The sequence below is a fragment of the Myotis nattereri genome (assembly GCF_964212035.1).
Source record: "Myotis nattereri genome assembly, chromosome: 11".
Lineage (NCBI taxonomy): Eukaryota > Metazoa > Chordata > Mammalia > Chiroptera > Vespertilionidae > Myotis > Myotis nattereri.
In genome coordinates, this window is record NC_138086.1 from 62,110,016 (window position 1) to 62,177,419 (window position 67,404).

At 56.0% G+C, this 67,404-nt stretch overlaps 7 protein-coding genes across 9 annotated transcripts; all 7 read right to left on the reverse strand.

The window, feature by feature from the left end:
- Positions 1-4,411: 4,411 nt before the first annotated feature.
- HOXA5 (homeobox A5) lies at positions 4,412-6,988 on the reverse strand. Its single transcript, XM_081102124.1, has 2 exons — positions 6,417-6,988; positions 4,412-5,436 (listed from the first exon to the last, which is right to left on the reverse strand). Exons 1-2 carry the CDS (start codon positions 6,976-6,978, stop codon positions 5,186-5,188), a joined length of 813 nt encoding a protein of 270 aa, XP_080958250.1. The 5' UTR covers positions 6,979-6,988; the 3' UTR covers positions 4,412-5,185.
- A 1,897-nt stretch (positions 6,989-8,885) lies between these two features.
- Positions 8,886-11,253, reverse strand: HOXA6 (homeobox A6). Its single transcript, XM_081102125.1, has 2 exons — positions 10,710-11,253; positions 8,886-9,307 (listed from the first exon to the last, which is right to left on the reverse strand). The coding sequence occupies exons 1-2, from the start codon at positions 11,149-11,151 to the stop codon at positions 9,048-9,050; spliced, it is 702 nt and encodes a 233-aa protein (XP_080958251.1). The 5' UTR covers positions 11,152-11,253; the 3' UTR covers positions 8,886-9,047.
- A 6,960-nt stretch (positions 11,254-18,213) lies between these two features.
- On the reverse strand, positions 18,214-20,113 carry HOXA7 (homeobox A7). The gene is made up of 2 exons (XM_081102126.1): positions 19,613-20,113; positions 18,214-18,639 (listed from the first exon to the last, which is right to left on the reverse strand). The coding sequence occupies exons 1-2, from the start codon at positions 19,989-19,991 to the stop codon at positions 18,320-18,322; spliced, it is 699 nt and encodes a 232-aa protein (XP_080958252.1). The 5' UTR covers positions 19,992-20,113; the 3' UTR covers positions 18,214-18,319.
- A 5,684-nt stretch (positions 20,114-25,797) lies between these two features.
- HOXA9 (homeobox A9) lies at positions 25,798-29,950 on the reverse strand. Of its 2 annotated transcripts, XM_081102293.1 has the most exons (3): positions 28,535-28,927; positions 28,272-28,361; positions 25,798-27,201 (listed from the first exon to the last, which is right to left on the reverse strand). In XM_081102293.1, exons 1-3 carry the CDS (start codon positions 28,815-28,817, stop codon positions 26,963-26,965), a joined length of 612 nt encoding a protein of 203 aa, XP_080958419.1. In that variant the 5' UTR covers positions 28,818-28,927; the 3' UTR covers positions 25,798-26,962. The 2 variants fall into 2 exon arrangements, with proteins under 2 accessions (XP_080958419.1, XP_080958418.1); XM_081102292.1 differs by having other exon boundaries at positions 25,957-27,201; positions 28,272-29,950.
- A 4,009-nt stretch (positions 29,951-33,959) lies between these two features.
- HOXA10 (homeobox A10) lies at positions 33,960-43,138 on the reverse strand (the record flags this gene model as incomplete). 2 transcript variants are annotated; one of them, XM_081102306.1, is made up of 2 exons in its annotated part: positions 33,960-35,564; positions 42,991-43,138. In XM_081102306.1, the coding sequence occupies 2 exons, from the start codon at positions 42,998-43,000 to the stop codon at positions 35,290-35,292; spliced, it is 285 nt and encodes a 94-aa protein (XP_080958432.1). In that variant the 3' UTR covers positions 33,960-35,289. The 2 variants fall into 2 exon arrangements, with proteins under 2 accessions (XP_080958432.1, XP_080958431.1); XM_081102305.1 differs by lacking the exon at positions 42,991-43,138 and adding an exon at positions 36,776-37,736.
- A 3,022-nt stretch (positions 43,139-46,160) lies between these two features.
- HOXA11 (homeobox A11) lies at positions 46,161-48,458 on the reverse strand (the record flags this gene model as incomplete). The annotated part of the gene is made up of 2 exons (XM_081102403.1): positions 46,161-46,393; positions 47,744-48,458. 2 exons carry the CDS (start codon positions 48,456-48,458, stop codon positions 46,161-46,163), a joined length of 948 nt encoding a protein of 315 aa, XP_080958529.1.
- Positions 48,459-61,566: 13,108 nt separating this feature from the next.
- HOXA13 (homeobox A13) lies at positions 61,567-63,433 on the reverse strand (the record flags this gene model as incomplete). Its single annotated transcript, XM_081102610.1, has 2 exons — positions 61,567-61,811; positions 62,518-63,433. 2 exons carry the CDS (start codon positions 63,431-63,433, stop codon positions 61,567-61,569), a joined length of 1,161 nt encoding a protein of 386 aa, XP_080958736.1.
- Between the last annotated feature and the right edge of the window lie 3,971 nt (positions 63,434-67,404).

A 67,404-nucleotide genomic window follows, 5' to 3' on the forward strand; every position in this document is an offset into this window, starting at 1 on the left:
CTGCGCGGGCGTCATTTGTTAGGTGATGACAGACTTCACCTCTAGCAAGGGCTGCTTCACAAAATCGCAATAATTGCCCAATAACCTTCATAACAAATATTATTATTGAAAAGGCCAGTTTGTGGGGAGGGGGCATGGTGGGGGAAGGAAGCTTTCTTTGTAAAAAACAAACAAAACAAACCTAGGGGAATCTTCCAGTTCTGGGGCTTTGAATGGCCAGGACTGAGGCGCCCCACTCCTGTGTGGGCGGGAGCCTGCGTTGACCCCCTTAGCCCTGTCTGGAAGCCCCATTTATAGTTTTGTCATTGACTAGAAAGAAATTCTGCCCTAGAAGCCAAAGGGATAGAGCCACACGGTTCTGTTCTGCACTCTCCATGGTGGGCAAACCTCAGGCAGACGCCCAAGCTAAGGCAGGGAGAGGCTTCGAAGGGCATCTTTTAAGCTAAAAGGGTTGTTTTCCTCTCTAATAGCCCATCTTCAAGGATGTAATTTGCTCTCCCCTCACTAATTGTTTGGATATAATACTCTTCACATCTCAACAAATGAACATGACTCCGTTTCTGGTAGAAAATTCTGTCTTGCTCTCCCAGAGCCGCCAACAATGAAGCAGGGAAAGAGCAGAAGAAAAGGAATCTTGGCATAATGTTGTGGAATCAGACCATGGAAACCCTAACAAACCCCTAAGTGAGTGTGACCAGAAGCTTCCTATTATATTTATAGTTCAGGAAATATTGTCTCTGCGGCTTGTAGAAACAAACAGGGCCCTGCACATTTCAGACACCTTCTCCTTTTACAAGACAGGGAACACGGACAGACACTTCTGCCACCGGCTGAGGCTCGATGTCTTCATAAAGCTCTCAATGACAGATATTTTCTAAAGAAGTTTCTCTGCAAAAACAACCCAAAAGAATGCAGGAGAAATAACTTATCTACAAAAATGAGCAGATAACCAGCCATCCTCTGTACTATGCTTCCTGTGAAAATAGGAAGAAAGAAAAAAATTTCTCCAGGAATGCTCACGTAGGTCTGACTGGATGCTGTGTGTGTGTGTGTGTGTGTGTGTGTGTGTGTGTGTGTGTGTGTTAAGTCATTTAACTCCATGTGAGTTGGCCTGCTCCTTAAACTCTAAAGTTTTATGAAGATTACAGCAGACAGAACTAAGCAAGCTGACAATATTTATAGCCTCTAAGTCTTTTAAATCATGGGAAAGTTTCTCTATATTGTGTGATGCTGGCTATGGGTCCAACAGCCTTTCTGCCCATTCCCACACCCCAGGGTGGGATGTGGCCACGGAGGTGGTGTGGCCACTTCCTCCACGCAAGTTACTCAAGTGAATCTGCCAGCGGCCCTATCACTCTTTTTTCTGCTACTAATTTTAGTCATCAAGAAATCACTCAAGCAAGATCACCAAGTGAGCAACTAAAATAAAACCTTCACCCAGCGTTTTCCAATAAAGAACCCAAAACTCAGAGCAGCGAAACAGAGACTCCAGAATTCTTACAGACACTTAAAATAAAAAAGAGAACCCAAAGAGAGTTTCTATTCTGGTCCCCACCAAGGTGTAGGCACGTTTTCCTGAGCACTGGCACCGCAATGCTCACTCTCACAGGGCACAAAACATGACCTCAGGGATCTTCCTTGCCACTCACTATTCAAGAGAAGTGGGACTTGGAGGAGGGTTTCGATCTTTCAGAAAACTTCCCAGGTTTTGCTCTTTGGACCTCTGTCTTTGGGAACATCTGTTGGACTAATGTTGGGTAGGAGTGGCCTGTGCACAATAAAGTATGTAGAAATTCCAAATCTACACTTTACGTTTTTTTCACTTGGAGCACTTAGTACATATCTTTACCAATGAGCACTTGCAGAAAGCTACCCAGTTCCCCAGGAGAAAAGCATGTGGAGGCAGAAGATCCCATTTTTTGTTTGTTGGTTTCATTTCTAAGTTGGAAAATTTGGCTTAATTCCTCAGTCGGGATGGGGGAAATCCGCAAGGTCCCATGTGAGTACCCATCCAGAGAAATACCCATCCTGAGGGACAGGCCACAGCATCCCAGCCACCGCTCTGCCACGGAAGAAGGGGGGCCGGGGGGCTGAGGGGGTGGCTGGGGCCAAGCTGGAATTGTACCCAGGAAAGATTTCTTTCACCTTACTTCACCCATTGGTGCAATATTGGGGACTGTTTTGGAAATCATAGATTATGTAAATTTCCTGGGATCAAACAGAAAGAGCAGCTAACAAAAGAAAGGCGGAAATCTCCTACTGACAAACGACCAATTTCTTCCCTCAACTACCCTTTATGACGTGTCAGGGAAAACAACCTAATGGCTCTGGGGACTTTTAAGTTGGGCGTTGAAGACACCTCGATTTCCCCCCAAACTTTAGGGCACAGTTTGGAAGAATCCCCCTGTATGTTGAGGGGGAGTACATTTCTCTGTCTTTAGAGTTATCTAAGGGGGGGGGGGGCTTAGTTGCCTTTTGAGGGCCCTGTACATGGATGTTTTAAATTCTACAAAAGAAGAGAGAAAAAGGAAAGAGAGTGAAAAGAGAGGGAGGCGGAGGAAAAGAAAGCGCCGTAACTCCTTTCATTCAGCCTGGGGATTCAAAGACTAAAGTTAAATCCGGCCATAAAGTTTATTGCTTCAGACTCACAGGCGGGTGAGAACAGTCCCACCGAAATAAAAAGAACGTGCAGGCCAGCAAGGTTCAGGGCCTGGGCCCGGGGCGGGGGCGGGGTGGGGAGCCTCCCCCCAGGTGGGGACCCGGGGTCCCCAGCGTCCTGGGCTCGGCCTGGCCACCCAGGGGCCCCGCCGACCTCTGCCACGCTCTGGCTCTCTGGAGCCAGCCTGAAACCCGGCCCGAAGGCGGCTGCCTCCGTTCAGTGCTGCCAAATGACCCAGGCCCCGCGAAGACATATTGCCACAGCCCCGCAAGGAGTCCCGCCGGAGTCCGCCTCGGCAGGCCCGGCCTGGGCCTTTCTTTCCAAGTCCCAAGCTCAGCGCGGCCCCGGCGCCCGAGCGCGCCCCACTGCCTCCCAGTCCCCACCCCAGGGCTCCGCGACCCCCCCCCCCCAAGAACCAGGACCCGCCAGCCCGGGATGGGGGCGGCCCAGCCACGAATCCACACGCAGGCCCCCCGCACACAAAAACCATCCTTTCGCAGGGCGAGCGCGGCGGAAGTCATTACCAGCCGCGGCGCAGCAGCTGGAGTCAGGCCTGGGGATGCGCCGGCCCAGGCGCGGCTCACCGCGTGGCCGCAGAGCAGGCTCCCGGCGCTGCTGGGGCGCGGAGGGAAAGTTGGCGGGACCCCACCCCCCTTTTGAATTCAGGGGCAACCTCAGAGTTACTGACCCCCAGAGACAGAGAAAGCGCGCGCGAGAGAACTCCAGGAAGAAGAAAGTTTTCAGAGTACAAATAAACTCGAAAGTGCTCAGGAGGCGAGCTTACCTTAATTCGGAGGGAGCCATTTTTCAGAGAGTTTTGAGAACTTGTGGTTTGGACACTTCTGGACCTAAAATTGACAATTTGAATGACCAGGCGGCACACGTAGCCTGCAAAAGAGTCAAATGGAGTCCAGCGTCAGTGAGATTATATGTTATGTGGTATATAATGTTGGATGTCAACTCCCCAAAACCATAAAACTTACTTTAATGGCCCCACGTGACGTTTTATAGCCAGTGAGCCGATCTGTCTGTGCTATGGATGATTTTACGATCTAATTCATAGACAAAACCCTATTCATTTGGCACCCAAATGTCATATAGCCGGAACTGGGGCTTATAAAGTTTACTGTTTTATAACTTTTAAAAGGAACGAAGGCATCAGTGTAAGCAGTCGGTAAATGTGCAAATCTCTAGTTGTGCTTTAGCCGCCCTGAGGAGTTTCCCAATCGAGCTAGGATGGGGTAAGTACCTTCCATTTGTAGCAAATTAATTGTAGCATAAGAAGCCAACTGGGTTCAGGGTGAGGCGTGGGAAGGGGTGCCTGGGTGGGTTAGAGGCAGCGAGTTTGGGGGCCACAACTTGGCATAGCAGCCTCTTCAAGTGGAGGCCCAGGATGGCCTTAGAAACAGGCAGCATCTGTGTGGGCCCCGTGGGCCGCTAACAAAGCCCTGGGCTTTTCCTCCTTTCTCTCTCTTCCTCTGTTTTGTACCCAGCAAGTTTACTTGGTTTCCTCAGAGATGGGCAGGTTGGACTCAGGCTTTGGGAACACCTACAGCTTTCCACCTTCCGTCCTGAACTTTCTGAAAGGTCAGAGTTAGGAAGGCTGTGGGTCAGGGTGTCCGTCTGAGGTCTCCTGGCACAGGCAGGCTGCTCAGGTAGCCTCAGACTCACCCGCCTCCAGGACTGGACAGACAGACAGAGGAGCAGAAAGAGCCGCTCACTATTTGGCACAAACCAGACCAAGAGAACTTACAATAGAAAGTTTATTTTTTGTTTCCAGTCAGTATTTTTTCCTTAAAAACAAATACAAAAAAAAAAAAAAAAGCTGATCACAGTTTGCTTAAACAGCCAGACTTGGACAATATTTGTAACTTTGTTCACAAAAACATACATCACTGAAGCTGCGCTTATAAGAGCCACTTCCAGAGTTCGTGCAAAGGGTCCTACAAAGGCACGCAGGGACACACCGCTCGGGGTCACAGTTTTCGTCACAGAGTCACTAGTCACTACACGTCAAACAAGTTAAGTTGTGTCTCATCAAGTCACCTCTACAACAGCATTACTTACACAAGGAATATAGGTAGTTTGAATAAAAATATCTTTAACAGCTTGGAGCTATTGAGACAGGAACACTTCCACTCACATGCACAGTTAAACAACTGGAGTGCAACACACAACATTGGCACTAAACGAGGTCGAAGGGGGACTTTTTTGTGTGTTTTTTTTTCTCTTTTCTTTTTTGTTATAGTTACTTCAAGTAACACAGCTTGCTTCATATAAATAAGTTAAAACATCTATTTTTTTTTCAAGACAAAGCCATTCAGGACAAAGAGATGAACAGAAAGCAGATCTACTTATACAGGCGCTATAATGGCAATAAACAGGCTCATGATTAAAAGATGAATTAGGGCAACGAGAACAGGGCTTCTTCACAGAAGGAACACAGGGGAGTTTCAGAAAGTCACCTTAGTACTGACACTACGCGGGGTCCGCTAATACTGCTCAGTACTTTAAACGCTCAAATACTCAGGGGCGGAAGGCCCCTCCTGCCGCCGCCATGCTCATGCTTTTCAGCTTATTATCTTTTTTCCACTTCATTCTCCGGTTTTGGAACCAGATTTTAATTTGTCTCTCGGAGAGGCAAAGAGCATGTGCTATTTCAATCCTCCTTCGGCGGGTCAGGTAGCGATTGAAGTGGAACTCCTTCTCCAGCTCCAGGGTCTGGTAGCGCGTGTAGGCCGTCCGGGCCCTTTTGCCTTCCGGGCCGCCTATGTTGTCTGCAACAGAAAAGTCAGCGGTTTAGCCACCAACTCCTCAGCCCCTGGCCACCAAAGTCCGCCAGCTGGACGAGCCAGGGTCCTGAGCAGGGAACAGGAGAGAAAACGCTCAACAAGTCCTCCCTCTTCGCCCCCCCAATTTCCTTCCCTCTTCCTTTCTAGAGAGAAAACAATACGATTTGGACTCTGGGAACAATCAGGCCATCTGAGGCTGGAGCTGCGCCCCTGAGGATCCCTCGCTCTCCCCCCCAGCCCTCTCCTACCCTCTGGCCCTGCCCTGGTGCCCCGAGGAGAGGGCACAGCCCTTCCAGGCTGCCCTTCAGAAACCCACCAAAGCAGGGCCCTTTTCTGAGCGCCCAAGTGGCCTCTAGATCACTCTCCCTTAAAGTTCCAGCCCCGAGAGCCGCCGCCTGTTCCATCCTGCAGGCTTGGGGCGCCTGCTTTCTTTTTCTTCCCTTTCCTTTCCTGCTCTTCCTCCTGCCCCCAAACTTCAGAGTCCCGCCGGCTCTCGCCGGGATTATGCCCCCCAAAGCCCCTTTTCGGGGACTCTAATTAGTAACGCTGTTTCCCCAGCGTAGCCCTCCTCATAAATTATCCGTCCTGACAAGCCCGATTCACAGCCCCTACTGCCATCCTCTACCTCTGCGCCCTGCTTGGCTGGCCTGACCCGGGAGCGCGTTCCGAGGCGCTGGGGTTCGACCTGGGTTTTCTCCTTCCCCCCCTTTCCACGTCTAAACTTGCCTATCCAGCGGCTCCCCTCACCACCACCACCCCCACCCTGAGAACGCAGGGCGCTGCGAAGAAGAGGAGGAGGATGGAGGAAGGCAGGGAAGGAGACCGGCGGGGAGAGGCTCCACGGGGCTGGGAGAGGCGAGACCAGGAGAGAGAACGGGGAGAGAGGGCGGCAGAGGAGAGAGGGAGAGGGAGACGGGGAGCCGCGCCCCCGCGGCCGCGTGGATTTAGAAAAAGGCTGGCTTTACCATGACTTATGTGTAGCTTGCGCATCCAAGGGTAGATCTGGGGTTGGGCAGGCGGCGCCGGGCTCGGCTCGCTCTGCGCGCTCGCCTGCTCGCTGCTGGCGGGGGCGTCCTCCTCGGCTCCGGACGCCGTGCCAACCCCCTCTCTGCTGCTGATGTGGGTGCTGCCGGCGTTGGCCGAGGCGCCGCTGGAGTTGCCCAGGGAGTTTTTCCCGCCGTGGTGGCTGTCGCTGCCGGGCGAAGGGGCCACGGCGGAGCAGGGCAGCGGGTCGGGCGGAGGCGAGTGCGTGGATGTGGCCGGCTGGCTGTACCTGGGCTCGGCGGGCGCCGCGCTGGCGCCGGCCGCGTAGCTGCGGGCGCGTTCCCCGGAGCCAAAGTGGCCGGAACCCGAGCGGCCGACGCTGAGATCCATGCCATTGTAGCCGTAGCCGTACCTGCCGGAGTGCATGCTCGCCGAGTCCCTGAATTGCTCGCTCACGGAACTATGATCTCCATAATTATGCAACTGGTAGTCCGGGCCATTTGGATAGCGACCGCAAAATGAGTTTACAAAATAAGAGCTCATTTGTTTTTTGATATGTGTGCTTGATTTGTGGCTCGCGGTCGTTTGTGCGTCTATAGCACCCTTGCACAATTTATGATGAATTATGGAAATGACTGGGACATGTACTTGGTTCCCTCCTACGTAGGCACCCAAATATGGGGTACGACTTCGAATCACGTGCTTTTGTTGTCCAGTCGTAAATCCTGCCTGATGACCTCTAGAGGTAAACTCGTGCACTAATGGGGGAGTTGGGTGGAGGCGAGAGGGGTGGAGCGCGCGCCCCGGGCGCGTGCCCGCCGCCCGCCACCGCCGTTCAGTCGGACTCGAGCGCCACCCGCTGGAGGCAGGGCTCATCGCTCCGCTTCCGACCCGGGGCTGCAAGGGCCGGGGTCGAATTGAGGTTACAGCCCATTATGGCAAAATTATTGCATTTCCCTCGCAGTTCCATTAGGATGTACCAATTGTGAGGCCGTCAGCTGCCGATCGCGTGCCCGGCGAGGATGCAGAGGACTGGGGGGAGATGGTGACTTGGATTTTATTTACAACAACTTTATTTCCCCGCTGTGCAGCCCCTCTTATTTTTATGTCGAGGTTGGGGTCGGTTCTGCCCGTCACGCCGGCAGCTCTGAAATTTGAAAATACAGATATCACCTTCAGGGGAGTGGGGGGAAGCCATTTAGCCAATTGGAGAAATAAATCCTGCCCTGGGCAGTCGCTACAATTACGGCTCTGTTTTTGGCGAGCGCATAAGGGACAGTGTCCCCGCCGCTCTTAAATGACAGGCGTCTATTAAAGATAGCTTTTGTGTAGTGTTTCTCCGAGGCGAGGTCACATTCCACACACTTCTATAACCAGATTCGATTTTCCTTTCATGTAAATTTGGCTTTTCGTGTCATTAGCTTGCTGTTTGCTTTGCTTTAAGGATCCAGCCTGGAGAATCTTCACCACTAGGTCTTTTTCCTGGAGCCAGGCGGGCCCCAAGTCGGAGGGGTTCTAGGTGAACCCAGCGAGCGGGCCGAGGCTCCCCGCAGCTACAGAAGCTGCTTGGGGGCTGGCGATTTCTGGGCCGCGTTATTAGGGTTTTGCTTAGTCCTCCAGGAGTGAACTGAGGACGCTAAAGGAAGCATTTCCAGACAGTGCCTCGCATCCCCGTAGTTATTTTCCTGGGTTCTGAAAGATGAAAGTAAACCACAAATGCAGCTGAAAGGCAGGGGAGGGTTTCCCCGCTGGAGGCCCTGCGTCGCAGACGCCCCTGGCAGGCTGGAAACCATGATTCTTGCCGCTCCCACGGCTCTGGGCTCCCTCCTCGGGTCCGAAAGCGCTGTTGGCACTGTCGGAGGCGAGGAGCTGGATTCCCGAGTCCTGAGCCTTCGGGAGCCCAGCGTGTCCCGGGCTGTGCAGTTCCACCCGCGCTCGGGTTGACTGGGCTCGGCTGAGGCTCCTTCTCTCCCACGGACGGTTGTGCGGGGCAGAGAGGCTGGACTCTCCGCGGGGAGGGGAGCCTTTGTTCCTGGAGCTCCTTCCTGTCTGGGGGCAGCCTGGGAGGCCACCGCAGCGCTGGGGCCCCAACCTTTAGGTCCCCTCTTTGCAGTGGCCAGAGTCGATTTGGTGGTGCCCTCCGGGACTTGGTGGCGAGGGACCGGGGCCAAGATGCCCAGACACCAAAAGAGGGTGGGTCCCGGGGTTCTTTCCTCTCCAGCAACGCCGAGTCCCGAGCCAGAGGCGTGCAGAGGCGCTACACAAGACTCAGGGACGGATTTGGGGCGCGCGCTGGGATCCGGAGCGGCTTGGGCAGCCTTGGAGAGCGGGATTGTGTGTGCGGTGCGCCCAGCTCCACCGCTGGGATTGGCTGTGTGTGTGTGTGTGTGTGTGTGTGTGTGTGTGTTATTGTTGTTGGTTTTTTTTATGTTGCTGCTTTTTTTTTTTTTGTAAGAAATAAATGCTCAGGCGTTTGCAAAGCTCCGGGCTCCCCTGAAGCTGCGTAAGCCCCCCAGATGGTAGCAGGCAGGGAGAAAGGTTGGGGAGCAGGCGAAGGCAAGGGAGCAAAGCCGAGGGAGGTCGCGCCGCTGGCCTGGTCCCTGCCCAGGCGCCTACTCGCCCGCTTTTGCCTCAGCTTCCTCCCCGCTGGGCTGTGTGGAATTGATGAGCTTATTTTCCTTTTTCCACTTCATGCGGCGGTTCTGGAACCAGATCTTGATCTGGCGCTCGGTGAGGCAGAGCGCGTTGGCGATCTCGATGCGGCGGCGCCGGGTCAGGTAGCGGTTGAAGTGGAACTCCTTCTCCAGCTCCAGCGTCTGGTAGCGCGTGTAGGTCTGGCGGCCTCGGCGCCCGTGGCTCCCGTACACAGCACCTGCGGGCAGGAAGGACCAGGCGTCCGTGAGCCCGGATCTGGGCAGCTGAGCCAGTCAACCCCGCACCCCACGCCTCTGGGCTGGAAACCACTCCGCCTGCACCTTCCCCTCTCCCACAGTCTTGGGCCAAAAGCCTCCAGATGGGAGATTATTTCATACCAAGCGAGGTGTTTTCCACCTAAAATGACTTGGGGTGTGAAGTTATTGTTTTTTAAAAACCTGCTCAGTACAAAACAAAATTACAAGCAAAAGAATATACCGGGCGACCTTAATTTGGGGTACCTAAGTCATGTTTTGTGGGAATGCAGTGTGTGTATGTCTGGGAGTGGGGGTGTGGAACCCTATGAGTAGGGTAGGCACCCTGCATCCACATATGGATGTCTGTGGAGATGTGACTGTGGCCAGGCATCCCAGGACGGCTGGAGAAGCACTCAATGTGCTTTTTGGGAAATTAAGAATGGTCAGCCTTCTCAGATCTTTGCAAAGTCCCCCAAATTGTATGGCCCCATCTGAGAAATGCAAAGCTTCCTTGAAAAACAAAACAGTGGATGCTAAAGCAAAACACTGTAAGTTTTCAAATTCGCATTAGGCACTGTCCTGCTCCGAGGATTCCCTGTGGAGTTTTTGGGAGCGATGGGCCAACTGGGGTTCCTGGAAATGTAGGACTGTGATGGGCTATTTGTTCTGGTGCCAAAGGGGCCCGTGGGTGGGGGCTCCCTCCAAGCTGGGTGACTGGGATGCGGGCAGGGTCTTAAAAGGAGGCAGAAGTTGGCTGTAAGTGAGCAGTTGAGTGGAAGTGGGAGGAGGGGAGGGAGGAGAGAGAAGAAATACTGCAACTGGGGATGTGGCCCTCCAAGGCTTTGGGGTAACCCTGGAAGAGGCTAAATAAGGGCCTCTTTCTATATGAGTGTATGAAGGGCAGAAAGGAGAGGGGGTTGGCAGGTGAAGAGGAATCAGCAGTGATGGGTGCAGAAGGCCATGTGGGTTTGGGAATCTGAGCAGGGTGCTACCTGGGTGCAGTGTAGGTAGGATCTCCCTCCCATCCAGCCTGGCTCTCTCGTTAGTTTGCCCCTGTCTTGGGGCTCACATAGCATGGCAATGACCCCCCCACACACACACACACACTCCTCTAAGGTGTCACCTTACATGGACACTAGTGCCCTGCCTTCACTCTGCCTCAGCTTGATTGCTCCGTTGGGAATGGGTTGGTATTTTTTTTAATCTCTCTTTTTTAAAGCTAAAGAAACTTTGTTCATTCTTTTCTCCTGTCTTCCTTCCTCCCTTCCTTCCTTCCTTCCTTCCTTCCTTCCTTCCTTCCTTCCTTCCTTCCTTCCTTCCCTGCCTCCTTCCCCCTCTCCCTCCACTTTCTAGGGGGGAGGGTGCTGCAGGGAAATGTCTTACCCGCACAGGAGTTCATCCGCTGCATCCAGGGGTAAACAGGACTCGTGTACTTCCGGTCGGTGCCTTCGTCATGGAGGGCTTTGCCCGGCACGCTGCTGCTGTCGGATTTGTACTGCTGCTCGGGAGAAAAGTGCAGGTAGTCCCCGGGGCCCCTCTGCTTGCCACTGCCCGAGGGCGAGGCGCCACTGAGGTCCTTATCAGAATAGAAACACGAGGCCCCGTACTCGTAGGACGCCCGGTTGCAGGCCAGGACCGAGTTGGACTGTTGGTAGAAACAAGGTGAGGTGTACGTCTTGTCCGGGAGGCTCGACGCCCCGTACGAGGCCGGGAAGGGCCTCAGCGCGTCATAGCCGGCCGGGTAGAGGGGCAGCTGGCCCAAGAAGGAGTCCTGGCCGCTGGGCAGGCTCCCGGGGAAAGTGGGATTCACAAAATAGGAACTCATTTGCGCGCCCCTCTGCAGGACTGTGATTTGTTGTGTATTAGTACATCTGGCTATAACTATTAGTAGTCATCGAACTGGTTTGTTTCTGGATGGCCGAACGCCAAAAGCGACAGCAGCAAATCGCACCAGCTGACGCGGCGGCGGCCAATGGGAGCGAGCGCCGGAGCCCGCTCCCCGGGGACCGCGGCGACCGAGGCAGCAAAGTTACAAACAGCCCCCAGCCCACCCGCCCGCCGCCCTCCGGCAGATTGATGGGCGCGCACAGCCGGCCGGCCCGGCTCCCTTCCCCAACGCCGGCGGCGGGCACGGCCCTCAGGCCGGGGAAGGGGCGCCCGGGCCCCGCCAGGCCCCGCCAGGCCCGCTCTTTCCTCCTCCCCTTTTTGCCTGGTTGGGTTTTGCTGGTTTCTCTCTCCAAACAGGAACCCTGACAGCCCCGCGCCCGGAGGGGCGGTGACGAGTGTGGCTGGGCGCTGCGTGGCCGGCCCTCCCGGCCGGGGTGGAGTTGCCCCTCCCCCTGCGCTCCCCTACCCTGGGGTGCGGGTCCCGAGCTGGAGACGGGCTCTGAGAAACCAGGCCTGGGCCTCGCTCCGCACCCCTGCGCCTGCGGAGCCACTGCCTCCCCCCTTCCCCCCATCCCCCCTCCTACCCAGGGCTCGGGCCTGCCAGCCGCCGAGGGCGGGAGGCTCACCTGGAGCGACCGGGACACGGCCAAAGGTAGCCTCTTACCCGCCGGCCCCTCCTCCCACGTACAACACGACTCCTTGGAGTCCCGACTCCCGCCTCTCCAAAGGCCAGCGACTGCCTAGCCTCAAAGCACCCCCATAACCTGCGCGCCCCGTTCCGCCTTTGAACCCAGGAAACAAGAGGCCCGAAACCACTGGTTACTACCCGAAAGGGACCTGCGGAGCCGCGGCCTGGAGACGGAGCTCTGCCGCCAGCCGCCCGCGGGGCCCGCTCCCCGCGCGCAGAGCCCAGGGAATCGCCCTAAACCACCTGGACTGCTCAGAACTGAGGCAGACCCAGATGTGGAATCTCTGTCCTCACTCCAGAGGTTCGGGTGACCAGGGTCCCTGGCCCAGTCGCTCGTACAGGGCAGCTCGCCTAGGCCCAAGGCTGCGGGATAATGGATGTGCTTGGTGTCTGGGGCGCCCACGCTGTCCTGGGGTGTGTCCTCTTTCCTGGGACTGGTCTGGGGCCTGCCCGGGACAGTCGCTCCGGAACGCGGACAAGCTGTCTCGAGAGCTCAAGGAAATCGCCCGAATTGCTTTCATGGCAGCCCCAGGCCTGGCCTTCCCCAGACAGGACGAGAAAAGCCTGTCCGAGCTGCGCTCGCTTGCCTGAGAGGTGCCTTGGAGAAAGTTGACTTTTACAACGCATGGATCAGTCTCATTTTGTGAAATGGGATTGTTTCCAATGGCATTTTTTACGACTGTATTTTTGGGGCTTGTAAAACCCCCTTGAATTAGCTTTAAAATCCTCAATTCTGTGGAGATTGAAGAAACACTATTTATATGATTTGGTTGAATTCCCAGAGGGTGATTATAAGCTCTGTAAAACTCTGGCAAATGCAGAGAATGGGGTTCATACTTGGGGGTGGTGATGCCCCTTAGGAATCTGGGAACGATTTTCTTAATCTCTTCCTTGCTTTTTAATTTTTCCCCCCCTGCCCTTACTTCCCCCAAAGGGAAAAAATTGGGGGGAAAAAATACTAGGCTCAGGTTATTTAGGTGCACAGAGCCTAGCGTGCACCCCTGAAAGCGGCTGTTGCCCACCTCTGGGGGCTGTGCCCAGAAGCCTTCTGGCTGTGTGTGCCCCAGTCAGTCCAAGCTGGGAAAGTTTCTCCTTTGCATATATAAACAGGGCCTGGCAGGACAGGATAGAAATTTACATTTCCCTTGCATTTCTTCAGGGAAAGGATTAGATAGACGAAAATAAAAACTCAAGAGTCAAGAATTTTTAAGGGAATTCTTTTTTAAAGCTATTTTCCAAGAAAATCATGTTTGAATTATTGTTTCTTAAATAAGACCACCAGAGGACGGTGGTTTCAAGCAAGATATTATGTAAAATTTAAAAAACACCGTTTGGAGATGTTGATAAATGATTACGTTTATAATTCTGCTTCATTCCTCCAGGTTCCACACATTGGGGCTGGTGGCAGTTTACTACTCTTATTATTTGTTATGGTTTGACCTGGATTCTCAATCTAATAATGCTCCCAGCCAACAAGAGAATTTGATTTCTCAGCTAAGAGCCAAAAAACAAAACAAAACAACATCATATTTCTAGTTTCTATAGGCACTAAGATGAACAAATATATTAAATTAAAATCTCCACACGTTAGCCAAGGCTTGTACATATCATGTTGGCAGCTGCCCAAATCTATTTCTCCAACCAGTGACTATATATATATATATATATATATATATATATATATATATAGAGAGAGAGAGAGAGAGAGAGAGAGAGAGAGAGAGAAAGAGACTCAGGCAAGAATAGGAGCCCCGGACGGTGGAGGGAGCCTTTACTGGGATGGTGAGAATAGCCATCAGGGCTCTCTTCTCGGTCAAAGCCACACAGAAAGTCCACTTACCTTTCAGCTGCTCTTCAAGGGGGACGGGATGGCGAGCAGGGCCCCACAATCCGCCCTTTCCCTGGGCTGCCCACTGAGCTCCTTGACCTCGGCCAGCCTGGAGGACGGTCTGGCCTGCCGGTGTGGGGGGACCTTGAAGGCCACCTCCTCCACCCTGATCTCTAGCCCAGGCTAGAGCCCACAGCACACAGGTGCGGCCTGTGCTTGTCAGGGGCTCTCGCCTGGACCCAAAGCCCGCCTTCCATGCCATAGCCAGTCCTCCTCGGGGTCAGCCGGGCCCGCAGGCCTCAGGCTACCAGTGGTCTCTGTGATTTCAGAATCCCAAAGCGCTGAGATCCCCAAACGAGCGTGCGCCCCCAGGGCGCCTTAGGACGCGCAGTTTGGACAGAAGCAGCCATGACGTGCCAGGCGGCCTGTGCAACCAGTCTCCATGGTGCTGGGGGGAGGGGGACCCGAGTCTAGTCGGGCGTCCAGCTCCTGTCAGGTGGCCAAGACGGGGGAGGTTCCCGGCCAGTCAGGCCCTGGGAGACCGCCCCTTAAGTCCTCCCTCGCCCCCCTCTCCACGGCCTGCTTGGGAATCTCTGAGGGGCCCGAGCAGTCCTCGCGCCAGGCTGCACGACGCGGGGCTGCGGCTGCGTCGGTCCCGGCGACGGCCACAGCGTGGCAGCAGCGAGCCGCCCGGGCTCGGGCGCAATAAATAATGGGCCCGCGGCAGCCGCAGTCAGGCCGCCCGCGGCCCTGCGATGCAAATGCGCCGCTTTATCCTCCCCGAGTGCACCCTGAGTGCACCCGCAGTGCCCGCGGGCGCCCCGGGCCTCCACGGCCCCTTCTCCATTATCTAACGCACATCAAGGTAGTCTCTTCAGATGGGAAAACATCAACAGCCTAAACCAAACACAAAAAGAACTCGAGCCCAGAGCCTCAGGGCGGTTTCTGGTTGCTGTCCCAGGAAGCTCTCGGGGCAAATCTGACCACAAGGCACCCAGACCCAACCGTGACCGGGTCTGTGCCACCGCGCGACGTACAGCTAACCCCGCGCCTCCACCCGGGAGGCTCCACAGTCCCCTCCCCGCTTCCCGAAGGTGGGCCGGTAGTCGCCGGCTCCGCGGCGCCGAGGTCGGTGGGTGGGGGTCCCCCTATCGCCCAGACTCGGTTTGCGTCCTCCTTTCAACCTTCGCTGCGGCCCCTGCCCCTCGCAATAACATCACTCCACCGAAACTTCCCGCCAAGCAGCACCCAGACATTAACCCCATCCTCTCCTCCAACACAGAGTCCCACCCGCGCACCTCTTTCCTCTCCCTGCGCTCCTGACACCTCTCTCCTCGGAAAACCGCGTGGAGGGAAGCAGTCGCTCAGCGGAGGACTCTGGCCGGATTAGTAAGTTGTTTGCTTATTCCCCACCCCCCTCATTCCATCTTTCCCTCCACAAACCAAATCCCAGGGAACAGAAGGCGCTGTGCTGATCTAAAACGCCAGTCCATAAGGGCACTTGGCCCTAGTCTCGTCCCACCTTTCCAGGTCGGGAACTGTCCCCAGTCGGTGGGGATCAACTGAACCAATTGGGTCATGAATGAAAAAAGAAAAAAAAAATCCAAACCCGAGAGGCGGGGGTGGGGGGGGGGGAGCGCAGGGTGCAGGGCCACCTCCTCTGGGGCTAGGCCAGGTCGTCGCTGGGCAGGGGAGGGAGCTGGGGCTTGTGCGCCCGTGCCAGGGCGCGGTGCCACTGGCGAAAGGCGGGCATCCGCTGCCACCGGGAGCCAGGAGAGGAGGGAGTGCGAGCGTTTGTGTGTGTGTGTGTGTGTGTGTGTGTGTGTGTGTGTGAGGGGACGGATGTGAACCGGTGAGGGTGGGTGACGGGTAGTATGCCCCTCTCCAAAGCCACCCTGGGTGCCCTCGCCCAGGCTGCCTGCGCTGGGTGCCATCTCACCACCTTTGCTCCTGTCTCCCCACATGTCTCACCTTCAGATGGCGGCTCCCAGAAGCTCCTGCCCCTCTGACAGCTGTCGCTGGGGCAGCCCGGGGAGACGAATCGTCCTCTTTCCTGGAGCCAGAGGACGCAGGAAATTAGCCAGGTTGCGAGTTGCAAAGAGGCCGCCGCGGCGCCGGGAGCAGGGCGCACCCCACCTCCGGCGGGAACGGCCGGGCCCGGCCAGCCCGGGGCCTCGCCTCGCTCGCCATCGCCGGACAAAGCGCAGCCGAGCCGGCTGGAAGGCAGAGCTCCGAAGCAGGCAGGACGGAGCGGAGCACAAGAATGCGGCTCTATTCTCGCAAGGGAAATTATAAAAAAGTTCATGTTCACGGTTCCCATCCACATGACCGACAACGGCCAATGGAAGGGCCGAACAACTCATAAAGTTGTATTGCAAAGTTGTAAATTTTCATAAACAACAACGGATTTATGACCCTTTCCCCATCTCTAAGAGGAGGCAGCTCTTACACCGGCGCCATCTTACCACCGAAGCCGCCCCGACTTGGGGCCGCAGGTTTTACGGACGCAGTTGAGCCAGGTTTTATTCAAAGAGCAGTAAGAAGGGGGGCCCAGCCCAGGCAGGAGCCTGGAGTCGAGGTCCTCGCCCACCCCCCAGCTCACGCTGTTCTCTGCGGTCCCCACCGCCCCTCGCCCCTTCCCCAGCCCCTCAGCCTTCCCCGCACCCAGGCGCCCCCGCCCAGGCTAGCAGTGGGGTCTGCGGGCCCTGCCCCTGCCCCTTCTCAGCCGCGCTGCTGGGCTCCGAGCAACCCTCGCTTAGCCTGAATGCGGGGTGGGGACCGCGTCAGAGGCCCTGAATTTCACCTCCTAGCCTGGCGCCAGGTTCAGGGCTCATGGAAAATTCTCGGGATCAGTCGCAGGGTGATACCCCTTTGCAAGCCCACCCCGCAGCCTTAGAGGAAAGAGCGGATTTTGGATTTTGGATCCGCTCTTGGAATTTATGGAGATTTTTAGGAAGGTTCATAGAATAGAATGTACCTATTGAAGATTCCGTTTTCAGAGTATCTGGAAGATGTTTGTGGGCACACACACACAAACCAGACAAAAGTCTTCACCCAGAGAAATTCACATATACAACTGCGGACACACAGAAATGCATACACTCAGTTATGGACACGGAAGTACACGCAATTATTTACACACAGAAATACATATAATTGTGGACATAAAAATACACACACACATACACAGAAATAGATATACAAAAAGAGCTACACACATACCTATGCAAACCCAGACAAAAAGGAACTCAACACGCATACACACCAATTCACAGACGCCCAACACTTGGACCCTATTTGTCCTTCCACTTTTGCTTCCCTAAAGCCCCTTTGGACACGCACAGAGCCAGGGCGTGCTCTCTGGCCATAATGACCCTCTTCCCCAGCCTCCCTCCCCAGATAAAGCAGTCCACATTTCTTTGTCATCAAGCATCTTTATTTTTCTGTTACATAAAACACGGTTAGCTGGGCAAGACGGAAAGCATACCTTCCTGTTCCTGGAACCCGAGGCTAGAGCTGAGAGGGACGAGGGGGACGCAGGACAACACGGGATGAAGGGCACTGGGGAGGGCATTGGCTCTCTCCACCTGCTACAGTTAGCTCAAGACAACACACCATGCTCCATGGTCACCCCATTAACGCATCCTTCCCAAGTCAAGACATTGCCTTACAAATGAGCTCCAAGACCATATGACAAAAAAAAAATCTTATTCAAATATACAGTATTTGCTATTGTAGGAAAAGTCAGGGTGTACATATTCAACACGGCTGGGCAGTGGGACACAGGGGCGGGGAGGCGGGGAGCATCTCTGCAGTCCTACTAAGCAGCAGCTAACTCAGAAATCTGCAGCTAGCTTGGGAATGCTCCCCTCCAGAAGTGGGGGGTGACGGGCCTGAACTTGGAATATCCAGGCCAGAAAAGAGGGATTCTAGGTTGCAGCACTTAGAATGCTTTGGAATAAATATATTATTTTTCAATTTAAATAGAAGCCAATGCCCTGGTCCCCGGACCCCAGCACCTTCTCAGCATAGCCTCAGGGACCCCAAAGGCTGCCAGCCACAAGCAGCAGGGGCCTGGCCTGGGAGGGGCCGGCACTAGGTAGCAGGCGAGCCAGCGAGCACAAAATAGGTAGTTTGGGACAAGTAGGTAGTATTGAGAGTCAGGTCCTTGGCCTATAGGGAGGTGCCGGGTGTCTGCCAGTGTTGGGACACTCTGGGCTTCCTGGGAGTGGAGGTCCGCTGGGCTGGGCCCATAGGTAGTTTGGGGTGCCTCTCTCTGAGGCCTGTGCTAGGTAGTATTTTAGCCATGCCAGCGCAGAGCCAGCCGGCCTAGGGATGGGGGGAGGTGTCTGCTGGGGGGCCTCGGAGGCAGAGGGTACCCCCAAGGGGACCCAGTCTAGGCGGCTGCTGTCCAAAAAAGTCGGGAATTGGAGTGGATAATGGGGTAGATGGGGTACAGGTTGGGGACTGGGTTGGTTTTTTTTTTTTTTACATTTTCTTTTTATTTTTCAACTTTTGTAAATAAAATCAAAGAGTCTCTAAAGACGCTTTCCGGACTGTCTGGTGCAGCCCAGGCCCCTGCTCGGCCCCTCACTCCTCCTCCTCTTCATCCTCTTCTTCCTCCTCATCCTCGTCCTCCGCCTTGTCTGCTGCAGTGGCGGTGGCTGCTGCTTCGGGCACGGGCCCCTCGGGGGCTGCAGCAGCCGCCGGACCTTCGTCCTTATGCTCTTTCTTCCACTTCATGCGGCGGTTCTGGAACCAGATCTTGATCTGGCGCTCGGTGAGGCAGAGCGCGTGGGCGATCTCGATGCGGCGGCGCCGGGTCAGGTAGCGGTTGAAGTGGAACTCCTTCTCCAGCTCCAGCGTCTGGTAGCGCGTGTAGGTCTGGCGGCCCCGCTTCCTATCAGGCCCTGCAAGCAGACGTGTGGACACACGGACACATAGACAGACAAGCGGATGGGACCATAGTCAGGACAGTGCCTTCATCAGGCCACTGACACAGAGCTCGGCCCTTCCTGCGGCTGGACCCAGGGCGCGCTCCCCTCTGCCTGCGCCCCGCTCTGAGCTGGGGGAGGAGCGAGACGGAGAGGGGAAGACCCCAACGGCCGCGCCAGACGCACAGGCAGCTCCCTGAAGAGGGAAGGCGCAGAATCCCCAATTTACAACCGCGCTTTCCAGCCGGCTAAGCTTCCACAATGTCCTGCTTCCCCCTGACAAAGGGAAATTGTAAATATAGAGTGTGGGCAAGTGCGAGACGCCCCGCTTTGGCCATTCAAAGACCAGTGGGGCCGCTTCCCTGACTGGCTAGGCCAGTAGGCGACCCTAGGCAGCCCACACTCCAGGGGCCCCCTTCGTCCCTAGCAGCTCGCGCCCCCATCCCGGGACCTCCCTAGGTCACTCCAACCCTCTGTCCCCGCTCCAGCCCTCCAGCCCAGCCTTTAGATGGCCCCTGGCACGGGGGCTTGCGAGGGGCCCTGAAGGGTTCGGCTCTCACAGGTTTTGAGAAAGAAAAACCAGGCTGAAAGGAAAAGGAGGAGGGAGGGAGAGAAAGGCAAGGGAGGGAGAAAGAGAGAGAATTGCGAGCAAACAAACTGAACGTTAAAATTCCAAGGCAAATGGAGTTAAATAAATTTACGAGGATTGAACCCATTAATTGGGCCATAAAAAGTTTTATGAGCCTCATTTACATACAATGCTACGGGTTCTCCACGCTATGGCGCCTCGACTCTAATTAGAACCAGAAAGGCAGCGCCGCCAGAAGTCAGGGGGCCTCCCGCCCGCCCGCTCGCAGCCGCCAGGCTCCCAGCCCCGCTCGCTCCAGCCCCGCGCTCCCGGCTCCCAGCCGCCCGGCCGCCCGGCCGCCCGCCCAGCGGCTGTGCCTACCTGAAGACCGCATCCAAGGGTAGATGCGGAGATTGGCCTCGGCCGGACCGTGCAGCGCGCCCTCATCCACCTTGTCGCAGGCGCCTTTGGCGAGGTCACTGCAGAGCCCGGGGATGTTTTGGTCGTAGGAGGCGCAGGGCAGGTTGCCGTAGGCGTCGGCGCCCAGGCCGTAGCCGGACGCGAAGGGGCTCTGGTACAGGGGGCTGTTGACATTGTACAAGCCCGGCACGGTGGACGCGAAGGCGCCGGCGCCCGCCCCGTAGCCGCTTCGCTGCGAGTTGGGCGCAAAGGAGCAAGAAGTAGGCTCGGCATTTTGGAACAGAGAAGCCCCCGCCGTATATTTGCTAAAAAGCGCGTTCACATAATACGAAGAACTCATAATTTTGACCTGTGATTTGTTGTCCGGCAGCTTTCAGTGTCGGTTTTACGAGGTAGCGTGATATATGATAACATTACACCCCCAGATTTACACCAAACCCCATTTTCTTTTGGACGGAGCTCGCCGCAGCACGTGACCGCCCACATGACCGCCTCCGCCAATCTCCGCAGCCCTCACAGGTGGTCTCGCTCCGCGGGGCCCGCGGCCGCCTAGAATGGAAGGGGAAAGGGCTCCAACGAGTAGCCCACGCCCGTGCCCGCGCGTGGCCGGCCGGGCGCGTCCTGCGGAGAAAGGACCCCCGGCTCCGCGGGGCCCTTCTGACCGCCGCCAACCTGGACGCCTGGCCTGCAGAGGCTGCGCGGGGCCGACAGGGCGCGACCGAACCCTGGACCAAGCCTGCGGGTCCTCTCTGCCCACTGACCCCGCCCAGGGAGGGTCTCTGCACCCCGCGCACCCCAAAGTGGCCCCGTGGGCAAGTCTCTGCGCTGGGTGAACCGGCTCTTTGCCCGCGTCTCCTCCCGCCCAGGTCCCGCGGGCAACGGGCTGACTTTGAAATCGGATTCAGACGGGGCCGGCGCAGCGTCGTTTCCAACGGCAGCGAGAAGGCCCCTGCAGACTGGAACCATGTGGTTCGAATAAAGTCAAGGTCTCCGGGCTTCCTTTCCTTAATCAGGGCGCACTGTTTATCTGCCCTAAAGGAAGCGTGAAGCATTTACCTGTTAATGAGCCTCATTCGCCAACAGATTTACTAACGTGGGATTCCCCTCCCTCCTCCGGGACACCGCCGGCCCCTCGGGCTCCGTGCTTTCGCTTTGGGCACCTGCCTGGCCTCTGGCAGCCCCAGAAACGGATGGGCATTCTTTTGTCTCCCCCCCCCCCCCAGCAACCCTGGATTCTCCCTGGCTGCACCAGGTCTCCCCCAGCTTGGAGGAGCCCCAGGCCCTGCAGCTTTCCGGGTACCACTTGTATCCTGAGGTTTCTGGGAGCCTTCCCTGTGGCCGGCCACCCCTGCGCTTCTACCGCTCCTCATGGGCCTGAGTGCCTGGGAGCAATAGATGCTGTAGAGCAGTTTGGGGAGGAGAGAGGGAGGCCCAGGCACCTGGGGACTGCAGCCCACGCTGGGTCTCCTTTACTTTTGGAGACCCCCCCCCCAAGGCCGCCCAGCTCTAGCTGCTTCCCCTTTCCCAAGATCAGTTCACCAAGAGTGGAGAGCACAGTAGTCACACTCCCTCCCATCCAGGCCCCCTATGCATGGAGCTTACCTTCCCCAGCCTCCAACCCCTGCCCTGGGCAGGGTTGGAACAGCCAAAGTCCCTGCCGTTCACCGCTCCTTTGAGGGTGATGGGGCGAAGCCTTCCCCCTAAACGCCTCGTAAACTGCCCAGGCCGAGCTGGGAGCCTGGCCGGCAGGTCAGGACGCCTTTTACTGCTCAGCTCTATTGCACACCATAAACCCGACCTCACAATGGAATTGCCCCGGAAATTCTCCTCTAGATTATAGAGTTTGGTTCTTTTTGCACAAAGCGCTTCCCATCACTTTCTGAGGGTCCAGGCCGCCCCGGTTCACCACACCCTCTCAGGGGGTCCTGGGAGCACAAAAGGCAGCGGAGGGCTCAGACCCTGATGCCAAGGAGCCCCCGCTCTGGCCTAGTGGATGACCCGGTGCTGGTGGGGAGGTGGGGGCTGTAGGTGCAGGTGGGGTCAGGGTGGTGTTCCCTGGAGGTACAGGGACCATGGGGGCGATATCCGGGGTACCCTCCATGGCAGAATAGGATGCTAGCTGTCTTGCTTGGGGAAAGGAGGGGATACGTCAGGAAGGGAAGAAAACACAAATATTCCAAATAGCATCCATTTCTGGCAGGAAATAAAACCTCAGAAAGTTCAAGGAAGATGAAACAAACAAGAAGGGGACGAGGAGAGCAAAGAGGAGGAATTAGACGGCTTTCGACCAATAAATTGTTCCTTGAGTGACACAGCAAGAAGCAAGGAGAAAGACCCCGGCCACAGAAGGCTGTCTGTCTAGACTCGCGTGGCTAAAGCAGCAATGGCGTTTCAAGTAGAACCTGCCCAGAGGGAGCTGACCCGACAGAGAGCGGGGAGCGATTTCGGGAAGTGCAGGCAGGAACGCAGTCCTGGCCAAGAGCTCTGAAAGTCCCCACCACAGGCTCTTCTCTGCCTGCGTTTGTCTCGGGTCTCGGGCAAGTCCAAACGGTCCCGGCAGGACACGCTGCCTTTCTGCCTGGGCCAGGCAGGATCCAGATACTTTCCCGCACGATCCGGCCTCTCTGGACCCATGTCAGCCAACGGGGCCAAGTCCCGCGGGTGCTGGAACCTCCCTTTCGTTTCTGGCTTCTCCCGCCCCTCCGGCCTCCAGTGGCAGCCTTTTAAAACGAAAAGGCCAGGCAGAGCCCGGCTGGCCAGAAGGCCTGTGTACCCGCGTGTTCTTGAGCCATTGGTTTCCTACATATTTGGCTGAAAAGACACCATTGCCCTGGGTTATTCGTGATCATAGTCACAGAAATACTCCCTGACGCGGCCCGAAACAGGCACGTGTAGATGGGGTTCTCCTTGCCCCTGTCCTTAGATAAAGACGCGGGCCTCAGCCGCCTTGGGGCTGGGTCCCTGTGTGCCAAGCAATCTGTGTTTCCCGGACTTTTTGTTATCGGATTGTCCTCAACATTTAAATCCAGCCAAGAATGTAAACCCAGCTCTCGGGCAGCAAGTGGAGCCTGCCAGAACTCTGCGGCTTCTCTAAAGAAACTGCGGCTGCGGTTTCTATCCGCGCCCAGGCATCGGCTCTCTGTCCAGTAAGCAGCCCCCAGTCATGGCAGGGGGACAGGTCCATCCCCGAGGAGTGCCCAGGAGCTGGGGCTGCCAGGGGATCTCGTCCAGGCGGCTTCCGGGGAAGCGGGTCCTGGGCAGGGCAGCCGAGCTGGGAGAGCCACTTCCCAGCCACCGGCAGGCCAAGGGCAAGAGAGGTCCCTTCCGCCTGGCAATGCAGGAGGCCTCTGAGATACCCCGGCCTGCACCTACCTGGGCTCCGGGACCTGGGGAGAGAAGCAGTGGCCACCGAGCTGCTCCTTTGCCATTTATCTGCAGCGACATAAACCGACCTTTCCATCTGCTGTGGGATGCCGGGCCACGGACAGCGCTTGGGAAGTTATAAAACCCTTCTCGCCATCAGCTGCTGTGAGACACCAGGTTATATAATGAAATGTAATGAAGGCGTGTGTCTGTAATGCCAACATGTGTATATAGACAGAGAAAGGGAAGGAGAGAGAGCACACGCGGGAGAGGGAGGAACACCCCCGAGAGATGTCAGCCAAAATCCAGTCCCCCGTTTTATAGCGTGTACAGCCGGCGAAGCAGGCTGTAAACATTTTGTGGGCTTGGCAGAGACTCTTACAATCCAAATAAACGCCGGTGCCGTGTTCACAGGCTGGGGTGCTTCTTCGGAGAGTCCTGTTTGCTTTTGCGTTTTCTCTGGGAAACTATGTTGCAGCCGGGGCTGCTTCTCAGCTCTCGGGGTGCCTCCTGGGAGGCTCCGGACGGGCAGGTTCTCCCCGAGGGTGGGGGGCGGGATGGGCCTGATGGGGTCCCCTCCCTCCTCCTGGCTCCTGAGCAGAGGATGCCGGAGCAGCCTCAGTATCTCCACTGTCCAGGAAATTCAGCGGCGAGAGAAAGCAGGAGCGGCTTTCGCGATGTGAGCGCCTATTCTGGAGCTAGGGTGTTATTTTAATTCTTTTAAACATCACCTTTATTTTAGAATAACCAAAGCAGTGCCTGGTCTGTCCCCAAGGATGCCCATTTCTAGGCAACTCGGCCGCCCGACCTACACTAAACAGACCAAGAATGTCTACCCCCCATTTCCAGCCGCTTAATTTTTATTGTCACATATTCAAGGCAGCCGAGTCCCCGGGTTCTGGCTCACCCATGGTGCTGGGTTCTGGCTCACCCGTGGGTGCTGACTCCTCGGGGGCCTTTGCCAGGGCGCAGCCTCTGGGGGGGTCTCCCGGGCTCCAGGACCTTTGGTCCGGTTGCGCCCTCTGCACACCCTCGGGGGGGGGGGGGTCACCAGGTCCAGGGGGGGCTGTAGGCCGTTAGTCCCGGTGTCTGTCCGCCAGTCAGCTGGGTTCTCCGAGCGCGCGCTGCACCCAGGCGTGTCCGGGGCTGGAGACCGTGACCCCAGCAGGGTCCGCGCGCCGGGAGCTGCAGTCCTGCCGGGCTGGGCCCCCGCGGTGGAGGGGGCCAGAGGGGGCCGGCCCGCGAGCCCCCGCCGCGCCGCTCGCTCGTTTCCCAGTGAGGCATCCTCCCTAGTGGGAGCAGGACGGGAAAGTACACCGCTGCTGTGCACTCAGATCTGGGGCTCCGGTTCCAGAAAGGCTCGCGTCAAGTCGACATCTTAGGAACTTTCCAGGGTGGCGGCGGCGGGAGATGGCGGCGTGGGCGCCTCTTGCGTGGAGTCACACTGCCATCTGCTGGCCGGCTCGCAGCACTGCAGCCCTCGCCGCCGCGCCTGAACTTCGTCGGCACCGCCGCGGGCCGGGCGCCCCACTCCCGGAGCCCGCGAGGCCGGGTCCCGGGGGAAGGGGGGGTCGGGGGTCTGCGTGGGTCCGGAATCTGCGCTGCCGAGAGGGCAGTGCCCATAAAAGAGAGCTGTTTCCGCAACCGCTTTATCGGCGGCAGACAGAGCAAACAAATGAAAGGGCTTTGGTGGAAAATCTTAATTGGGGCTGGACAGTTGTAAACTCATTAAGGGCCGAATTCCAGACGGTTCGCAGACCCGGCCTTTATGGCGCACCCTGCGTGCCCATTCTTTGAAGTCCCTTCTGTCTGCAACAACACAGGGCGTCCAACCTGGCGGCGGGGTGGGGGTGGGGTGGGGGTGTGAGGGGCGCCCCATCCCCGGCGCGGCGCCCTGGTTCCCCTTTTACGTGTCCGAATCCAGATACCTTTGCAGAAGTCGCGGGGGATGGGGGGGGGGGTGCCGGGAGCAAGAAAAGAAAAGGGGGAGATGAGGCCGAACCCTCCGGTCACATCTAGAAGGCGCTCGGGCTCCGAGGCTGTGCCGTTCCCCGCAGCCCTTTACACCCCATAAACAGTAACAGCCCTCATTTTCTTTTATGGCGCTCCGGCTCCTCGCTTGCCTGGGCCCTGCCTCTGCCAGGACTTGTGCTCGGGGAGGGGCGCGCGGATCAGGGCCCAGCACCACCGGGCCTCCTGCCCTACAGGAGGTGGGGGTGCAGGGGCGCAGGCCTTCGTCTCCCGAGAGCTTGCGAGCTTCCAAACATCTGTTCCCTAAGCCACGTTGTTGGGGCGATCGGGCTCCCGTTTCCCTCTTTAGAAAGCAGGCCCTCAGCTCGTGGTCCCGCTGCCCCCCCCCCACCACCACCCCCTCACCACCACCACCAGGGAAGGCCCAGCAGTCTCCGTTTGGGCAATTCTTGGGGCGCCAAGATGGAAGAGTGGTGCTGGGCAGCGATACCCCAGATGCCAGCCCAGTTCCTCAGAGACCTCCTGGCCTTCTGGCAAATGGACACAAAGTGGGGGACCCGGGCCTCGCCGCCCCGTGTTCCCCGGCTTTCCTCCGCCTTCCTCCTTTACTCCGCTGTTGGGGCTGCTGAGCAGCCGGCCTGTGCGAGCCCTCAGGCCAGCCCGTGGCTCTGCCGTAGGTTCCAGCTCCCCAAAGCCCCGCAGAGCAAAATGGAGGTTCTGTCCTCTTCCACCCCACAGGGCCCCACCCACAGACTATCAAGGCCCCCCTGCCCCAGGAGAAGATGCAAAGAGCTGACCCGCAAAAATAAAATAAAATAATCAATATATTTTATTTGGCAAAAAGTTAAATATCTCAACACAACAATTTGGTCAGTAGGCCTCGAGGTAACTATTGCAAAATATACAGTGTATGTTCAGCCCCCAACGGAAACCCCAGATTCGTCAAGAATACAAATCTACCGTAGCCCACTGGCAGTTTCACAATGCATAATTTATTATCAATAAAATTAGCTCCATTACAGTATCACTTTCCCCCAGTTAAAATTAAACATAAACCATAGGTAGTCACCTTCTGCACATACGTATAGCTCCGAATTTCCTCCCTGTTTGTCTGGTGCAAACACAGTATTCAAGCTGGTCTGATTGCTTTTTCTTTCATATGTGGATTATATACACTAGACCAGACAGGTCTATAGAGCATGTAGAAACTAAAATGCCTGGATTTCAAAAGTGGAGAAAACCGTGAATCTATGCATCCCAGAGAACCCTTTCTTTAAAAAAAAAAATTATTTCACTGAGAAATCCTTACAGCTAATTTACAATCAAAGGCTAACAGCCTAGTTATACAGAAGACGTATTCCACTACAGAGCTATACTCTATGCAATTGTCTCCCCCTCATAAACAACCTGAGTTCAAATTGAATTCTATCTTTCACAATCACAACGGGTGTGTCACCCAGCACAGAAGTTTGAGTCACAAAAACATAATTACCACAATAAAACACAGTGTTCAAGTATCGGGCAGATCGCTCTGCCGAACAAAGAGCAAATTAAATTAACTACACAGACTAAAATCTATACAGCCCGCAGTCAACAGTTGTGCATTATAAAAAGGTAGTTGGTTTTTTTTGTTTGTTTGTTTGTTTGTTTTAAGTCAGGAACAGGTAGATTTTATAAAATATATACAAGGTAGCGTACACACAGCCATCAGCGCTAATGCCCCCTTCTTTTTATTCATTTATTTATTTATTTGTCTTAACAGAAAATGGAAAGCTTACAATACCTCCTCCATGAAAGCGGCAGGCCAAGGAGCCAGCCTGAGAAAGGTTTGCCAGGGGGAGAGATGAGGCCTGGAGTTTGGCCGCTTTGTGCGGGGGTGCTGGAGGCTTGGGTGGTATGGGGGTGGGAGAAGGGGACAGGCAGTCCTTTCTCTTGCCCTCTCATTCCATCCGCTTTCCGAAATGAACTCAAGTAGCATCACTCGTCTTTTGCTCGGTCCTTGTTGATTTTCTTCATTTTCATCCTGCGGTTCTGGAACCAGATCTTGACCTGCCTTTCAGTCAAGTTGAGCAGTCGGGCCACCTCGTACCTGCGGTCCCTGGTGAGGTACATGTTGAACAGAAACTCTTTCTCCAGTTCCAGCGTTTGATGTTTAGTGTAGGGGCAGCGCTTCTTCCGCGTGGAGCGAGCGTGGAGCCAGTTGGCAGCCGGGTTGCCTGCGGGGGTTTTGGGGGGGTGAGAAATGGGATTTAGAAGGAGAAGCACACACCCCCCACCACCACCACCTGGGCTGGGGGCTGGGGGATCTCCTGGGGCCTCCGGCCACCGGCCACCGTGCAGGATGCTGCTGAATCGGTTAGGGAAGGCGGCAGAGCCTGGGACACAATGGACCCCTGGCAGACAGAAGCGGACGGTCACTTACAATTGCGCGCAGTAAAATCTCCGCTCCCCTCCCCGCCGAGGCCCTCCTTTCTCCTCCTCGGTGCTCCTGTTCTTTCCTCTCCCCACCCACTTTCAGAACATTGTGTGGTGAGTGAAACTGGAAAACCGATCTTCTTCTTGCCAGGCAGGGGGAGACCATGCTGCCCTGTATTCGCGTGGCAAGATTGATATTCTCTGCTCCCTCGCAATAACGCTGCGTCCTCCCTTCCCCACCTTTCCTTCTGCTCTCCCCACTCCTTGTTTGACCCTGGAAGGCCGTGGGAGCGCGCAGGCCTATATTTGGCCCCTAGAAGCCCCGAGGCGGTTGATCACTTCTCCAGTTTATTAGAATAATCTGGCTGGGGGGACCCTCATGGCCCGGTAGCTTGCAGCCTCATCTTGGGCAGGATTTACACCGCCACGGGCTGACCACAAGAAGTGGAGGGAATCGGCCGTCTTCCCCAGCGTCCGGGCGCAGGCAGGCAGCCACCGCTCGGGGATAATTTAGTCACAAAAGACTCTGTGACGGACGCTGCTTTCGAAGAACGGCCCCAAGGATCTCGGTCCTCGTCCGGGGCAGCAGCGAGAGGGTGGCCGGTCTTGGCGCTGCCCGCAGCACCGCCCCGCCCCCTCTCTCGGTAGCAGCCACCTCCTCCCCCCAGCCCAGCGGGCCGCTTGTCAAGGCGCTGTGCTGCGGACTTGGGGCCTCCGTCTGAGGAGTCCCAAACAGCAACTTCTGGCTCCGGGCCTCTGCTCGGGAGGCTCCCAGGCGTGCAAAGGCGGGCTCCAGAGAAAGCTGGCGGGCTGGCAGATCCGGGTGGCCAGCGTGGAGGCGGCAGCCAGTTTGGAGGGAGGAGACACTTACTGGGATCGATGGGGGGCTTGTCTCCGCTGCTCTCATTCTCAGCATTGTTTTCGGAGAAGGCGCCTTCGCTGGGCTGTTTTTCTCTATCAACTGGAGGAGAACCACAAGCATAGTCAGTCAGGGACAAAGTGTGAGTGTCAAGCGTGGGACAGTCACCCCTTCTGGCCGACAGCGGTTCAGGTTTAATGCCGTAAGGCCGGCTGGAGGGCAAGCCCGCGAAGGAGAGCGCACCAGGCGTGGGCTCCAGCCAGGAGCGCATGTACCTGCCATCCGGCGCCGCCGCCGCCACGGGCGCCTGGGGGTGCACATAGGGGTGGTGGTGATGGTGGTGATAGACCGCGGGCACCGTGTTGGCGCCCGCAGCGTGCACCGGGTTCCAGGAGGCGCCGAACACCGCCGCCTTGGACTGGAAGCTGCATGGGCTGAAGTCGGGGTGCTCGGCCAGTGCCGCCGCCTGCCGGGCGGGCTGACCCAGGGCCCCCGAAGCATAGCGTCCCGCGCCCAGCTCGTCCGAGGCGTCGGCGCCCAGCAGGAAGGAGTCCACATAGTAGTTGCCCAGGGCCCCCGTGGTGGCCATCGCCGCACCCCGCGCCCTGCCGGCCGGCCTGACCCGTGGAAATTATGAAACTGCAGATTTCATGTAACAACTTGGTGGCACCGGGGAGGGAAGTACAGTCACCTAATAAGTTGCCGGCGCCCGCGCCCCCATTGGCCACGCGCGTCACGTGGCCACCCAGCAGAACAATAACGCGTAAATCACTCCGCACGCTATTAATGGCCCGGTGTTTTGCAGTCATAATTTTTATAGCAAAAGCCATATGTTTTTATGCAAAGAGATCGCAGCGCTCAACGATCGGGTTTGTTTTAATTGTGGCCAACGAAGATTAAAAGATCAAATCTGGCCTTGCGTCTGGACTCCCTCCCCTTCGCGCCGCCACCACCAGACACACACTTCTTCAGCGGACTATTTTATATCACAATTAATCACGCCATCAGCCCGGCGCGGGCCCCGCGTGCGAGTGCGGCCGGCAGAGCCCCCCGACATAAAATTAGACAATAATTGAAGCCATAAAAAAGCAACCAAATCGCATTCTCGCTCTACTGTATTTAAATCTATATTTATATTTCATAAGGAGTTATTGTTTCAGAAGCCACACAGGCTGGTGGGAAGTTGGGAACGACCAACAGATTCCTTTACCTCGCCGTGGCTCCCAGTTGTAAACATTTACGAGGACTTGGAAAGGTTAAGTTAGACTGTTGTGTTGGTTGGCGGCTCCCTGTAAATAATCCCCCGCGGTCCCAGGAGATGCGAGTTTACCGGGGCGGCTTCAGAAAGTCAAATTCAACGCAGCAGCCGTCCCAAACGGAGCCGCCGCGGGCCCTGCCGGGGCGCGCTGGCCAGGGACAGGCCGTCCGGAGGACACAGCCTGTGGAGGGCCCCTGGGGTCGGCCTGACCCGATCGCAGGGTGTCCAGGCAGCTCCCAATGTACCGCTGAGTCTCCAGCGAGCGTCCGACCAGGGAGCAGCCAGCCAGCGCTGAGCCCAGCGTTTGGGGGCCTGCTGGGGCCGCGCGTTCCCTGACCCCCCCCTTCCCTTGGACACAGCTGGCGCCCCAGCCCCGTGCTCTGACCTCCGAGGCTCTAATGCTGAGTTCTGCTAGTCGCACTCCCTTAACCCGAGCTGCAAAAAAAAAAAAACCCCTACGAGGCAGCATAACAGGCGAATTCGGCCTAAGAGACCTGGCGGCTCAGTAGCCAGGAGGCCCGCTGCGGAAAGGCTGGCCTCCGGGCCCAGTATGAATCCTTCAGGCCTCCCTCCTTCTGTCCTTCCTTCCTTCCTCCCTTCCTGGCCACTGCCCCTGGCGGGCCCGCCTGGCTAACCCACGCAGCCCGGCGGCTCAGCGGAGTTACAAGACCCAACGTGAGGCGGCCACAGCTCAAGGCCAGGGCCAGAAATTAAACCGGGGAGGGGCATGGGGCATTGACTTTAATCCCATCCCTCAGCTTGACCAGATTGAGGAGGGTGCTTCTCACCCCCCAGAGCCTTTCAGGGGTAAATTGGCCTCTTTGTTAATTGGAAGGAAGAAAAAAAACCCACCAAATACAAGCGGAAAGCAGCGACTCCTAAAAAACGGGGTAATTAAATTCACGTGTGAACACTGTGCCTGCAAGAGTGTGTTTCTCATTAGCCCACTTCCCTGGCGGCGAGGGCGGGCGGGTGGACTGGGCTGTTTCCATCTCTTGTTTTTTTGCCTTCAGTCTCCCCAACAGTCCCAGTAACCCCTCCCCAAACCCTGATACACCCCTATCCCTCAATGGGGACCTTCAAATGTCATGCTCTCCCCCCAGCTGAAAAGCCACAGGGAGACCAACCGGGTCCCTCTCCGGGGTCCCTCTCCGGGGTCCCTCTCCGGAAGAAGGAAGAGGGAAGTGACCAACACAATAAACTCCTACCACTGGCCAGGGGGTCCTGGCCACCTCAGTTCCCTCCCGCACTAATATTTGTCCTTCCCGTATAAAGTCCTCCGGGCTATTCCCATCCCCTCCACAGCCCAAGGTGTCCCAAATATCCCGCAGTTTGGGGAACCTCTGAGATTTTCATTAAGAAAATTAACCCGGAGGAAATCTTCACTCCTAATTGTAATTGTCTGCAAACAGGCTGCCTTTTCCACTTTTTTGTACCCAGAGAAGACACGAATTATTTATAGTATTTTTTTAAGTAGAAAGGCCGTCCTTTAAATAGCCTTAGCCCCCCCAAAATTGGACAGCTACTAAGTAATTAGCAGGGCTTGAGTGTTAACTGATCCTCACTGGTGCCTAAAATGGGGGGGAGGGTGTGTTCCAAAACCAAAAATATCCCTCCTCAGCCCAGAGGTTTGAGGAGAGACCATTCAGGTTTTTGTGTTTGCTTTCATTTTGGAAGTAAAAGGGGTTGTGTGTGCATAAAGAATAAATGGGAGTGGTTACAAATTGTCTCTTTTTGCCCAGAGTTCTAAAACCTTGGCCTCCAAAACAAATCCAATACTCGGGTCCTGAAAATGACAGAGGCGTTGAGGGTAACACCGTGTGGGCCTTTCAGATAACAGGACCCAGAACCGGGGCTAAGAAGTGAAAACAGTGCCGGGCCCAAAGCTGAGCAGTGCTGCTGGATGGAAGCAGCCTGAAGGCCCCACGTGCGGTGGGAGTGGGGGCTGGAGAGGGATGGAGGTTGTTTTTAGCTCCCAGTAAAAATGAGACTCCTCCGACTGGCTTCCAGCACAACTTGGAATATGGACTCGACTTTGTATTCCAATGGCTCAGGAATTTAGAATTCCTTTCCCCTATTATTTGGAACACGGTTGCTAGAAGGGTCCCTTTCTCCAGCAGTCTTCTGCACAAGGATGCCATATCCAACATCCCCTGACTCTGAACCTGATAGAAGCTGCTGGCAAGCAAGCAGCCAGTCTTTGCCCTGGCAGGCCCCCTTATCGCGGTTAAAGCCGGAGCTGAGACCTGCAGGGCCCGAGAGCCCAGGAAGCTTCCGGAGAGTGCCCTCCACGAGCCTGGCTGAGCCTGAGCCCAGGTCCCAGCCTCCGGCCTGCAGGGAAGCTGGCGAAGGCCTCCTTGCAAAAACCTCGGGAATGCTCCCCCATCGGATCGCCGGGGCTGCCGTTGCTGACGGATGGAGTAGGAACGCAAGGCCGCCGCCATCCGGTCGTGACCATAACCGAGGCCGTGTCTGCGCTCAGATCCACAGCCCGTGTCTGCGCTCAGATCCACAGCCCGTGTCTGCGCTCAGATCCACAGCCCGCGACAGACGCCCCGGCGAGCCCTTCCTTGTCAGGACACGATCTCTACTTGAGAGTACAGAGAGAGAGAGAAAAATAAGACAGCCTCCACCCTGGCTCTTCCCAAGCCAGCCCTAGCTAGGTCCCTCCAGAAGGAAGAGCTGGAGAGTAGAGGAAATGGAGATAGGGAGGGAAATGGACAGAGAGATCAAAGAAAATAAACAAAATTGAAGAAAAGGGAAGGAAAGAAGGGATGAAGTAAAGAAAAGAGGGTAGAGAAGAAAGAGGAAAGAGGGAAGGAAAGAGTCCACAGCGGCTCCTGGGAGCGGAAAGCGGCTGCAAGAGAGAAGGGTAAGGCCAGGATGCCAGCCCCCGTCTGCCTTGTCCGTTCTAGTTCGTGCGGAGTGTTCACTGGCAAAGGGATCTTTTCTTATTTCCCGCCCTGGATTGGGGCTGATGCTGCCCTGGCTTTGCAGGAGAATGGCGGGGTCCCTGGCCAGGCACGGGCCAGGAGCCCGAGAAGCTCGGGATGGAAGTGTGCGCCCCTGACCTTGAATGGCCCCGGGCCCAGAATTCCTACCACGCCCCCGGCGTCCGCTAAGGCTCAGCTAACCTGACCGTACCTGCAGGGGCCAGGTGGAGATGCGGGTGCGGCCAGCAGCCTGCCAGAGCTCTGAGAAGGAGGCAGGGACGAGGTTCTTGCGCGGGGAAAGCCGAGGTTGCCACCACAGGCCTGGCACGACCGGAGCCTGGATGCCCCGCCCGGCCCGGCCTCCGCGCGCACTGGTACCTGGAGACGATTTCAACTGAAGTAATGAAGGCAGTGTCGTGCTGTCGAGAGAAAGGTGGATCCCAACAACAGGAAACTACCTAAATCACCGACCAGTTCTGGTGCTTGCCCGCCGCCGCCACCGCCGCCGCCGCCGCCGCAGCCGCCGCCGCCGCCGCCGCAGCCAAGGGAGAACCCTGCGATCGCGCCCGGCCCGGCCCCTCGCCAACCTGCGCCCGCCGCTGCCAGGGTCGGGGCTGCCGCTAAGGCATTACGGAGGGAGCAGCCACCGGCCCCTGTAAGGTAAACCTTGGAGAGGGAGGGAAGTACGTTAACAGCGAGAGAGGAAAATAGAAGGAGGGGAGAGAGCGAGAAGAGAGAGCGAGCAGTGTGCGCGCTGGTTCCCCAAATCTTGCAGCTCAGCAAGCGGGCGCCGAGCGGCGGCAGCCCTGGGAGACTCACAAGCGCCAGGGACAGCCCCGAGCCCGGCTCCCTGTCTGGTCTCGGCCTCCCGCGCTCGCTCCCCACCGCTCGCTCTCCCCCTCTCTCCCTCCCAGACAGGCAGCCAGCCGGGGCGCGCGCTCCCGAGCCCCCTCCCCCCTGCCGTCGCCTCCCCCCACCTCCCGCGAGCAGGAAACGCGTGGCCCCGCGGAGGGCGACCAGGTGGGGGAGGCTGTGCTGGGGGAGGGGGGGGGGTCCAGGCAGCCCGGCCGCGGTCTACCTAATCGCTGCCTCGGACGCTAGTGAGGCGCTGTGGGCCCAGCCTGATCCCGGGATTCCTAGACTGGGGGTCATCTAGGACCAGGGGACCCACAAAATAACCAGCCTGTGCGAGCCTCCCTGGGGCTCCCGAAAGAAATCCTGTTTGGCTTCCTCTGTCTATGAAGCTCCTCTCTCAACTGAAACCACCGGTCCAAGACAGCCACAATCCAGATATACTAGCAAGTCATAAAACTGAACAAAAGCCGACAAACCTTACGGCACCAGGGCTATAGGGCCCAGACAAATTACGACTGTCTAGGTAATATTTAAATAGATGCCTAAAGTAATTGCAGGGGGCGCGGGCTAGTCCTCCTGTTGTAAAAGTGGTGGACGGGATAAAGTGGAAGGTGAAGATAAGAAGTCAAAAAAAGAGGTAAAATTAAAAAGCTTCATTCCACAGCTTTTATTCTTCTATAAGAACATAAACATCATCTTTTTTTTTCCACGCACAGCAGCATTACAATATTAATTTATTCTGATTTAAGATTAGAAGTAAATAGAGCTAGAACTAACATTTATAATAACGATAGAATGCATTTGCATAAAACAAGATTGGCAATTTTTCATAATAATAGACATTTATACAGATTTGCATTTATAGTTTTTTTTTCTTTTTCTGCACCTACAGGTTTGACCCTTTTATGCATGTAACTTCACAGTATAAAGGAAACCAACAATGTCTCCCTCTCTAGTCTATTCCGCTTGCCCCAGCCCTCCTCGGCTTCCATGAATTTTGGAAAGAAAAAAAATAAAGGAAGAAATAAAAAGAGGGGGGGGGACAAACCTCCACAAGATAGGGAGAGTTGTGGTGTGCTTGTCTTGTGTTACCAGTGGTAACGATTACTTTATGACAAAAATCCACTAAATCCACATGTATAAACAGAACTACATCAGATTATTTATCTATAGCCAGAGGATATGGAAATTCAGAGGAAAGGGAAATAATTTAGTCCCACAATGCAAGACCTTACACAAACTGGAAGAGGAGTTTCCTTATCCTGGTCTTTTTTTTTTTCCCCCTTCTTTTTTCTTTCTTTCTTTTAAAGCTGGGATATCTTACAGAGGAAGGAAAATGCCATCTTCCTGACTCCCTCCATGTTCCAATCAGCCAAAGTCAAGCCCTTTTGTCAACCTGTATGTCCATGCCCATAAGCCCTTCTCTTTGCCAAGGAAGAAAGGAAGAAAGAGAAAAGAAACCCAGGGCCTGTATCCCCTGATTAAACACAGCCCAACACTTCAGGCCTGGGGGCCCCGCTGGTGGCTCCTTGCACCATTGACCTCAGGCCAGACACCTCAGCGCCTACAATGGGACCTGGCCTTCCGGCTGGGTTTGCCCGGCCCCCCGCAGGAAACCAGCTCCACCGGGAGCACAGGGGCCATTTTGAGCAGTGGAGTCATCCAGACGGACAAACCATCCCAGTTCGCACTTGACACTTAGGACAATCTTTATCTACATAGGATTTTAGAGCGATATGGCTTTACCCCAGAACACAACAACAAAAAACCAGCACCTAGCAAACAGACAAAGAAACAAAACGTCAGAACAAACCAGCCCTGCACTGATGTAATGGCCAGCGAAATGGCGAGTGTGGGAGGGAGGAACGGGCGCCCGCACAGGTGCGAGTTCCTGGGAAGAGGCTGAAGACAGAGGGAGGAGAATGGCTCTCTGGAAGCAGGGGGAGAAACAAACAAAAACAAAACGGCATTGCCTGGAGCTTCATCAGGAAAAATTAAAGTTGGCTGTCAGCTCCCGGATCCGGTTTTCTCGGTTCATTTTCTTCAGTTTCATCCTGCGGTTCTGAAACCAGATTTTAACTTGTCTGTCCGTGAGGTGGACGCTGCGGCTGATCTCGAGGCGCCGCTCTCGAGTAAGGTACATGTTGAACAGAAACTCCTTCTCCAGCTCCAGCGTCTGGTGCTTCGTGTAGGGGCAGCGCTTCTTCCGGCCGCTCTTTGCCGTGAGCCAGTTGGCTGCGTTTTCGCCTTTGGTATTGCCTGGCATTTTAAGGGAATAAAGAGAAGGTTAAATCGAGGCAATGCGGGCTGACTACCGGGGTGAATTTGGGCCTCCTCTGCCACAGGAGGGATGCCCTAAGTCACACACAGAGAGGTGTGCTCCCCGCTCTCCGTTAGCTTGCTTGCCCAGGAAGAGCAGTTCCTCCAAAAGGAACGTGCAAAATCCAGTGGGCCCCCAATCTACACCCACCCTCCCAATTCACATTTTCATCCACTTCTTTCCAAACACCTGTTTTAGCACAAAGCTGCCAGGTGCTTGCAGAACGAAGGGCCTGGGAGGACAGGCCTGTATACCTTGAACTTAATGCCTTATTTTTTCCTTCGAGTTGTGCCCCAAGACATACAAGCATTTCCTGTAGCCCCCCAGCCTGGGGTCTGGGGTGCTTACTTGGTAGGGGGGTGGGCAGCATAGCTGTGTCTCACTGCAGCCCCCTCCTTGCCCAAGGCCTGGCGAGGAGAGGAAGACGGACATAGTTGGGACTTGGGGAAGGCACGCACACACAAAAAAAAAACTGATTGGGGTCAAGGGCCTGCCTGCCTTCACGTCTCTCCAGGAGCCAGGGACATGCAGTCTGGGCGACTCTGAGTTCCAGGGGAAGCGAAAAGGTCCCTCTCTGCCTCTCAGCTCAGGGCCCCGGCTCCCGGGCCGCATTTGCCTTTCTTCTACCCGCAACAAGGATTCCCGCCCCTGCAGCAACTTTGAAAAAAGCATGGGGGATCGTAAACTCGAACTTCGCCGGTTAATGGGCTTATTTATTGGTGCTGGCGGCTGCTTATTTTGGATGCCTTACAAACATCCGTGCTATCTGCGGGCGAGACACTTTCCCTCCCTCCCCTCCCCCGCGTGGGCCGCGCCTCGCAGCCTGGGCCCAGACCACGGGTGAGGGTGCTCCGGCCCACGGAGGACATGCACGAGAGGGGGGCTGCTCGCCGGGATCCTCGCCCCCAGCCGGGGTGAGCTGAGGCCAGCGCAGAGGACGTCTTGGTGTGGGGCGCTAAGCTGGACATGAATTTTTACGGCGTCCCCACGCCCAAATATTAAAAAGCAAGTTCACAAGGTCAGGCTGCCTGCAGCTCAGGCCAAGGCCGGGCGGCTGCTGCGCGGACTCCTGGCTTCCTGCTCCTGCCCTGCGCTGGGCAGGCCTGCCAGCCTGCCCGCCAGCCTGCGGCCCGTGACGCGCCCTGCTTACCCAGGGAGTCCTTCTCGGGCGAGGCTTTGCTGCTCTCGGAAGGGGCCGGGGACAGCTCCTCGGCGGCCGAGGACGACGCGTGCGCCTCCTCGTCGCCTTGCGAGCCCCCGCCACCGCCACTGCATGTCAGCGTGGGGGGCGGCGGCGAATCGAGGGCTCGCTCCTTCCGGGCTGCGTCCGCCGAGCCGGAGGCCAGCGCAGGTGGCGGGTCGAAGCCGCGCCCGGGGGGCTGCGCGGGGAACGGGCCGGCGCCCAGATGCTGCGCGCCGCCGCCGCCGTAGCCCTTGGCCGTGCCGTAGGCCTGGGAGAGGCGGAAGTAGCCGGGCACCGGCACCCCGCTGGAGCTGCCCAGGGCGCAGCCGTCGGGCGGCGGGCCCCGCGGGAAGGGGGCCAGCTCGGCGGCGGCGGCCGAGCCTTTGGGGCATTTGTCCGCCGCGTCGTAGAGGCAGTAGGAGCTCTCCTCTTTGATGTTCTGCGCGAAAGAGCACGAAGTGGCCTGCGGCGGGGGCTGGGGTTGTGGCGGCGGCGGCGGCGGCGGCTGCTGGGGCTGCGGCGGCGGCGGCCCCTCCGGCGGCTCCATCCGGCAAGACCGGGGCGCCTCCAGCCACAGGTCTATGGGCGCGGGCGGGTAGCCGTGCGAGCCGGGACCCAGGCCCCCGCCGCCGCCGCCGCCGCCGCCGCCGCCGCCCGGCGACGCCGCCTCATTGCGCTTGCCTCCCAGAGCCGGGAAGAGCCCGCAGCTCTGCAGCCCGTAGGGCAGGTCGGCGGCCGGCGGCAGGTAGACCCCGCCGTGGGCGAAGTAGCCGCCGCCCCCCGTGCCGCCGCCGCCGCCGCCAGGCTCCACTCTGCCGGAGCTGATGAGCGAGTCGACCAAAAAAGAGTTCGCGGCGGGGCTCTCCGAGCATGACATTGTTGTGGGATAATTTGGCGAAGGGAGCAGATAGCCCTTTCTGGCTGACATTTCTTGTGCAAAACATGCTGAATACGATTAGCAATCCCCCCGCACCGCGGCGGGCGCCCGCAGCCAATCCTGAGCCAGCGTTGCCGCGCGACCACTCCCAGTTTGATTTCGTAGGCTTGGGGCCGCTCTCCGAGGGCGCCCTCCGAGCCCGCGATTGATATAAATATGTAATCTGTATTGACGGACCGCGAGACGCACACCCAATACCTCAGCCCCAAGGCCGGGAGCTGCGGGGGCCGCCCCGAAGTGGCCGGGGTCGGGGGAGGAACCTGGCCCTGGGGCTCGCCCAGCCCCTGCCCTGACTTGAACCCTCTTTGGAACTGTGTTTGCAGGGTCCTGCGGCCCCGCGCTGTGAACCAGCGGGGTGTTTATGGTGCGCACCCTGGCCTGCCTTGGGTGCTCCCCTTCCTTATTTCGGAATTTGCCACTAGCTCTCCGTCCACTCTAAACACCGAGGGGTCCGAGGGGTCCTCTCAGGGCCTCAAGCTCTCCCCATTCAGGTCTGGAGCTGTCTCCCCAAAGTGGCAGACCTGGCCCTAGGCCACCAGGACCCTCAGAGTGAGTGCCTGAAGTCCAGAGCGACTGGAAGCTGGCAATTGCCACTTAATGTTTGCATCCCACACAGAATTTCCCCCACAGTGTGATGCCCTGGCCCCCTGTACTCTCCTCTGCCAGTCTGTGGGTCTAGTTGGGCTCTTGGCCTCTGGTGCCCATACCCGCTTGCTCCTGGGTGGACCTTGCTGGGCTAGCATGAGTGGGGGGTGTGGAAGGAACTGGCAACCTGACAGACTCCTCCGACCCCCACTCTGAGTCCAGGTCCAGGCACCCCCAGCCCCATCACCCTGTCGGGCTCCAAGCCCTTCCAGGGAAGTGAAAGGAACGTTGGTCTTCAGGCAGGGTCTCTGGCTTGCCCTAAGGGAGGACCAGGAGGGGAAATTCGGAGGAGGGATGGCCAGCAGACACCTCTGACACAGTATTCTCGAGTTCTCCCTTCAGCCTTGGCATTCACACGCTCCTGGAGGCTATGTATGACAGAAACCAGTGTCACCACACTCCTGCTCCCGTCCCCTCCTTCCTTCCTCCTCCCCTCCAAACCCGGCCGGAGCAGCCCTCACTCCCGCAGTATATGCATTTTAAGGGGGCCCACGGTGAGGAAATCTGTTCCCTGCGAGGCAGGGGCGGGCTCCTGGCCCAGAGACGGCAGCCTTTAGGGGATAGGCCCTTTGCTGAGCAGACCCCCAGGTCTCCTTCTTCCGTGGCTGCCAGGACCTGCTCTAAGTCAACTGGAAACGGCGGGCCCTTGGCGCTAGCCCCCAAGTGTGGGCCTCACACTGGTCTCAGGAAACTCGACCTTTTCCGGCCGGATCCAGTGGAGGCCGGGAGGTCGCGGCCTTGCCCCTGGCCTGCGGGCTACAGCTCCCCAGGATGCCCCAGGCCTGCCTGCCCCACCAGCTCCAGCCCCTGCGGAGGCCTTGACTGCGGCTGCTGCGCGCTGAGATCCCAGGCAGCCAACCGGCAGGGCTCTGCGCCGCGGGGAGAGACCCTTGCATCCCGGGTGATTTGTCAGGCACGCAGCCTTGTTCTTCCAAGTATAAACCAAGTCCAAGGAGGAAGTGAGGCCGGAGAGGACCCAGGGAGAGCTCTCGGGAGAGTGGGCGACAGCGCCCGAGAGCTGGCTTCTGAGATGCAAGCAGCTGCGGTCTCTGTGGGAGCAGCTACTGGGAGCGCAGAGCCCCAGGGCCGCGCCAACGCTTGCGCTGCGCTGCGCTCCAGCCACTTCCACCTCTGCTACCCGAGGTTACTGGCTCTGCGGGCTGGGCATCGGGGACGGAGAAAAGGGAAAGGGAGGAAGACAGATCGAGAGGGACAGAAGGTGAGAAGAACGGAGGGAGAGGAAAGCGAGAAGGTGATAGAGCAAGCCAGTTCTTCCCAATCTGACAGGGTCTTGAGGCTGCGGCATCCATGCAGCAGAACCAAGTGCGGGAGATTAGGAACTACCCTTCACTCTCCATGTCGCTTTCAGGACAAGACCAAGGCAAATTCTAACCTGGCGAAGCCCCTGAGGCCCTCGAACTTGAGCACAGAAAGGTGTCCGAGCGCCTCAGCCTCGGGCCCTTCTCCGATGGGCCTGGTCCTTGCCGGGCTTGCCTTGCCAGGAGGGTGGAGCTGACAGGACTGCTGTGCTCACAGTGCTGCGGAGAAATGCCGCAAAGCCGAGGGCTACCTGAGCTTGGGCTTTGCCCCCCAGGGCTGTTCATGCCTCTCCGGAAAGCTCTGCCAAGTGGAAAGCAGGTCACAAGAACGAGAGGGTTTCTTGAGGAAAACACGAGCCCCATCAGGCCAGTGGGCCAGGACTTTGTGCCTTTTCAGACTAGAGGCAGAAAGCGATTACCCAGACCCCAGGTTGGGAAGGGCCAATGGCCATAGGATAGGTTGCTTGAGAGGGGCGGCTAAGAAAATAAAGTGAAAGACTGATCTAAACCCGTCTTTCTTTGCCTTTTTGGAAGTTAAGGCCCCTTTGCAAAACCAAGGCCAAGTCCTGCCTCTTGACCTGTGGAAAATGGTAGTCTGTGCATTCCCACAATTCGACCCATCCTTTTCCAGGAGTTCAGAGACCCCTCAAAGCCAAGGCCCTCCAGGATGTTCCAGGACTCCCCCGGAATTCAGCTCCCCTGATGATCGGACTGGTCACACAAGCCCAGTGCCCTGTGTAAGCAGCTCTGGCCTGGTCCGATCAGGGCCCGGTAGGGTGGCCAAATGGGCTTCTAGGCTGGATGGGATCCAAGAGCATGCACATGCCGATCCAAGCTACAGAAGTCAGCTTGATGCTGCATCTGCTGCAAGAAGGCGCCTGGCTCCCAGACCATGGCATTGGCACTTGGGCCTTCCCCAATCTTTGGGGGAGAACTGGATGTTTTTCTTCAGCATTATTCTTGCACCCCACCCCTTGTAATAAACCCATTGGGATGTTTCCTTTGTGTTGTTTCTTGCTTTGTTTTTTTTTAAGCGTGTAAACCTGTGTGAGAGCCCCTCTCTGACCTAGGACCACCGCCCAACCCCAAGCTGGGCCTGCAGCGCGGAAAGCCAAAGGAGTGGCTGCGGGTAGGCTTGGGACGCACCCTGGCCTGCTGGTTGGAACAAGAAGGTATCAGCGTAGCAGAAGCTCAGGTTAAGCCCTCTCCCTCGGCCTGGAGCTCTCAGCATCCCTGACCGCCCCAAGGCTCCACACTCCCCAGACTGTAAGCCCGGGGTGTTCGCTTGCTCAATAGACTATTCCATTTATCCAGCGCCTCGGCTTCCCTCAGGTGCCCCCCGCCCCCTTCCAGAGATTAAGAAAAGCGATTCAGTTGCAGCAAGGCTGGCTGCAGGACACACTCTCTCCGCTTGCCCGTTTGTCTCTCTTCCTTTCCCCCTCCTTCCCAGCTGCTGAGTTTCTCCCTCGCCTTCTGGACGCCTTTGACCTAAAACTCGGTGGCTGCTTGCTTCAACCAGGCCTGCCGGAGCCGACGTTTTATTTAGGAGTAAACATCGCCTATTTCTACCTGGTAGTAATACCCCTCCCCCATGGCTGTGGAGCCAAAGTAAAGGCCAGCCAGGCGAGTGGAATAAACCCTTTGGCGATGCAGTTCACCGGACAGCGGATTCCTCCTCCTGAGAAAGCCCTTGCAGACCACCACAGAAATCAAACTGTTATTACAAAAAGTTCCTTAAAACGTACTGGTTCCTGAGATTGAGATACGCAGTAAACAGTTTCTATCTGAATGTTTTTGAGACTCAGACCGGCCATAGAGTTGGGCTTTGGCCCACAGAGGAAAAATCAACGCTACGTTCACATATCCGCTTTAACAAAAAATTCTGGACTGCCCTGATTCCTGCATTTACTGCAGAATTAGAAAAAAAAATTTTATAAGCAGTGACATTCTTTTCCACATTATCTTTAGGAATAGTAATATTTCCAGGGATATTTGATGTATTTGCTTTGAATCAATCAGGTGCAAAGCAGCCCACTTTTTTTTTTTCTTTTTCTAAATCCAACAACTGAACTGGTCCTGTTCTCCTGATAGGGGGAGTGTTGAGGCCTTTTCACGCACATCCTAAGCTGCAATATTCTTAGTTTTGTCCCTAGTAAACTGCCTCTGTCTTTGAAACTCCTGGCAGCTCTGGGATTTTAGGGATGGCTCAGGCTGCAGAGAGCGCCGTGTGGGTGCCCACTCCTTGGCTGCCTTATTCTGGCAGACTTTGGGGGCCTGTGCTCAACAAAGACTAGTGACTTTGGAGGTGAAAATTTACACATATGTGTACACACACACACACACACACACACACTGGCAGCACTTACTTTCTCTAAGATTCCCCCGTTCACCCATGCACTGCATGCTTGTGAAAAAAATAGCCAGCTCGAGAAACCATATGAAAACATATTGGAATAAAGATGTTAATACAGGAAAAGAGGGAATTTGAATCTGCCCTCCAAAATGTAAGTGAAATGACTATTTTGAAATTGTTTTAGGACAACCCTGAGGGAGGGATGGTTGACCCCAGTTTGTCCTCGGTGCCAGCTTTTTAAAATATATAGGCATTTGCCAGTACAGTGGTCGCATCCTTGCAAAATATGCAAAAGATCTCAATTTTACATCTAAGAAATTGCTGCAAAATCCCAGCCAGGTTTATAGCAGTACCGTCCAAATAAGTGGCAAGACTTATCTGGAAGCCTTGGAAATCAAACGCCACTTTTCTGACTTGGCCTTTTGGGGAACAAAGGTTTCCCGCTGGCTGCTAGGCAGACCTAGAGACCGCACCTGGTTGGAAACCAGCGACCACCGCCGTCTGCCCCAGGGAATAAGACCGCCCCAGCGACCAGGGTCGCTGACCACCTCATTGTTTGAGTAGAAACTTTCTGTTTTCCCCAGTCCCGCCATCTCTTTCTCCCCAACACAAACCCCTATTCCAGCACCGCCCAGACTCTTCCTCTTAGATGCCCCCCATCCCTGGCTCATCCATTCTGAATACTTTTACAAAATGGATGGGTTGCCTTGGGTTTTTAGCGGCGCAAGGAGCTGAAATCGTCAACTTTCCCACTGAGGCCTCCCCTTTCCAACCTTAGGGAGCTAGGCGGAGGTAGGTGGGCTGACCACCTATAGCGTCACCCCGGAGCGCACAAACCCAGCCACTCTCCCCTGCCCCGCTCAAGCATCGGCCACCTCCCTACTCCCGCCCCAGCCCGTTTGAAATCGCTAAACTTGTGGCCTCTTACCTGGACACATTTCCGAAGAAATCCCTGCCAAGGGACAGCTGGCTTCTCCGCGCCAAGAACGCCCGCGAGGCCTAGAGAAGGCGCGTTGCTTTAAATGACAGCACCAACCACATCTTGCAGGAGAGCACCCCTTTTTTGAGATGGAAGGGAGCGGGACAAGTGAAATAATGTAACGTGCAGCTCTTAGTATCAGGAGCGAACAAAGGCCAAGAATCGCGCTGGGGTTCCCGGCTCCCCGGCGGCTTTGACATTGATCGGAAGTGCGCCATCTCGTGGCGGCGGAGCGCCTACGCCGGGCCCGAACTCCGACCCGAGCCGGGAGAGGGAAGCAGGCTCCAGGCAGAGACAGCGAGAGAGAATGTGCCCAGCCCGCTGCTAAAGAGATCTCACTTTTACATCTAAGAAATTGCTGCAAAACCCCAGCCGGGTTTATAGCGGCGCATTCCAAATATGCAAATTGGCCGGCCCCGGACGGGTTTACGACCACATTGTCACAGCCATCGGAGGATGGGCTTTTATAGGGCTCAGAAATCAAACCCTCGCCCGCTCGCCGCCCGCCCGCGAACAGTCCTTCTGGCTAGACTCTCTCTAGCAACTTGGGAGACTCTGGTTAATCTTTAACCATCCCAAAGGAAGTCTTTCCTTAAACCTTGGGCTTCCCTGCCCACCCCCTCCCCGTCCCTCTGGAGAGGCCTTGTTCACCTCTGTGTCTGTCTATCAGCCTAGACATTCATCTCCGGGGTCTGTCCCACTCCCCTTTGAGCTCGAGGTTCCCAGTCGCGCCAGTTAGACAAACACACAAACAGATAAACAAAGCGGGGCCTGGGGCCTGGGGCCTGGGGCCTGGGGCCTGGGGCCCCTCTCCAAATTGGATCCCGTCTGCTGCTCTGGCCCTGCCTGGGTGGCTAGGGAGAGGGTGGGGTGGGGGTGGGGTGGCAACAAAAGGCTCTGGCCTCTCCGCCCTGCCCCTCAAGGTTATGGTGATGGTGACGTCCAATTTTAAGTCAGAAGTTCAAAGGCAGGAAACAAAGAAGAAGCGAAGAAGCCGCATCTTTCTGTCCCCAAAGGGAAAAGGCACTGTCAGCTGGGAGCTGGCGAGAGAGCACCCTTAGAGATGCTGAGAGTCTGCTCTGTCTTCGGACCCAGACCCTTCTCCCTCTTGTGGAAGGGTTCCCCAGGGCACCCTACAGTGGTTCCACTTCAGTCCTGCTGGCCCCGAGGTGAGGGAGCCCAGCCTGGGGTCAGATCCACTGACCACGTAAGGCCCAAGGTTTTCTCTCAGGGCTGGGGCAGTCAGAGGATGAAACCCCATATTCCAAGTCCTGACATACCCTATTCCTGGGACCCCATTTCCCCAAAGGACCTGGCCAGTCCCTTGGCTTCCTAAGCCTGGCTTCTAGTGGAATTAAATCCTAAGTCACCTCCCCACCCCCTCAGGGGCCTGGTAACTTGCCCCTTCCTTGGTGTGTGTTTGTGTGTGTGTGTGCGTGTGTGTGTGTGTGTGTGGGGGGGGGGTGATGGGGTAGACATTTGGCAGTAAAAGGTGAGCAAGGAGAGAAATGTCACACCAGGACCCAATGCTCAAGTTTCCACAGTCTTTATTTCCCTTGTGCCCTGTCGCTTGTATACATGCTGCGACATCCGTGATGAGCAAGAACAGAGGACACTCCTTTACAAGCAGAGCCACCAGACGCTTCTTAGCACAGGGAGGCAGGGTCAGTGGGCGGGGGCCCGGCTTTCTAACTGAGGTCCCCGACACTGTGGGGCAGAACTACCTCAGGGAAAACCCCCAAGGCTTTCAAAATATTGCAAGAAATTAAAAAGACCCTTCCCAACCCCCTTCCTGCCCCCTCTTACACCCCAGAGGAAATCAACTAATGGCAAAAAAAAAAAAAGTATTCAAACAAAATAGGTTATGGTTTCTTTATTTACAAGTCTTTTGAACACCATCCCTGTATGAAGCGTACATTCAAATATTCTTAGCAGTGAGTGAGTTTAACCATGGAACACTGTAAACAGATAGAGCCTTTAAATATTTTCATCATCTTTTTCTCTCTCTACATTGCATCTTTTAAAATTCGCTTTGGTTCCTGCAGGGAAATATATATATAATATAATATTTATCTTTTAAAATAATTCCAAATCACTCTTGAGCTCTTGGAAGGTCGCTGGAAACTTCCAAGCTCAGTTCCGGGGCCTTGAAAGATAGAGTGTGGCGCTGGAACCGGGTGTTTTGGGGAACTTGCGCCCCTCATAGCTGAGGACTGCTGGCCGGGTGGCTCCTCTGCTGAACAAATCCAAGCTTCCATTAAGTGTGGCAGAAGCTTTGCCAAGCTGCTGCACTCCACAGGCATTTCCTGCAGAGATGTAGGGGCCAGCGCCTGGGCACAGCCTCTCTGCTTTTTGATGTCTTCCACCTTGGGGAGTAGAATACTCTGCGAGCAGGCTTTAGGCCTGGCTGAGCGGAGGCCAGGGCGAAGACCCTCTTGGCTAGGAAAAACTAGGTGGGCTGCAGGAGGCAACTGCTAAGCAGCTCAGGATTGAGACAGTGCAGTGAGTGGCTAGGAGGAGTGGAGGGCCACTAATGCCACCTAGAATCGTAGGGTTTTTTGTTTTCCCTCAAGGATCAGCAGCCCTCTCCCACCTCACAGCCACCTTAGTCCAGTCACCTTTCACACTGGCTCTGGAGAGTAACCCCATTCTGGACATCTAGGCACCCTCCCCTTTCTTCCTGCTCCTGTCCCCAAGCTGAACTGGTTTTGGAGATGGACTAGCTTCTTGATGCCTGGGGGGTGGACAGGCTCCAAGTGGAGGGTCCTGGGTGGGGGTCGATCTCCAAGGGGCCTGGCAGGGGGCCCAGTCCCTGGTGGAGACCACACCCAGCCTGAAGCTCCACAGTCTCCAAGAATGAACCACCAGGGGTCCCAAACCATTCATCCTAGTTGATGCACAATTCTCTGAATCCAATCATTGTTAGGAATCTTAACCACAGATGCCCAAGAGAGTCCCGGCCGCCTCCTTGGAGGCTCTCTCCCTGTGGTGGCCCCTCTCCTGCACACCTCCTCTCTTCCAAAGTCACTGTGTGGTGTGCCTTGACCTGGTCAAGGGCAAAATCTGCATATAATCTCAGGCGTATGAAGCCCCCCACCCGATTCCAGCTGGCTGGAACCTTAGAGGAGTGGGTTGGCCGAGTAATACTGTAACCGGTCTCTGTTAATCTTTTTTTCCTTCATTCTTCTATTCTGAAACCAGATTTTGACTTGACGGTCGGTGAGGTTGAGCATGCGAGAGAGCTGCAGGCGCTTCTCTTTGTTGATGTACACGCTGAAGAAGAACTCCCGCTCCAGCTCCCGGATCTGGTACTTGGTGTAGGGGCAGCGCTTTTTTCGGGTGCGCTGGCCACCTGTGGAGGGAGGAGGAAGAGGCAGGGAGTGAGCCAGGTTTGGGGGCTGCAACCCATCCCAGAGCCCCCAGAGGAGGAAAGGGGCTGGCCCCAGGGACTGGAAGCCCTGCCCAAGCCCCTGCAGGGTCTCCCCAGACCCCTACCTTCAGGCTTCTCCTGTGGTCTGGGGACTGGATGCAGGCGGAGGCTCAGCCCCAGATAAAAGCCAGCTCCCTAGATAGGCCCCCAGGGAGGCTGCTGAGGCTGCCTCCAGAGCAGAAGGAGGGCTCCTCACAGCAACAGGCAAGTTTGAGCCGGGAGGCCGCTTTCAAAGCAACCGAGTGGGGGTAGCGGGCGGCCTCCAGCCCGGCCAGACTAAACAAACAGCCACCCAAGGACATTTCACCTTCCAGCACCTGGTGGCCGGTTCGAGGAGGCTGTAAAGGCAGCCCAGGCTTCCCGCTCATTAACATCTGGGGCGGTTGCCGGTTCTTTGTCAGCCCGAGTCCCGGCCCTCAGCTCCTGGCTCCTGGGCCAGCCTCCTGGCCTCCAGGTCAGGAGAAGGCGGTGGGAGCCCCTACCCCGGGCCTTCTCAGCCCAAGGCCACACAGCCATCGGGTCCCCCCAGGGCAGGGCTGCTTGCTTAGATGGGGTGGAGGGAAGAGGGGTTCCCCAAGCCTCTGGAGGGCAGGCTCCACCCGCTCCCCCTTTGGGGAAACCTAAAGAAAAACCCGCTTTTGACAGACCAAACAGCGATTGTGAGTAACAAGCGGCTGGACAGGAGGCGGCACGTAATTGCCACCGCGCAGGAGGAAAATGGCTTCCTTTGGACAAAAAGGCCAACTTTGGGTTAATTTGTTGCTGTTAATATATTGCTCGAGCTAAGCGGGCTATTTTATCCGTGCAACACGCTTCCCGCGCCATCGTTAAACAGCGACGCCTTTGAATCCCGGCCCGGACTGGCGAGCCGGCGCAACACATGGTTTTTATAAAAATCTCCGGATTACCTCGCTATCAAAGGCTCCCGGAGCCCTCGCAGGGGGAATTTACAGGCGCCCACCTCCGGCTCCGCAGCCCCTGCTGGCCCCGCTCGGGGTCGAGCTGCCGGGCTTGGGCGCGGAGCAGGGGAAAAAGGGAAAAAAGGGAGGGTGTTTTCTCGCAGGCATGCCTGGGCCGGTGGGTATTTCACGGCCAATTTCAGCACTCGCCACGTGATCCCGCCTTTTATAACGAAGTTTTGTTGGGGGAAACCTAAAGGCCCTTCATAAACCTTATATGCTTATAAAACAGCATATAAAAATTTAACAGCGGCGCTGCGCTAGGTTTCCAGCTCCCCTCTCCTAAGGCGCAGGGCCCTGCCTTTATACGTACTGGAGCCGCCGGCCCTGTCCTCAGTGTGGCCGGAAGACGACTCGGGGCTGCTGCTGCTCTCGGGGCGCCGCCGCCGCTCCTTCTCCTCCGCCGCCGCCGCCGCCTCCCGGCAGCCGCCGGCGCCGCCGTCCGAACTTGAAGTTGCCGGCGCGCCCGTGGCCGCCGCCGCCGCCGCCGCCGCCGCGGAGCTCGCCGCGGCCGCCGGGGCCCCCTTGTCGGCGCTCTTGTCCCCGGGGTAGTCGGCGGAGGCGAGGTTCTCCGTGGTGCCGTAGGCCGTCTCGAAAAACTGGTCGAAAGCCTGCGGCAGGACGCCGTTCCTGCCCACGGTGCTATAGAAATTGGACGAGACGGCGGGGGTGGGGTGGTGGTAGACGTTGGCCGAGCTCTTGGCCAGCACGTCGCCAGGCACGCCGGCCGCGCTGGGCGCCTGCAGGCAGTCTCTGTGCGCGAGCTCCTCGGCGGCGTAGCAGTGCGCCAGGTTGCCGCGGGGGTGCCACTTAGTGGCGGGCTCAATGGCGTACTCGCGGAAGGTCACCTCGCGCACGGGTTGGACCTGGGGCAGGTTGGAGGAGTAGGAGTATGTCATTGGGCGCGAAGACGGGGTCTGGGGCAGGAAAGAAGGGAGGCTGGAGAAATCTGGACCGGAGACGTAGTAAGTACAACTTGGCAAATACATGTTAGAGGAGCAGGGACCACGCTCATCAAAATCCATCATTGGGCTACCTTGGGCTCTCCGCGGTAGCCGAGCTTAACATGATTCTCCGCTGCAGCTGCCTCTTTGAAGCGGATCCGTGAAGTAGAAATTTGGAGACGTAAGCTGACGTGGAAATCTATCCCCATCCTTAGCAGGGAGGTGCTGGTCATGTGACCCGATGTTGAAATTGACAAGCTGCGAGCTAGTCCCGGGCCTTTTTTTTTCCCCTCTCTCTCTCTCTCTCTCTTTCCTTTTTCCCCCCCTCTGCCCTCCCTCCCCGGTTTCCTTTCTTTGTAGCTACCTCAGGGGAAGCAACAGATCGTCACTCGGTGTTCTCACCGAAAGCACGTAATCGCCGGTGTAACTCATGTTGGCTGGGGGGCCTCCCGGCGCGCGCGGCGAGGCTGGGGTGCGCCCCAGTGCGCTCAGCGGCACGGCCCCGGCCCTCCAGCGCGCCGAGGGCGGTGAGAGCTCCGCTCCTGCCACCCGCCACTCCCCGGGTGAGGGGCGCCCCGCGCTGGGGGCCGCCGGGTGGGAGCTCGGCGCTGCGCGTCCCGTGCGTGGTCGTGGAATCAGTCCGCCGGGAGGATCGCGTTCGCGCCGTCTTCTTCGCGGCCCCCCTCCCACAGGTTTGCTCTGGGCGCCGCGGCTGCCTCAGACCCTGGCTGGACCCCCTTCGGGGCCAGGGCCCGCAGCCTGGGATGTGCCTGCCTCGTGGCTCGCCCGATTTGCACGGTGCCTTGATTACACGCTCGCATTCATGGTCACTTCCGAACCGCGTTAGTGCCTTCCGTCCCTAAACCGCCAACGACCAGGGCGGCTTCCCTCGCGGTTTGTCAGGGATCCGCAGGTCCCGGAGGGCCTTCGTCTTACCCGGGATCCACCTCCCCTGCACCCTCCCTGCTGGCCTCCTCTCCCCACTCCCTGTCCTTGGAGAAGCCCCCTCCTCCTCGCTGCCGGCCGGGCTTCGGAGTCGCTCGGCAGAGCCCGAGGCGCGGGGGCTGCGCAGCCGCGCGCCGGTCTGCCCTCCCGCCTGGCCTTGTAAAGCTGAGGACTGGAGAGCCGGGCGGCAGAGGCGAGCCCGAGCTGCTTCAGAGGCGGTGACAGCCAGCCGAGGGGTCTCCTCCTAGGCCGGCTGCACCCTGGGGGGCCCCCAGGCTGCGAGTGAACTCCAGAGCTCTGGGGGCGGTGGGGCCAGTGAAGAGGGAGCGAGGGCTAGGGAGCGGCAGAGAAAGGACTACCATGCCGCCTCTCCTTCCGTGCAAAGCGTGAGAGCCAGGGGTGTGCGGGGCAGACACTCGGAAGGTTCTGCGCTTTCCTGCTACGCATCCCACAGAGGAAACACACTGCAAAGAAAAGGTGCGCTCCCCAAAGTCCCAGCACCTTGGGTGACAGGCCGCCTTGAGAAGGGTAGGCTTAAGGTAGAGATAGGAGACCGAGGCCACAGGGGCTAGTGGGAGTCTAGTTTTCTTGGGACGAGGAAAGAAAAAAATTGATGGTGGAAAATGGCCACTATTCTGCAGGGTTGAATGAATAATGCTCAGGAGGATGGAAAGAAGTAGTAGATTAACCAGGCATGGCCAGGAGCTGGGAGGGGCCCGCCCCGAGGCCTCCCCACACCTATCTTCTCGGAAGAAGCTGAATGTCGCTGAAGCAAAGTCGAAAATTAAAAAGAATAACCTTTTCCCTTTCCCCATCCAGGAAGTAGCTGAAGGTATTTATATATCTTGGGGAGATTTAGAGTATAAACTCTAAGATCTTTGGTATTTAAGTGTCAACATCGATTTATTTATTTATTGCTGAGCTGACTGTAACTGACTCAATAACAAATCTAATCATGTATTGCCCTGGAAAAGGAATATTCTCATTATGTATTTTCTCCAAATGATGGCTCAACATTGCATTTGAATGTCCGCTGTAAATATCAATAATATCGAGTAATTACTCTGTAGTGGAGTAAACTAATTTATTAGCATGAATGTTTATGCGGCTCCTACTCCCCTCTTTACAAGGGTAGCTTATCACAAATCATACTTCGCAGACACATTGGTTTAATGAACTCTTTATTCCGGGGTTTGCTGCAGGAACTTTCACGCTCCTTGAATCTCTGAGAACTGAACTCAAAATTATTTGTTCGTTTTGAGCTTGACATATCTGTCCACTGTGGCTTGTGCAGAGGGCAGTGACAGTGTGAGGGAGAAGGTCCGGTGGGAAGGAAGGTTATTGGGGAGAGGCAGCTTGAGACCTCTTAAAGCTGCAAGTCACAATTATGGGATTGCTCTACAGCAGAAGAAAAAAAAAGAAGGAAAGAAAAAAAAAACACACACACCAAAAACTTAGATTTCCAGCAGCGACCCACAAGGCAAAATATTTATTTCTCTATAGTATCTCTTTCTTGGAGACGTCATATACAAGGGAGGAGAGGTTTTCCAATAGCAGTATTTGAGCCATTCTCTGGCTTGATGTTGGCTCTCCCAAACTCTCTCCCAACAGCCCACCCAGTCCCCGCCACCCCCACCCTGGAACAAAAGGAATGCATGAGGGGTTTCAGTGACTGTGCCATAACAAAGGCGCCACCACTGCAGGGCTTGCCCCGCCCCTGGGTGAAGGCAAACAAATTCTTGCACTTGTATTAGGGCTTTTAAGACTATAATTGAACCTGGGGGCGTCTAGGGGAACCGAAAACAGTTCTAGACAGACCTGGGGTTTTATAGCAGTTTTGGCAGTCAACTTCAGCTTGTGCCTGAGCAGACCGGCTGCGGTGGCCCGCCAGCGGGGACGCCAGGCTGCCTCCCCCAGCTGCCTGCAGCCCTTCTTCTAATTAGCTCGGTTTCCCTTGGTGCCAGGGAGAAGGGGTCCCCACAGGAAGGTGGGTATGGGGCTGCGCTCTGTTCCGCATAACCAATGCCTCCGGTGTCCTTGAGAGCCAAGCCGAGAGGGTGCCGCAGGTCTGGATCCCATGGGTGTCTGCAGGAGACAAAGGCGAATTGCCCAGGAAAGGCTGGAGCAGGGGAAGTGCTCCGGGAGTGGCTGGCGGGGCAATTGCAAGGGCTGGACAGAAGCGGGGTGCCGGGTGGGGCTTGTCGCCTGGAAGGGGGCACGTAGGGGCGCTGCCTGGAAGATGATGAGGGCAAAGGCTTTTGATGCCAGGAGAAGGGAAAATGCCTGGAGCGGTGAATGCTTTAGCTCCCCGGCAGGGACAGGATGGGGGTTCTCAGATCCCCAATGCTGCGCACTGCTCCCAGCTCCTGCCCCTCTTGCCCAGGAACGTAATGACTGTGTGAATGTTTGGTGGTGGGTGGGTGGGGGGAGAGGGTGGGCGCAGCTCTGAGGATCAGGCCAAATCTTGGGGGAGCGCGGGAGGCAGAGCTGCGGGGTTTGGACTTTGCTCTAAGCCTAATTGACTCTTCCGCTTTGTAGGAGGCCCCACAGCAGAGCTGAGCCCACCCGACTCCGGGGAAGACCTAGTGGGGGCTAAGGCCGCCCTGGAAGTCCAAGTCCGAGTTGCATTTCTTGAAGAGGCTGAGCCAGGCAAAGCTTAACATTGGCCCTGGAGACGGGTTTCCCATGAGCTGTTCTTTTTCAAGAGCTCCACAGCGCGGAGCCATCTCCAGAAAACAATCCTCGGCGTGTATTTCCTTTTATCGTCAACCCGGAGCCCCACGGCAGCTAATGCAAGAGGCCAAAAATGTTTTGGAGGAAGAAAAACAAAGGCAGGAAGTGGCGGCGGACTGACGGTGCGTGTGTGTCTGCGGAGAAGGGAGGGAGCCGTTTCAATCTCTTGTTTTTCCAAACTTCTCTTCTTGTTGTTTTTCCAAACTTCAAGGTCTAGGCAGCCCTCGCAGGGCCGGCCCCGTCGCTCCCCGCGCAACATTTTGGAGATGGCCACCCGGAGAGGAGAAGGCTGGCGCCCGCGCCAACCTCGTCAGGCGGAAATGGCTAACGAGGAGATTTGCGCAGCAGAGCAGACCGAGCCTTTCCAAGGCTCGTTTGATTTGGCCCTAATGTCGGAGGGGGTAGTTGGGGGTTCTGCAGCGCCTCCGGATCCTCCTGGGGCGGGCTGAGTGCGCCCTGGCGGTGATGGGGTTATTCTTGCGCCCGCGCTCCACGCGCCTTCCTAGGCGGGATGTTGGAATAAAGTGTGTCCAGGTGCCTCTGCCCAGCACTGCCGCCTCCGCTTCTTCTTGCAGCCGATGGGTCTGGGCCGCAGCTGGAGGGCGGTTGTTGGCGGTGCCTGGGATTGGGTAGCCCTGGCGCGGTCAGTGCGCACCGGGACAATGTGAGGCCTATTCGCTGAGATTGTTGTGCTGGGGTGTTTCCAGCAATCATTCTAGGGACGGAGCCCCAAAGACTGTCATTTGATAGGTGGCTTAACACCCGCTCACTCCTAAGGAGGACAGAGCTGGGGGTAGGGAACACCTCCCGACTCCGGGGTTCCCAACCCCAATGGGCCCTGTTGCTAGGCTGCCTTCTTCTTCCTTGGGACCAGCAAGGACTCATTGTCCCCCAAATCTGAGAATCCAAGGTCCCTAGTGCCTGCACTTGCAACCCTTTGATGGCTCTGTGCTTAGTCCGCAGTGTGAATGCCAATACCAGGATGCGTTCACCCCATTCCCACCATGGCCAGTCCAGTCTCTTTGCACCTACTGCTCGCCTGTCTCCCGCCCTGCCTCTTTCCAGCCCAGTTTCGCCTTCAGTTTCCTGCCTCTTCTGATGCATCTCATAGGCTGAGCAAGAACTGAGGTGCCACTGGAGGGCACCCAATACTCAAGCACGGAGAAGGGGACTGCTAGGTTCCAGATTCTTCCTCATTTCAGGCCTCCTCCATAGAGATCTATCCGAACTGGATTTCTCACCTTCTTCTGAACACTCCATTCCAAGGCCCTACCTCGTCCTTTTACTCTTCCTTCCTTTCTTACCAGCTCTTCTGCCTTCTCTTCTTAGGACCCAGCTACTGCTTTTCTAGACCCAGCAATCCTGGATGACAGCCAGCCTGGGAGGAGTCAGGCCCTCTTAACAGACAGAAACTCTCTCCCCAAGATCCATAGTCATTTATCTGTGGATCACTTATCGGGCGAAACCAATTTTTTTCTTCTTCTTCTTGCTGGTCTGAGCCTCTACCTTCCTCTATCCTTAAATGTCACACCTGTTTCTAGAAAGCTATACAGAAGACTATTTCAACCCCGTGACCATACTGCACTCAGGTGCAAGAGCCAGCTGGAGGACCCAGGGTGGAAATGGCCATAGCATTCTTTGTGGGGGGGGGGGGGGACAGTTCGAGCAGGCCAAGCCTCTACCAAGAACTCTCTCCTTCCCAGTGGGAGGAATCCTGGCTGGGGGTATGTTTGTCCTCCTTGGTGAGTTTGGGAAATGGGTCAGTCAATTGGCAGATCAGAGCCAATCTATCATTTCCAGGTGCTGTCCGAGGAGGCGCTGAGGCTGAGATGAAATATCAGGAGACTCCCTGCTGTCATTGCTAGGTTGGGGCAGGGGTTAATTTATCCCTCAGGCTTGGCAAGGCACCCCACCTGTCCACAAGCTCCTCTACCCTTCCCAAAAGAACAGAGACAGGTAATGCCTTGAACTTGACCTTTTGGTTGGTTCTGACCTACAGGTTCAATCGTCAGAGGTGCCTAAATATCTGAAGAAGTCCACATCCTTCTCCTGGCCTCTAAGGGGTGGGGCATAGGGCTCAACTGAAAACCTTAGTCACCCAAACAATCTGGTTATTATTTAGTTTCGTGGACCCAAACTGATGGGAGGAAAAGGGCTACTTTCCTTGAGAAGAACTATTCTTTTCACGGTGGTGTACTCATTAGAGATATCCCCCCTACCAAGTGGGAACAAATGGGATGGGGGGGGTGGATTTTGAAGGGCAAAGCCCATGTTCTCAGCGTGTGCCTTCCATTCTCCCTGGAGCTTCGGCTCAAACGGGTTCCCCCAGCCGCTTGTGTCTGCAATAAAGGGGACAAATGAGGGCGGCCCAACCAGAAGGTCAGCTGTGGCCCTGGGGTCTTGGTCCCCACAGTTGTAGCCCCCAGGAGACAGCTCCTCAAGCTCCTCTGTTTCTACTCAGCCACAATGCATGGTTCATATTCCAGACTTGAGAAGGGCGAGCCCCAGTCCAGTCCAACCCTGCCCTAAGAGTCTCTGCCACATGGCCCGCAAGGCAGTTCTGCGATGGTACCCATCCACAGGCAATCTCTCCCGTGGCTAGTGTCCCCTCAAGGCCCTGCTCCACCATGCAGCCCTAGGGATAAAACTCAGCTTTTCTGCTTTCTGGGGGGTGTGAGGGGGAGACAAAAATCTTTGATTCACCTGGAGCAACAAGCTCAGCAGCAGACCAAACTTACACTGTTTGTGGACCGCTGAGCCTGATGTGGTGACCTGCTTCCAGCAGGCCCTGAAGGGACTTGCACCTCAAGAACACAGTGAGTGGGTTCTTGGGGCCCGGGATCAGGGGCTTTTACCTTTGGCAAAATGCACCTCACTTCCTGACCCAGATTTTAGGCAGAAGAGGAAGGGCATCAAAGGTCTCACCAAAGGCCTGCCACGCATTGAGGTTGGCGGCCTGGACTCAGGGACCTCAAGAAAGGCTCCCAGAGGGGTCCTTGCTCCCTCATCCTATTCTGGGCCCAGTGGACCTGACCTGATGGCCTTACCCGTCCCTTGTTTCTTGTTTCTACGGGAGTTAAGGACTCAGAACCCTCCGGATCCAACCACGTTCAGTCTCTCCACCTTGCAACTGCAGGCGCTGCTGCCTCTCACCAGGGCCAGGCCTCACGCTCTCAGCCTCCTGGACCCTGCTCTTCCAGGACTCCATGTGGCACAGCCCGGGCCACCCCACCGCTGGCGGCGGGGACTTTTCAATAGGGCTGGGTGGGGGGGGCGGGATGGAGAGAAAGAACTTCTGCCCCCAGTCCTGGAGCCCGGGCTATCAGAACCTGCTTGCCGCGGCGGCCAAGTGTGCATCCCGCGCCTTCCTGGGGCCGCCGCTGCCACCGGCCCTGACCGTGGAGGCGGCGATGGCGCGGAGGACTTGACCTTTGCTGCTGACAGGGAGGTCGCTCTTTGAGCTGAAGGGAGGAGGATTCGGCTGTTTCCAGCTTCTCCCGCCCAATAGCAGCCTGGACAATCCTCCCCTGCAGCACCGTTCACCCCCATTCCCCCCTCCATTTGGTGCAGGGTCCGCCGCCGACCCTCAGCCTGAACAAAGCCCCCAGCAGAGCGCTCGCCACCTCCTTTTCGAGCTCCCGTCCCCAACTCCCCGAGGCCAAAGGCTCCGAGTTAAAGCCCAGCAGGCAAGGCCCTCCCCATCGCCCTCTTCTCTCGCTTGACCCCGGCCGCCCTCAGCCAGCGCCAGGGACTACTGTGGGTGCCAACCGGCCCCCAGGTCGTGCCAACTTTGCGCGCGCGGGGTCCTGGCCTCGGGCTGCAGGCGGCGCCGGGCCGAGCGGAGCGGAGCGGAGCGTTGGCGGGGCGCGGGGCGCGGGGCGCGGCAAGGCCGGAGGCTGCTCGGGGCCCAGGCGGAGACCCGCGGCTGCCGGGGCGCCAGGACTTGGCTGCTCGCGTCCACGACGTGGCCCTGTGCGCCCAGCTCGCTCCCGCTCCCTCGGATCTCACCCCACCCCTCGGCTCCTCGGAAAACGGAAGTGTTTGGTAGAGAAAAACACGGTTTCTTCTCAGCCCATCTCAGAACCCCTATGAGAGAAAATGCTCCTGTCAAGTTTTATTTCCCGTGGCAAACCACCTTCCACGCTGCCAGGAATGAAGGCCGGGAGAGATTAAATACCCGATTCTTCTCCGGGGAGGGAAGGGCGGGGCGGAGAAGGTTGCCCCCGCACAAAACAGTCGTTTCACTCGGCTCCTCCTCAACAAATCAGCCCGGGGAGGCCCGCGAAGGGCCGCTGGGCGGCGGTGACGTCAGCTGCAGCTGCGGGGCGACTCCCCAGCGCCGGTGCCCCGCGCCCCCGGGGCCGCCGGCGCGCGCCTGGGGGTCCAGGGCCTGGGCCTCGGCCTGCGTCCCTGGGCGTGCCCGCGAGCCCCAAGCGAGGCCGGCTTTGCAGGGGTTGAGCTTCCATTTTGAGTAGAGGGTTCAGGGACCAGCGTGGAGGGTTTGGGGCCTCGACCTTGTCCCCGAGGGGCGCGCTTGCCCGCGGGTCTGCGTCCCGCACCCGGGAAGCGCCGCGCCGCCGCACAGCCGCGCACAAGGCTTGACCGCCTCGGAGGCGCCCTGGTCACAGTGGTGCCTGGTGGACCCCGCTCTTCGGCGGCGACGGGGCCGTGCAGAAATGAAATCGGCTGTGGCCAGGCCTTGCCTGCGTTGACCCAGACATTTTTCTGGGCCGGCGTCTGTTTTCTTCCCTTGAAAATCCAATTTAAAATAGCAAACAGCGCCTCGGCCTTCGTGGGCGGTGGGCAGCTGCGCGAGGACGGAAGCAGCGCGATCAGAAAAGTGGGTATTTTCATCAAGAACGAAGTCGCCTGTTACTCACGGCGGCCCCGCTGATGAAAACGTATGACGGTGTGCCCGTCCCACGCCGGAGGCAGAAAGCGCCGCAGGCCTCTCGGATGGCGCTACCTTTTCGCGCAGGAAAAATGGCGTGGGAGCAACTCGCTGCGCCTTTCTCTGATTCTTCGGGTCTCGGGCTGCTGACACGCATTCGATCAGCTTTCAAGGAACGCGCTGGTCAGCGAGCCCCCGCCGTCTCCTCCGCAGAGGCCCGCACATCCGCACATCCGAAGGGGCGCCCCTGAGCCCACCGAGGCTGCAGCTGAGCAGTCCCGGGGCAGCCTCCGTCTCCGTTCTGAGCCTCCAGCCTCGCGTCTCAAGAATCCGCAGAGAGGACGGGAGAGGCCGCATCTTCCCCAAACACACTCAGCGGGGTGTAAGCGGTGCAGATTACACGGTGAAATCGCTGTCCCTGCCCGCACACCGCACTATCACCCTCAGCGGGATTGCACTGCCCCGTAATTTTTAAGAAAACATTTCAACTAGGTTAAAAAGTTCTTAAAAATTCTTCCTTAATTTTTTCTCTCTCAAAAAACAAACACAAAACAACCCACACAATTTAAATGCATGGCTTCAGCTCTGCATCAGGCATTAATAGTAGTGAAATGAAAAGTGACATTTTACAATCATCCACTTAAAACACCTTAATAAATTTGACAGCATTAAGAGCAGATGGGAAAAGTAGGAGTTTTTTACCCCCTGAATTCCATATGTACAATTTTTTTAATGGCAACATGACAGGCCATTACAGGATTTAAAATCTTTGCTAGCTTCATAAATGAAAACGGTGTCCAGGCGTTTGCATATTTACAATGTCTTACGCGGAGAGTTTCCCTTTAAAGAAGTATACTCAGGTCAGCTTCAACAGCACTATCCCAGGGTCTGGCGTTATTTTCCCGATATCGTGGCATCCTCCTGAATGTCTTTTTTTTTTTTTTTTTCTCCCTAAAGGTTTAGACTAATTGATTTGGGGGCATTAGGGAGCCATCATAATCCAGGCTTACTTCAGGTTGTCTGGTAGATGCAGGGGAATTTTAAACAAGAGGGGAGTTAGGTAAGATCAACATTATCAACAACCATTTTAGAACAAAGAGAGGGTAATAAAAAAAACAAACTCTGAAATATCTTCTGTCATTAGTTTCAAAAACTGCAGGGAGAGGAGAGAGAGGGAAAAAAAAAAAAAAATGACTACTTTACCCAGAGTTCCTGCAGTGGCGATGGCTGGGAAAGGGGCGGTATCCGCTGCAGAGCTGCCGCCGGCCTCCTTCCTAGGCCTGAGGCTGCTAGGATTTCTTACATCTAAAGAAAAATACCCCGTCAACAGGAGAGTCCCCTTTGGAGCTATTCGTAAACACACAGTTTGATCCAGTTTTGAGGGGGATTTCCCACCACTTTAAACATCGGGGGCGAAAGTTGTGACTTTGGAATGATGGCAGCTCATTCAGAAATGGAGTCCTGTGGCCCAACACTTGGGGAGGTGGATCCGAAGCATCATTTTCATTTGTTTCCTCAAGTAGAGTCCCCAGGGCAGCAAAATTTGATTGCACTTCACAAGACCTTTTCGTATGTATGTTTCAAGACCATGCCGTTTTTGAGGACAACTTTAGAGATTCTCTAATTCTCCATCTATAAACGAGCTGTACGTCTTTCGGTTGGAGAGGTTTCCATCAGGTTTGAAACCAACCAATATTATTTTCCATAAAATGATGAATATAGTTCTTCTGGTCACAATGGCTTTCCTCTAACATAAAAATAAAATTAACCTCAACTCAAAATTCTGCATCAGAAGGCTCCTTGGTTCCACTAACATTGCAGTACATACGTGCATAGCATGGATTCCACAAAAACACGTTACCCTCTGTGTATAGTAAATATATAAACATACATATGTATTATTTATTACTCTAACCACAGCCCTGATGTGTTGTTGGGGGTCAGAAATAGTAAATATAGTACTTGTTATTATTACAGTTTTGATGGTGGTTGTTCATATTAAATGTATATATTTCTTCCACAAATCAAATGGCAACTCTGCAAACATCAATATAAGCTTGCCCACCTCCCAGGAGCAGCACTCAGCTCTGAGCTATCCAGGATAACTCTCCTTCTGCATCTGTATTATGGTCATTTTGTAGACATGAAATCTTTAAGCTCTTCGTACTGACCTCTTAAGAGGTGGGTTTCTTTGAATCTCTGAAATGTAACTCTAGAACTCTAGAGTTACTGAGGCATCTGAACCTTTTTATTTGCCGTATAGTCTCCCCTATAGCTGTAATTAGGATGGTAGACCACCTTGGAGGGTGAGGCCCGGGAAATAATGGTTATTTAAGAACACCTCTTAGATTGTAACAAAAATGTACAGCTTTAAAGGAGATCTGCAGAAGTCTGACACAGAGCAAGTCACTATGAAGACAACTTGAACTTAGCCATTAAAGAAAAGGAGCAAACTTCATCATGTAAAGTACATTTTGCACCTCAACTCTAGAAAGTACCTTAAATTACAACATCTCAGGTCATCAGTAATTAATGACACTATATCTGTACAGATTCTACAAATATATATATATATATATACAAGCACACACAAGCACTGGTCAGCATATATGTATACACATATATGATCTATATTCACATATGTACAGACACATGTATAACTTACATATATTCAAATTTGCTCCACCTGGAGCCAAAGAAATGAGCACTAAATCTCTAAGGAGTCAAGAAGGTAAGACCTTTGATTCCCTTGAAGCTGAAGAATTACAAGGAAGCTTGTCAACGCGAGGTGGCGCCCTTGATCTACTAATCCAGCCGAGGCCAATTCATGAGCTGTCAAAAGTCAAGGTCACAAATTGTCTTTTTTCGTCAAGGTCAAGGTTTAAGGCCTTTCCTAGTCCTGTCATTTCAACAAATATCAAAACCTGCCCTCTCAGACGCATGCAGACCCAACAGCAGATTTTAAAATACGACAGCTTGGTATCGCTGATACTAAACAACTGGTTTTCATTTTCTGCAGGGAGCCTGAGAATTTATACTATCTCTTCCTCCTTTTTTTCCCCTCTCCTTTTCAGAATCCATGGCATTTTAACCTTTCTTGAAGCACTTTTCTAAAATTTTAGGATTTTAGTTATGAGGGATTTCTCCCTTTGCTTAAAAAATTTGTAGGGGGCGGGGGGGGAAGCTAAATAGAAAAGAATGGTCCTTGGTTTGTGTGGGACAAACCTGCTCCTTTTCCTTCTGTGCAGCGCACGTTTAGCATGGGAAAATAATGAGTATTTCCTTCAGATTTTAATGGCAGTGACTACTTTATTAACATAATTAACACCACTATAGCACTATCTACAGGTCTAAGGTTTTTTTAATTATTATTTTTAGTTGAGATATTTGGAAAGCAGGTGCACAAATACATTTTCACAGTGTGCTGAATGTCTTTATTTACAAGATAGCATTTTATAGTGAATATGAACCAATGACTGTGCTGACTGAAATAACTGCTTGATTGAAAGTGTGCTGTGAAGATGAATTCCTAAACTTTCTAATGCGGTCTCATAACACAATAAACAAGGAAAAATATGAATCCCTTAACAGATCACAATATAGAATGTAAACATCTAAATGTTTCAGGGTAATGGATTTCCATTCCAAGTTTTCCAAAAAAGAAAAATCATTTCTTCCGCAATATCTTTAATAAATATTGGGAAACAGCAATTTAAATGAAAAAGAAAATTAATTATATTCAAAACAGAGTCCACCATGTTAGGGTGGCACTTCTTAGATCTCGAGATCTGACATAAAGTGAATTCTGTGAATTGTCTGATGTTTTGAATATTAAAAAAAAATGAGATCAAATCCTTTGGAAAGTATATTATATCAGGGCAGAAAACATACTCCAAATGCTACAAAATATGCTTGTTATAAGCAAATAAAGATTATTATCAGAAGGACATTCCAAACTTGGGGTTCCCTTATAGCCTCAAAGACTCAGCTGGTTGTATTACTACCAAGACAAACGATCCTTGGAGGAGTTTTCTCTCCCTATTTCCCTTCATAGAAAATAGTCCACAATCATTACTTCAGTACCTTCTTCTCTTTCCCCCCTCTAAATCTATACATGACGTGTTCTGCAGAATATACAACAATGGTAGGGTTTCAACTGAGATTTACCTGAGCCGTCACTTAACATGCAAAGGGGATGCGATGGCGAAGGACAAGCAGATGTTTACAACAGCCTCTTGCTTTTGTAACCAGTTTTCGGATTATTACCGTATAACATAACGTCCTAAAATATAACGGTCACATAAATACTTACAGGATTTCAGTAAATGCGTAACTTATCTGAAAATGCATATTTGGGGGTTGACATTTGACACCAGAGTTTGTCATTTAATGGTCTGGTGGGGTTGGCGGAAGAACTGGCAGTCTTCACCATTGCTTAAAGTTTTAAAATAGTTGATTCCACCAAGGAGAAAGAGATTCCCCCCTCAGGAAAGCGAAATGCCAGTGTCTCTCTTTCTCTTTCCCATTCTTCAATTATTATTAAGCATTATAATCATGATCTGGGTAAAGCAATGAGTTCCGAAGCGTTCTCTTCAAGTTGCCTTCTTTCTCGCTTTTAATCCATTAACTAGTGGTCTTCAGTTTGTTGATGACTTTTTTCTCTTTGACCCTCCTGTTCTGGAACCAGATTGTAACCTGCCGCTCGGAGAGATTCGTGGTGGCCGATATACGCCTCCGTTTGTCCTTGGTAATGAATTTGTTTGTAGCGTATTCCCGTTCGAGTTCTTTTAATTGCACCTTGGTGTAAGGGACGCGCTTCTTCCTCCCCCGCCTGTAGGAGCTGGCGTCTGAGGGATGAGAGACCACGTCTGAAAGACAGGGGAGAAGGCAAGTTACACAGGGAACCGGCCAGGACACGGGGGACAGCTTGATCTGAGCTCTCCGCCTCGCAGCGCGGGACTACTCTTTGCCACGCACTGCAAAATCCAGCCTTTTGCCCAAACCTGGAGGGTCAGTGGGGAGAGTGATTAGTTCTGCACTGAAATGCAATTACCCAGGACACTCCAATGACCATCCCAGCTAGGCCAGCAGCGCACCAGGGTTCCCTTGATCGCCTGGCCTACAGGCCCACACCTTAGCACTGGGCAGTTCGACGCCTAGCTCCTCTCCGTATTCCCCAACCCCTAACACTTGATGCTTCTACAATGAAGCCCTTTCTGAGAGAATGGAATACGGGCAATTTAGTAAACCGTTTCCAGGTCAATTTCCCAGCTTTAAGTCGCTGTCAAGGGCTGGGGAGGGCGGGGCACAAAGGGAGAAGGAAACCAGCTTGGGTCCCAATAAGTTATTCCACCCTTCCCTCACCCAGGGAGAGCCAGGAGCCAGCCCGGCTCCAGGGCGGTACGCGCAGCGCCAGTCAGCGGGGTCGGGCTCCCCAGGGTGCAGCGCCGCCGCAAGGGCAGGTCAGGCAGAGACAGCAACGGGGTCCCAGGGTGGCCCGGGAGCAAGCGGAGGAGAAGCTGCAGCCCAGCCGGAGGACCAGAGCTGAGAAGGGGGGGGGGGGGCGCCATTTACCGGGCAGAGTGGACTTCCAGAGGTGGGGAGGCTGCGCCTGCTCTTTAGGGCAGTACATTTGGCCGTTCCAGCCGTTGGGCAGCGCCCAGGGCTGGTAGCTTTCCATGGGAAGACCCAGGGGTTCGTGGCGAGACTCGCCGGGCCCCCCGAGGCCAGGCACCACCGGCATATCCAGGTAGCCAGGCACGGGCTGGTGGTGGTGGTAAGGCCCAGGCGCGTAACCCTGGTGGTAGAAGGCGAACTCCTTAGCGCGGGAGCTGAACTCCTCGGCCGCCGGGCCGGCGGTATCCATGTACTTGTCCGCGAAGGCGGCGGCGGCCGAGGCGGGCTGCGCGCACGACTTGATGGCGTTGGGGTGCGGGCCCATGCGGGCGCACGGGTAGTAGCCGCTGCCGAAATAGCCGTAGGGCAGCGCCGCGGGCCCCGACGAGCTCTGCGCCGCCGCTGAGCAGGGACTGCACTGCTTGGCCGCCTCGGCTCCCGCCGGGCCCGCCGGGCCGGGCCCTCCCGAGGACGAGGCTGCCGCGGCCGCTGCAGCAGCGGCGGCGGCGGCGGCGGCGGCGGCGGCGGCCGACGGGGGCGCCTCCCCGGGCGCGCTGCTGTAGGCGGCCGCGGCGCCGGGTGCCAAGGGCGCCGGGTGCGCCATCAGGTTGCGGCACTGGTTGGCCGCGGCGGCGGCAGCTGCCGCCGCCGCCGCCGCCACCGAGAAGTTGCCCCCCGCGGCCGCGGCTGCAGGGTGGGGGAAGCCCCCGCCCCCGGCCCCGGCTGCTGCCGCCGCCGCCGCTGCCGCCGCCGCCGCCGCCGCCCCTTCCATGTTCTTGTTGAGCTCGTCGGCCACGAGGCCGCCGCCGTTGTCGTAGAGAAACATGACGGTGGGCTCGATCCAGCGGGGGTGGAGGAGCACGGAGGCTGTCATAGCCCGAGCCGCATGGAGAAGACCCCAGTGGCGCTGTTTTAAAAAGCCCCCAAGAAGTGAAGAGCGCGCCGCGCGGGGCCGGGGCCCGAGCGAGGGGGGCGGATCGCGCCCCGCGGGGTCGCGCCAGGCGGCCGCCCATTGGCCCGCCCCCCTCCGCTCCGCCCACGGCGTATGCAAAGCGGGCGGCTCCGGCCCTGGCCCTGCGCGGTGCACCCGCGGTCCCCGCCGCCGCCCGCGAGGTCCCCAGCGCCAGAGGCCGGGCACCGTTCACCCAGGGGAGAGGCCGGCGCCGCGGGCGGGCGGTGCAGTAGAGAGGGAAGGGCCGCCTCCCCGCCGCTCCCCTTCCTTTCCCTGATCCCAGGGGGGCTCGGAGCCGTGTAAGATTGGGAAGGGACAGGGGCGCGCTGCTGGGTTGCGACGTGAGGCGGTGGGGACAGGTCGGGTAAACCTGCGGGGTCTGGGGACGGGAGCGTAGCGAGGCACAGTGCGGGCAGGGCGTTTCTTGGGGCCGCGGGCGCTGTTTTCTTTGCAGGTAACTACGCGTCTTTCATGGACACGAGCGCTTTCCGCCTCCAGAGCTTGGCGATTTAGCTCTTTCCAGGGAAACAGTGGCTGGGCGGTTGCGGATGCGCCTGGCTCCTGAGTCCCAGGACATTGCACTGGGAAGCTTGGACGGCACTTAGGAGCTCCTTCCCCTTCCTTGTTTACAGTGTCGGCGGGCAGTTTCACACACTCACACTCAGAATGACCCATCGCACCCACACCGACACACACTCAGGTGCACCCTGATCACACATTCACACGCATGTATACAGACTGTTCCTCACTCGGCACCAGTAGCCACTCGTCCTTCTCCAGACACTGTGAAGTGGAGAGAGACGTGTTTGCCCCGTTCTCCAGGGCTCCCACGCCTCCAGCCAAGCTGGCCAGTCCTGTAGGAGTTTAAGAGAAGCAGGCTGGTGGGGTGCTGGCTGGGACTCAAAAGAGCCCCCCTTCTGAGGCCCGAATGAACTTCATAAAGCCTGGGCAGGAGCTGACTCGCCAGGTACCTGGGCACTCCTTATCGCACTCTGTGCTGGGACAGGAAAAGGGGGTTCTTGGGGGCCACGTCATGCCTTCCCCGCAAGCAGGATGGAGAACGCTGTCTCCACCATGCAGACTGCCCAGGCCTCCTCCATCCAAGAACCAGCCTGAGAAGCCTCCCCTCTGTGCCTGGAGAACCAGACCCTTTTCTGAGGGCCCGGTGGTGGGAAGTTGGTGCTTGAAGAGCCAAGCAGACGCCATAATTTGACGAGGAATTCTGGGGGTCTTGTCGCGGTGGAAGCGTATGCTTCTGTTTGCGATGGTGGAGGCAGTGATCTGGTCAGAAACCCAGAAGGCGAACATGCGTTCAAAGTGAAAGTGGGCGCATTCCACGGGAACATAGGGGTGTCAGAGCGCTCCAGTCCCTTCCACCCCAGGTGGGCTGGTGAGCTGCCAGGTATGGACCTGCCATCTGGTCCCAGCTTGCAGACTCGGCCCTAAACTGGGGGCACTTTGAATATCCCAGCCCCTGCATCCCCACTCCCATCCCGCCTCTCTGCTCTCCAAGGCTCCTGGTCTTCCAGCAAGGTCCAGACCAAGACGGCTGGGCTCCGGCTTTTATCCATTCTGATCTCCAGGTTTGCCCGGACCAATGTAAGTGTTGCCCAATAAAACCTTCTGTGACCCCCCCCCTCCCATCCCCTTCACCATACACACAACCAGTGTGTCCTTTCCCTGCTGCCTTAGCTCTGGGTAAATATTGATTTGCCCCCAGTTTACCTCCTCCCTGACTGTCCAGTTGCAGACTAAAACACCGGCCTCTGTAGGGACCTGATTTTTGTGTGACTTTCCGGGGCCTGTTTCCCCCTTCCTTCCTCCAAGCGGCATAGTAAAACTCGAGGTGACAAAGAGGCAGGGTAGGGTTCAAGGCCCCAGTTCCTGACGACTTGAGGGCTATTTTACATACGGGTCAGACAGGGCTGGAGGCCAAGGTCAAGTTGAACATTGCCAGTCTAGCCAATCTGAGAACTGCCATGCAAGCCTGGAGACCCAGGCAGCTGTGAAAGGCCCACCGCCCATCTCCCCTCACTCCTGACTCTTTTCTCCTTGGGAATTCTTATTTCTGGCTCTGTTCGGTCATGGAGCAGTTTTTGCTGCCTTTGTGGAGTTTTTCGGGCGGTGTTTACAGACTCTTCTTCTCTGCCTCCGCCCTGCTCTTGGCTCAAGCTTCAAGCCTCTTCTGTTTTCTAGCCAGACCTGGAATAACGAAAACACAGCTCGGGGAGCCCCCACTGAGCCGGCGCCTGTGCCAGCTCACCTCTGGCCATGGCGCAGCTGCCGGTGCACGCAGCGGCCAAGGCCAAGGCCAGCTCCACATTCCTCCATCCCTCTCCCCACTTCACCGGAGACCGAGCCCTGCGTGCAGAGGAAGGGCCCCAGCTCCACAGACTGCCAAAGTCGACTGGGTCTCTCCTCACCAAAAATGGTGAGACAGGATGCTGAGGAGCCCCCCAATCGAGCGAGCAGGTTTGTCTGGGAGGGACGGCGCTGGGGAAAAGCTTTGGGTTGCATCTCAAATTAGGCTTTTGTTCCTACGTGGCGGCCCCGCCAGGGAAGGGCTTCCAGTCTGAATTATTTATTGAGCATCCTGGTGGATCTTCCGTGGTCAGCTTACCCGGAGAGTTTCTTATTCCTCTATCAACTTTCAGACACTCTCCAGACATGGTTACCTGGAGGGAGCCAACCTGTGTTCCCTTTCCCTTCACGTCTTGGATCTCCATAGAGGAGATGATGGTTCTGTCAGGCAAGTCAGTGGCGTCCTGGCATGCCGTCGTCGCTGTTTCTAAAAGTCTGCAGGCTCCGCGAGATATAGAGCTGTAGCCACTGACCAGTGGGGATGGTTTATGGAATTTGAATGAGCTCCGTGAATAATTTTGGGTCTCAGTTTCTAGGATTTCTACTCCCTTTGAAGCAAGAAAATCTCTTTCTCTCCCCTTCTTGTCCTTTGTCAAGGGGCGTGAGAGCTTTGTGAATGGCTCCCAACACCATTTCTTAGCCTGCTAGCCCTGCCGGCAGCCACGACACTGACTTGCTGTGGAAAAAGAAAGGTTGCAGGGCAAGGAAGAACTCGAGTGTGCCTGGGAAGCAAGCACAGAACCCCAGCGCACTTCTTTTTCCGAACAGCAAGATCAAGATTCTTGCCTGTTCAGCTAATTGGTCCTGACCCTCTGTTTTTTTTTGTTGTTGTTGTTGTTTTTTGTTTTGTTTTGTTTTTTTGGTGTCTACCAGACTCAGTCAGGAATTCCTATGGGGTTGCAGAGAGGTGCTATCCACTTGAAACCTGGCTATAACCATTTTATCCCTTTGTGAGCTAGGTTAAGGAAGCCAGGGCACCCAATGGGATCTGAGGGAGGAAGTGGCCCCTTGAGCAAGAGGGTGGCAGGGGTGGAGGTGTGCCCTGATGTCCCCCAAGGGGGCCCTGACCGGGCAGAAGGGGCCAGATGGGAGGATGGTGGCTGGCCAGGGGCATGGCCTTTGTTCCAGGAGCCAGACCCTTTCTTTTGCCAGACCCTTGGCAGGCATGGCTTCTAGCCTCTTAGGGCCAGTCAGGGTGCCTATGGGCCTCAGTATCCTGGAGTCTCCTTCTGAAGAAAGAGATCTTGGCTATTTTTGGGGGGGGGGACGGTGGGGGACTCCTTACCAGCCTGGGCCATGGCGAGCTGGGCTCCTGGGGTTAGAAGAGAAAAGGACAAAGGGAAACGGGGTTTTAATCGAGTTTGATTTTCACTAGCAAATGAAATTTACCTGCTCTCACTCTAACTGGGAGGAGGCTGTCAGCACTGCTCCCTGGCGCTCTTTCTCTGCATCCATCCAGCATTAGGATAAACATTCCTCCGTTGGTTTTAAAGACACTTTGTATTTCAAGATATTCATGTGTTTCTAATGTA

Coding starts and splice junctions, on each gene's coding strand:
- HOXA5 (XM_081102124.1), bottom strand. CDS start 6,978: ATGAGCTCTTATTTTGTAAACTCATTTTGCGGTCGCTATCCAAATGGC. Junction 5,437..6,416: donor CAAGCTACACATAAGTCATG/GTAAAGCCAGCC, acceptor TTTCTGTTGCAG/ACAACATAGGCGGCCCGGAA.
- HOXA6 (XM_081102125.1), bottom strand. CDS start 11,151: ATGAGTTCCTATTTTGTGAATCCCACTTTCCCCGGGAGCCTGCCCAGC. Junction 9,308..10,709: donor GCGGATGAACTCCTGTGCGG/GTAAGACATTTC, acceptor TCCTGCCCGCAG/GTGCTGTGTACGGGAGCCAC.
- HOXA7 (XM_081102126.1), bottom strand. CDS start 19,991: ATGAGTTCTTCGTATTATGTGAACGCGCTTTTTAGCAAATATACGGCG. Junction 18,640..19,612: donor CCCTTGGATGCGGTCTTCAG/GTAGGCACAGCC, acceptor GTCTGCTTGCAG/GGCCTGATAGGAAGCGGGGC.
- HOXA9 (XM_081102292.1), bottom strand. CDS start 28,848: ATGGCCACCACGGGGGCCCTGGGCAACTACTATGTGGACTCCTTCCTG. Junction 27,202..28,271: donor CAAGCCCCCCATCGATCCCA/GTAAGTGTCTCC, acceptor AAACCCCCGCAG/GCAACCCGGCTGCCAACTGG.